This window comes from Crinia signifera, chromosome 19 (assembly GCF_055691185.1).
Source record: "Crinia signifera chromosome 19, ASM5569118v1, whole genome shotgun sequence".
NCBI classification, from domain to species: domain Eukaryota; kingdom Metazoa; phylum Chordata; class Amphibia; order Anura; family Myobatrachidae; genus Crinia; species Crinia signifera.
The window spans coordinates 115,381,234-115,443,023 of NC_139226.1; the positions used below are offsets into that span (position 1 = coordinate 115,381,234).

At 44.9% G+C, this 61,790-nt stretch overlaps 1 protein-coding gene across 1 annotated transcript; it reads right to left on the reverse strand.

The window, feature by feature from the left end:
* Positions 1–25,877: 25,877 nt before the first annotated feature.
* On the reverse strand, positions 25,878–55,174 carry TEX12 (testis expressed 12). Its single transcript, XM_083161973.1, has 5 exons — positions 54,993–55,174; positions 53,348–53,413; positions 38,200–38,299; positions 38,069–38,120; positions 25,878–26,264 (listed from the first exon to the last, which is right to left on the reverse strand). Exons 2-5 carry the CDS (start codon positions 53,405–53,407, stop codon positions 26,120–26,122), a joined length of 357 nt encoding a protein of 118 aa, XP_083018099.1. The 5' UTR covers positions 53,408–53,413; positions 54,993–55,174; the 3' UTR covers positions 25,878–26,119.
* Positions 55,175–61,790: the final 6,616 nt, after the last annotated feature.

The following is a 61,790-nucleotide window of genomic DNA, read 5'->3' on the forward strand; positions in this document are numbered from 1 at the left end:
ATACAGCCAAGTCAATTACTTGAAGTTCAGTTAAACATTGCACCCACCACTGTGAGGATCTCTCACAGCAACTCAAATCCTTAATATGAACGAATACAACTGCCAACGGCCGAATATGTGCCAAAATACGATTCGTAAATAGGGCATATGTACCAATCTACCATATTTACAGATTTGGCCAATGGCGCAGACAAATCATGCAGAAAATGCCTGAAAACGCTTTTAAATCACTGTGTGTATAGCCCACACATTTACATGCGCGCAGCCGCCGTTCTGAATCTGTCCAAGATTCAGAATGGACCCGCCAGACATTTCAGGGCAGTCGCTCAGAAAGCTCCTGCTCATCTCCCGCATGTGTGGCCGCGGGCAGATGAGCAGGGCTGTTCTGAGCGGCTGAAGACGCCGAATGCTGCCATCAAGCCTCGCCGATACCTACCTGCAGTCCTGCTGACGCTGCCTCCTGGTCTACCGTGACGCGTCCGCTCTCTTCACTCAGAGGATGCTGCAGGAGTGAGAGGATGCGATGCTGGTCTCTGGACTGGGTAAGTATATATATTTTTTTTTTTTTTTTTGCTCCCACTGTGCCACCAACGATACCAGGAGCTGCTAATAACTCCTGTCCCACTACTTGCTCTGGGACACGGTGACACCAGGACTTTGTACTGGTTTGTAGAGAGCCCAACAGTTTCATTTGGAAATGAGTTAAAGTGCCATTAACCTCTCTCATGCTCCATTCAACCAGCCGCAAGTCCAAGCTATTTGTTTGCTTACAAGCAGCTGGGTGCAATTTCACATCTGAGATATCTATGTGACAGCCCCTCTCATTTATTATCCCCACTGTCAGAGACTGCAGTCTCCAACTTTTCCTTCATTTCCCCCTTTTAGGAATGCCTGGATTAACTCCTTCCTCAAGGGCCCTACATACAGTACGCAGAGATGTGTGCCAGAGATACACACCGGGAGATTCAGCACAAGAGATTTCACTCTTTCAGACAATGAGCCACATACAGAGAGATTTAATGGGAGATTCAGCATGGGAGATTTCAAATCTGTCACGACTGTCACAGCCCCACATGTCATCAAACTGCAATAACCTCAGTATCATGCAGAAGGGTGCTTTATAATTACAGCATTTTAATTGTCTACGCTGCCTGGTGATGCCTGTGCACACAATGTTAATAGTCTCATGCCACCCTGAGAGGAAAGTGACGGAATATGTACAGTACCTGTTTACATCCTGCTATCTAACCACCACCCCCTCGCTTGCACCTCTTGTAATCTGTCTGTCTCCCCTTCCTACTAGATTGTAAGCTCCTCCGAGTAGGGCCCTCTTCCCTCCTGTTGTCAAAGCCCTCTTCTCTTCACATTTCACTCACAGCTCTCCTATACTCCAACACTCAGTGACCATCTTCATACTCATCTCCATCATTGGCCTCAAGCCTCTAGTTGTATGTTGATTGGGTCCTCACTACTTACATTTAAGCTGTAATGTGTATTGAACTGTGGTGCTCTTTATTTGTACTGTATTTTTGTTATTTATTCAATGTTATGCCAAGTTTTGTCTCCCTGTATTGTTCCTTTGTACGGCGCTGCGAAACACTTGTGGCGCCTTATAAATAAAATTATAATAATAATAATAATACCTCTGCTTTGGCAGGGAATGGGTGGAAACTGTGCGCTGGAATTGCAAAACTGTGTGCTGGAATTGCAAAACTGTGTGCTGGAATTGCAAATGTACAAAAATAACTTATTTTACGTTAGCATTATAAAGTCACAGCATTATAAATGAATCATTGATTCACAGGAAGTTTTTTCTTCCTCTTTCTCATTTAAAAATGGCCAATTCTAGCTGTAGCATGTAGAGAGATGCACAACTAACTAAAAAAATTTTGGTGCAGACTATTTTTGGGGGGAATAGTCTGCACCAAATAACCGGGCAGCGTAGACCATTTACAATGTATGAAGCACCCTTCTCCTGCATGATACTGAGGTAACTGTACAGCAAACTCCTCACATTGCCCAGCAGATATTTTCTCATATGCCAGCAGTAAGGACTGAAGCAGGTGCTTTATTCAGCAATTGCCAGGGAGGGGGCTCATTCAGCACATGATAGAAAAAAAAAATACTTACCAACTAGAGAGTCCATCATCGCGGAGGGGCGGCAGTCTCCGGTGGTGTGACGTCATCGGCTCAGCGGCGGTGTCCGGCATACTCAGGTGCGTGCAGCTGCGGTGTCATGCTCATCTGCCCGCGGCCACACATGCGGGAGATGAGCAGGAGCTTTCTGAGCGACTGCTCTGAATTGTACGGCCCGTCCGTTCTGAATCTTGCGCAGATTCAGAACGGCGGCGGCGCATGTAAATCGCTGTGTGGGCTATATACACAGCGATTTACATGCATTTTCAGGCATTTTTCTGAGCGATTTAGTAAAATCGCTCAGAAAATGCCTGAAAATTGTGCTGTGTGTGGGGCCCATCAGTATGAAGTACTGTCTTCTTAACCTTTAAATTACATGATGTTGCTAGCTAGCCCTTATGTACAACACACAATGTGGCGCTGCGATGCTCTGTAATACATTTCAGTTCAGCTTTGCCTGGATCTGCTTTATGTTAGGCCTATGCTGACTAGCAGTTACTATACCATATAACATTATTTTTGTGATGAAGTTTATTTTTTTACGTCACTTTTCTGTGACAGATTTGAAATCTCCCGTGCTGAATCTCCCATTATGAATCTCTGACACAAATCCCTCTGTATGTGGCTCATTATCTGAGTGAAATCTCCCCTGCTGAATCTCCCGTTATGAATCTCTGGCACAAATCTCTGCGTATGTAGGGCCCATAAGTACAGGTTGAGTATCCCTTATCCAAAATGCTCGGGACCAGAATAATTTTGGATAACGGATTATTCCACATTTTGATTTTTCAGTGTAAATGATTGCCGCTTTAAAAGAAACTGGAGATTTGTTATGAAACCTCTCACTTTTTAAATCTCTCATCCTATTACATTTCCCCCAGAATTTGAATGCCAAACAATCAAGTTCTTGCACATTTTTAGTGCCAGTTACATGTTATTTCCCCAGTAGTGTCAGTTACAGATGTACCCAGTGTTTTTAGCAAAGAATAAAAAATTAAAGTACATTTTGGAGACTATGGTTTTCGGAATAATTTGGATAACGGATATTTGGGTAAGGGATACTCAACCTATATATAAAACAGTTGCAGATCCAGCCAGAGAGAGAGAGGTGGAAAGCAGTAAAAAAATTTAAGTTGAAAGTCATCAGAACCAGGGGCTCCGACAGGCTGACCGGGCCCGGTAAAATTAAAGGGGTATGGCAACCAGGCAGGGCCTCCTGGAGGGGGTGTGGCCACACTCTGTGGGAAATTTTAAACAAGTGGGAGAGAGAGACCAGGCAGCCACTGCCTCACTCCCCAACATAGCACACGGGACAGCAGTGTGTGCTGAGCAGGGGAGAGAGGCTGTTCTGCGGAGACAGCCTGTCATCTCTCTCCCCACTGCCCGGCTCCCCACAACGGGGAAAGGGGGAGCGGGCCCCGGGCACCTCCAGAAGACCCGGGCCTTTGTAAAAAGTACCCCCCCCCCCAACTCGATGACACTGATCCCAACTCCCACCCCAAAAGCTGCCAAACATTGCTGACTGGGAATCAGTGGCAGTTGGTCTGGCTCCCCTATTTGAATTTTGAACTGCCCTGCAGACCCATGTTTGGACCGCTACTCATAGCAACCATATAAAAGGTGCTTAAAAAAATGACCCTATGTATAGTGAGGAGCAAACTGGATACGATGCTTGTTTCTATACTAGAAAATGGATTCCTGCATACTCATGAGGTGTATGGGTCATTGGGTCGACATACATTGGGTTGACAAGCATACTGTCGACAGTGTCAAAAGGTCGACACAAGCATTAGGTCCACATTGGGAAGGTCAACAGTCAAAAGCTTGACATGGGTTTTTCCCCAAATGCCGACACCGACGACATGGACACTGAAAAACTGCACCGCTGTGCTTGCCATGCTTCGGGTTCGGTGCCTCACTACGCTCTGCACACTATTCTGTTCACTATCCATCTTCCACAGATGGTAAGGCATGAAATACCGCCTGTTGGTACATGTTGGCTCAAAAAAAGTGAATAACCCATAAATATACACTTAGCACATCTCTTGATTCATCATCTGTGGTGCGGTGCAGTTCCATTGGCAGGATGCGGGTGTACAATTACTACTAAGGACACAGGATTGTATTACAAACACAATAGCAGTGATGTCAGCGGATGTGCGCGCGAGGCCACTCCCTCCTACACACTAGTCTCACACTGCAACACATCCGGCTTGAGTTGGATTTAAGTAGAGATAAGGGACATATTTAATAATGGTTCTGGTTGATATGTTCACAGTGACTAGGCTGGCAGTCATTATTGGTCAACAGGCACAAGGTTGACATGGACAAAAGGTCAACATGAACTAGGTCGTTGACACAAGCAAAATGTCAATGGACGACATATGAAAAGTTCAACATGAGTTTTTCATTAATAATTTGTCTTTGTAGATTTTCACGCTTTCCATACACATGGACCACAACTGGGAATGAATCCCGTGTCGGCATAAGTGGAGATTATGTCAAAACAGTTGAAAAACTGTCCTTGTTGACATTATTGTGTCGACATTTACTTTGTGGCAACATTCTGTCTGTTTCGACCTAATGCATCTCAACCCCTTTGCCATGTCAACATTGTGCAGGTCGACCATTTATGGTCAACCTAGTCATAGTCAACCCTTTGACACACACTCATTGAATAAGGAGTAACTGCGTTGCCAATCGTAAATGATGGAATACCCAATGAGACATTTAAAGCACATGACAGGAGCTGATTGGTTGGAGCCAGGGCCGGCGTAACCCGCTCAGCAGAGTCTGCAAAGCAGGGAGGCACCAGGCTGGAGAGGCGCCGTCCCTGCTCTGCACGTAGCTGTTGCTGCCGCTGCACTGGTCAGACTGAGGCATCCAGGACTAGAGTTAGACTGTGACACAACAGGAAAGGAAGGACCAGACACACAAGACAAATACAAACTTTAGCACACTACCATGTGTGACTATTACAGGACCACTGCAGCAGATGGTATACACAAGCACCACAGCACTGGAGATAGAATTATAGGTGCAGTCCCAGGCAGTGTCTAAATGCAATATTGTACAGACAGACAAGTGACAGGACTGTATTGCTGAGCAGAGCCAGCACAGGCGGGTAGATACAGACAATACATAGAGCAGGACCAGACTGTGGGGCAGTTCTGGTTACAGACAGACAAATGGGTGAAAACACAGGTACATAAACAGAAGCTACAGTAGGAGCAAGTTTCCTCTTTGCTCCTTTGGCCATGGCTAGCCATGACTAGCCATGGCTATTCTATTGTTCTCAGCTGCAATACGTATTGTATTGCAGCTGAGAACAATAGAATAGCCATGGCTAGCCATGACCAAAGGAGCAAAGATGAAACTTGCTCCTACTGTATATTGGAGCAAGTATCAACTGGGACAAACAGGACCAAACACAGCACAGGCACATGAAGGGTCAAACAAACTTTGGTGAACAGGATCCAGGTAGGTACAAACTCAGGGCTGGGTAGGATAGGGTATACAGACAAGGACTAAGTACAGGAGCGAAGCATAAGGGTTGGTCAGGAAAAGTATGCATGTGCTCTGCTGCAATGGCTAGAAACAAACAGTATAACAAGCACAGAGCTTAGGGCAGGCTGGGTAATATAGGGAGCAATGTCCAATCAGAACAGCTAGAATGGACAAGCCCCCTTAATGAGGAAAGCCACTGCAGGTGCGCAGACTGACACAAGGCAGAGTGCTCATTGCCTAATTATATGACTGAACACAGAACAAGTACAGGACTCAGGCTGCATTTACACAGACCCGCCACAGGGGGCTCGTAACAAATATGTAATAGTCATTACAGTGTGTGGTATAATATGAGCTCCGGCTTTTCAAGATGGCCGTGCGTTCCACGGCGGCCGGGATGCGTTCCAGCATCCTAAACACCTATTTCCCGATAGTCAAGTGGCCAAATAATGTAAGTGGAGTGATTTAAAGTCACTAATAGTAGCGCTATAGCTACATGATGTCCGCTCGGGCAGCCAGATATACTTTTCTGTGCACCACAAGCACATCTCCCACACATGTATATGTACAGAATAAACATGGCTGTGCGTTCCACGGCGGCATCCTGGTGATTATGACACCAACCCTTAGTTGCACACGCATTGTTCCTCAATTTATGTTGCTCAACAATCGGATAGTTACCCCATATAGCTGTCAGATAGCTGTGTCACATAAAAAGCCATCGTTAATGGCATTAGTGTATATTATATATATGAAATCCAATATGGCTGTGCGTTCCAGCCATGGATACTGTATGTTTTAGCACCTTAGACCATATGTGTCCTGCATACAAGGGAGATGGACCCAGATCATATTTATAGTATTCTATAACAAAAACTGCCATTTACTGTAACAATCAATTACATTTGACTAAAGGATTATACTAACATTAATGCATAAATAAGCCCTAAATAGGGTTCCTGTTATATCAATAGAACACAAAGAAAGGATGAAACAAACATCTAGGACAACATTTACATAATATACATAATAAAGACAATTTTAATACATTTTTTTAAGACAGTGGCACATCCACATAGCGGAAAGAGAATCAGAATATGACACCGGCTAACATGCACAACTCCATATGTGATTTACGTGTTGGTCTGCCCCTGTGGCTTGTATTACACAGGGATGGCGACAAGACCTTTCCGAGACCGTATGGCAAACCACCGGTACACCGTTAGGTTGGCAATAGGAGACCGGAAAAACAGATAAGCCTGTCTAGAATTTGGACATCAGAATTCTACCATTAAATATATGTTGGTGGACCATATGCCTAAGTTTACTCATGGAGGTGATCGCACAAAGGCGCTCAAAAGGTGTGAAGCACAGTGGATCTATACACTGGATACAGTGGCCCCTCGAGGCCTAAATGAGACCAACCCACTGAATTATTTTCTCTAAAAAATTATTTTTTCAATTTTTTGTAATTTGTGGATCAAGGGTTGTAGGTGGGCGGTGGCATTAGGTTCAAGGACCTATTCATAGGACCAACCATCGTCTCTAGGACTGAAATAAAAGTTCAAAAAAGGATGGGTGTATATGGTGGTGGTATGCCTGGAAATTTTCTGGGCTGAGCTGTGCTGCCGAAGATAAGAGATAGAGGGTGAGATTTAATAGGATTCAGAGAGATTCAGAAAGTGAGAGATTTGGTAAGAAATCTCCAGTTTCTTTAAAGTGGCAATCATTTACACTGCAAAACCAGTCTGATTTTGAAGTGTTCAAAAAATTGGAGAGAGAGAAAAGACAGTTGTTTGTGGATGCACTCCTGATCTAGAGAATTGATACTATTGTTTCAATAAATGTATTCTTTTTTATATAAAACCGTGGGGACCCCTATCGTCTTTATTAGTATGATGTTTGACAAGGAGTGGCCCACAAAAGTGTGCGAAAAAATGAGAGGTTAAAATATACCAACATACATATATACACAGTGATGGAAAGTAAAGATTAGTGTTGGACAGGATTTTAAAACGTGTATGCAGATTTCATAGGATGGTTTGATTGTTAATAGTTAGGTGACATTCCCTTATGGTGTGTTTGTGTGTCACACTGTTTGTCAGTATTGAGTCACTATTCTTATTGCCCTTAATAGAGTTAGGAAGTGTGCCAGTTGTTGGGAGGGGTTTTGTGGCAGTGGATTGATCTCTGTCTTTTTCCACTTATTTTGCCAACCCTTATTTCTAGTATGTGTTTTATTGGCACTTCTGCGGTCTTATCAGTACAGTTAGGTACATATACTTCAAGCTTCTGTCAGCATGTAATGGCTGAGGTAGTATGTGTTTTGGCCTCGATTATGGCTCTATGGGCCTTATTTTGGTTCATTCTTTCTGACAAAATCCTTCTTAGATGGACAAAACCATGTGCACTGCAGGGGGGGCAGATGTAACATGTGCAGAGAGAATTAGATTTGGGTGAGTAATTTTGTTTCTGTGCAGGGAAAATACTAACTGCTTTTTTTTTACACTGCAATATAGATCTCACTTTGAAGTAAAACCCCACCCAAATCTAATTCTCTCTGCACAAGTAACATCTGCCCCACCTGCAGTGCTCATGGTTTTGCCCATCTAAGAAGGATTTTGTCAGAAAGAATGAACCAAAATAAGGCCCTATGTCACACTTTGCTATTCTTAAGTATATGTTGTGAGCCCCATAAATTTATTTTGTTTTATTCTTGTTTGAGGGTATATACAGTATCACAGTTCCACTCTAAACTTCTATCACGTGTGGTTGTTTGGCTGTAAATCAGCGTCTTATGTTTGATAGAGTGTGTGATATGGCCGTGAGTCGGGCTCTATGTCACACAGGTATTGTAGACAGTGTTTACAGCTCCTATCACCTATGCCTATTTAGCTGTTTATATCAGCATTTGGCAAATAGTGAGACGTGTGATTTGGCCTTAATTCTGGCTCTATGTCACGTTCAGCTGTTTTAGCGGTTAGAGGATAATTATTTAGCTGTAAATCAGCGTTTGATATTTAATAGGGTGTGTGATCTGGCCGTGGATTCGGCTCTATGTCACACTAATGTTATATATAAAAAAATATTTCCTCCTCAGCTCCTATCACATATGCCTTTTAAGCTGTTTTTGTCAGCATATGGCAATTAGTGAGGTTTGTGATTTGGCCTTAATTCTGGCTCTATATCACAATTAGCTGTTTTGTGGTGTCTACTGTGTTCTCCTCAGATTTACACTTTAATAGGATGTGTCATTTAGCCTCATTAGTATATATTGTGAACACAAGGCTGACCTCAGCCTGGCTGACTATTGCAAGCTGACTATTGTTAGTTTGTCATATTTTAAAGTAGGAATATTTTTAAGTAGGGTGAAAACAGTTACATAGATTAAAGCTTTGACTTATTCTGGACCAACTGTGATGTAACTCCTGTCTCCTTCTCATTACAGGTAACTCATATCATCTGTTACACCAGTATTGAAGTAGCTGCTTGCAAACTGCTATATTTAGGTAACTCATATCATCTGTTACACCAGTATTGAAGTAGCTGCTTGCAAACTGCTATATTTAGGTAACTCATATCATCTGTTACACCAGTATTGAAGTAGCTGCTTGCAAACTGCTATATTTAGGTAACTCATATCATCTGTTACACCAGTATTGAAGTAGCTGCTTGCAAACTGCTATATTTAGGTAATTGTGCAAATATTTTTATAAGATTTGAAAGTGAGTTAGAATTTATTAGTGGCTGGGATGGTATGTAACCTCTTACCATTTGTTATCTTAGTTTTATTGCTAGTGGAAGAGGGGCTCTGGCTGGGTGGGGTCTCAAACAATTAACTTAGAAACAGCTTTTAGTATATATTGTGAACACAAGGCTGACCTCAGCCTGGCTGACCATTGCAAGCTGACTATTGTTAGTTTGTCATATTTTAAAGTAGGAATATTTTTAAGTAGGGCGAAAACAGTTACATAGATTAAAGCTTGGACTTATTCTGGACAGAAACTGCCAACCAACTTAACATCTTCGTATCAAAGTGACTCAGAAAGACACCAGCAACCCAGAAAACCAAGAGACTGCTTTGAGTGAGCTTACTTCATTCTCACATCATACTTCTCCTGGCTGCTTAATCTGCCTATTCAGCTGTGTTATCACCATTTCTCCATCTGCTAAAACTTTTTGAATATCACTCTTTATGCTTGTACTTGCACTGTCCGTTTTGAAAATGCCCAGCTGTACCTCTAATGACTTTACCTCTCTTGCTGTTCCGTTGAGAGTAGGTGTCCCTGATTATTTTATTCTTGGCCCTCTTCTCTATCTCTACATGTCCTCTCTGGGTGAACTTATTTGCTCACTCGACTTCCACTATGCCGAAAATACAAAAATCTACCCCTCGTTTCCTGATCGTTCTCCTTCCATCCTAACTCATATCTCCAACTGTCTCTCTGCTGTCTACTCTTGGATGACCCAGCGTTTTTTTAGACTTAAAATATCAAACACTAAGCTGACCTCTTCCGACCCTCCTGCATAAAACCTGACCATCTTTCATCCTAACCTGTTTATGCTCACCTCTCCCCCTTCTGTGTCACCCCAGTCTGTCTAACCCTCCCCCTTAGAATGTAAGCTCTCACGGGCAGGGCCCTCTCTCCTCATGTGCCTTTCTTAGAATATATAAACCACTGCCACCCTGATAATTGCTTCAGTGTCCTGTCCCCTGATGCAACTATCTGTATTAACCATGTACTTGTCCTAAACTGTCTTGTAATGTAATTTTGTTTTGTGTTTGCTCATAACTATGCTCTGTAAAGCGCTGCGGAATTTGTATGCGCTATATAAGAAACTGTTAATAAATAATAAATAAATAAATTAGTGCTTCTGTATAACACATTGGCTATTCGAGGATATTATGAGTTTAGGACTTGATACTGTATATGGATCTGGCCGCATGTAATACAAACTTCCTATTGATGCTTGGTGGGTTAAGTGATATACTTGCTTATTTGAAAGAGTGTATTCATCTAATTTCTATAGCCCTCAGTGGATACTTTTTGCTTACAGTTCTTATTCCTGTTTTGGCTTCTTGCCCAGGATTTCAGATGAGCAGTTTTGGATACATATTATTTTGTTCCTACTGATTACTGCTGACCTCTGCTGGTGGTTTGTTTTCATGTGTATTTACACTGATCAGCTGGCTGAATTGCCAGTAAATTTTTAAGCGCCTGTGTCACGTCTTTAGTGATCGTTGCTAGTATTGCTTATAGACACACTTTTAAATTCTACCTGCTTCAACCTTTATTAGCCGTTCAATTATTAAGTTGCCTTTTGTTGGCCGTGTGTTATACTGTAAATTTAACTAGCATACAGTGCCTTCCCTATAGGTTACCCCATATAGGTAGACTGCGTGAGCAGCAGTTGCTTATTTCCGCCAGCAGTGGGTCAGAGCGATATTGCTATAATCAGACAAACAGTGGATATGACATAACAACAAATGATACAATTTACATCTTATTAGATCTGCCTAACATGGGTCTAGGACACGTGTTTCACACTAGGTGCTTCTTCAAGCTAGCCAAACGATTGTTTTCCACCATTCGATCTTTATTTGTGTGTCCCGCCAATCATCTTTGAATCGGCGGGTCACGTGTCGACTATTCGGCCAATGACGCGGGTCGCTATGCGTCTGTCATTGCTGTGCGGCGTTATGCTGCTGCCGCTGCCGGTATCACGTGATTCATCACGTGTTCGTCTTGCACCAATGATCCATTCCTCGGGCTTCGCCCGTCTATCTGTGTGGTATATTCAGGCGCCCCGGAATCTGTATGTTTATCTGTTTATCTACTTTATGTGGCTTCGATTATTGAGGTAACTATTGCAACTTTGAAGGAATCTTCTTTTTAGGATCCGTTCCTCCCCTAATTGTTATACTTAGATTGTTGCTCCTTAAGTTGGATGTTCAGTATTCATTTGAGGTGTTTGGTTATGTGATATGCCGAGTATCCATGATATGCCCGGCAGTCTGCATGGTTTATATAATGTGTTTTATATATGACATGTTCAGGCTTCAATATCAATGATGTTTTAAATGGTGGTTTGGTGGATTTCAGATTTTTATATATTATATGTGTTATTTTGTCGTTTTCTAGCGTAATTCCTGATATTTAATATGCCAAGATGGGTGATTTGACTTCAGAAAAAAAAGTTGGTGAAATTTTGATATAATTTTATCTGTTATAATTATATTCGTTATTGAGTTAATATTTTCTAACTTTTCTGTATGTTGACATTATTGGTTAAATTGATATTGTTCTTATTTTATCTTTTACAGGAATTCTGTTGATTCTGGTAAGTATTTCAGCTTGTCATTTAGGGGGAAATTTACTAAAGGAAATTTGTAAAAAATAGGTGTATTTGTATCCAGAAATACACTTATTTTTGACATTTACTATCCCGAATTCGGCATTTCGTATTCGTATTGATAGCACATCAATACGACTACGAATTGCCATATTTTCAGGAAAGTACATGTCAAAAATAAGTGTATTTCTGGATACAAATACACCTATTTTTTTTTACAAATTTCCTTTAGTAAATTTCCCCCTTATGATCAACACTTTCCATTTTTTCATTTAGATGGCACTGGTGGGCAAATGTAGGGTATACGTGGGAGGACTATTTGGGTGGGTTGGAGGAGAAATTTTGGTGATATAAACCACTGGTGTTCTTTGGGGATGGTATTCATGTAGTGGTCTGATTCAATGTGGGATAGTGGCTGTTCAAAGGAAGGGCAAATAGCTATTGTATTCATTTAACCCTCTTGGCTGTAAACAGTCCATCAGGAAGATCATCTTGGTTTCTGTTTTGAGAAGCTCAGCATCTAGATCTCCCCCCCTGATGCCTAATTGGATATGCCCCATGCCAAACACTCTGAGGCCTCTAGGGTCATTGTCATGGTAATGCATGAAGTGTCTTGCTATTGGACTGAGTTTTCTGAAGTTGTCCGCATCCTTTTTGGCATTACGTATAGAGCAGATATGTTCCAATACTCGTACCTTAAATGGCCTTTTGGTTTTGCCCACATATATTTTACCACATGGGCATTGTATCTGGAATACCACCCCAATTGTGGTACAGGTTATCAGACCTTTTATGTGCCATATTTTGTCAAATTTGTCTTTGTATGATTTGGTCGAAATCATATAACTGCAAGCTTTGCACCTGCCACATTTCTCAGAACCTTGTTTTAGTGTGGTTACTGTTGCTGGTGGTACTTCTGCCAGATGGCTACGTACTAGGTGATCCTTAACGTTTCTAGCTCTTCTCCAATTAACTTGGACTTGAGGTTGGAGGATTCGCTTTAGATCTTCATCTGTGTGTAATACAGGCCAATGCTTTTGTAGAATTTGGCGAATATCCTTCCAATGGTTGTTGTATGTGCCAATGAACCGAATAGGCTCTGTCTGGTTTGGGTTCCGTTGTTTGGGAAGAAGCAAGGAGTCGCGTGTGATCTTTTGTACTGCCCTTTGAGATTTTTTGATGAGGTTTTTGCTGTACCCTCTCTCTATTAATCTATCTGATAACTCATGTTCTCTTTTTTGCAGAGTTTGGGGGTTCGAGCAGTTTCTTTTTGTCCTTATCATTTCCCCTTTGGGGATAGCTTTAATTGTACTTGGCAGATGGCCACTTGAGGCGTGCAGTAAGCTATTGGTTGCAGTTTCTTTCCTGTAAAAATCTGTGCATAAATTACCAGTTGTGTCGATGCTAATTAGGAGATCAAGGAAATGGATTTGGCTCTGACTTATTTCATGCGTCAACTTCAGATTGAGGTCGTTTTGATTTAAAATTCCAATGAATTCCTCCAATTCGCTTTTCTCTCCATCCCACAGTAGTAGGATGTCGTCGATGAAACGTAAATACAGTGGGATTTTTTCTGTAAAATTTCATATGTGAATCGTTGAACACCACCTCCCTTTCCCACCACCCGAGGTACAGGTTCGCATACGTTGGGGCACACGCTGTCCCCATCGCGGTCCCCCGTACCTGGAGATAGTGGGAACCCTGGCATGTGAAGTAATTTTTGGTAAGTATGAATTTGATGGATTCTATCAAAAATTTATTGAAATCATAGTTTGCATCCATATTTAAAAAGTATTGTACAGCTTCAATGCTTTTATCATGTTTGATGCTGGTATAGAGGCTTTTAACATCCAGGGATACCAACCATGTGTTTTTGTTGACCGTGAGATTTTCCAACTTATTTAACACGTCCATCGTATCTCGCAGATATGATGGTAGGGCTGTGACGTGATGTCTTAAAAATTGGTCCACATAGATACTCAGATTCTCAGTTAAACTCCCTTTGCCGGATAGAATTGGCCTGCCTGGTGGTACTTTGGCATTTTTGTGGACTTTGGGGAGGAGGTATAAGGTTGGTGTTCTAGGATTTTTGATTTGTAAAAATTTTTGATCATTGTTAGAGATAATTTTTCTTTCATGTGCTGATCTGATCAGGGTGTTGTATTGACGAGAATATTCTATGCATGGACTGAAGATGAGTTTTTTGTAACAATCGGAGTCACTTAGTTGGCGTTGTAGTTCTTGGGTGTATAGGGTGCGTGGCCATAATACCACGTTACCCCCCTTGTCTGATGGTTTCGTTATTGTGTCGTGCCAGGATGCCATTTCTTTGAGAGCTCTTTTTTCTCCTTCAGTGATGTTCTCTGGTTTATGTCTTTGTTTGCCCAATAGCTTGTCTAGATCTTGTGAGACCAAGGTCTGGTATACCTGTATTTGGGGGCAGATTTTTGCGTCTGGTATAAATACTGATTTTTTTCTTTATTTTCGACTTGTCAAAAGGTTCTGGTGTTCTGTGGTACGTGTTTGTGGCCAGTGGGTTGGGCTCATCACTCACATTTTCGGATGCTAGGTCTAATAACGTTTCCAATGCAAGTTGGTCCTCTTCCCCTAAGGTTTCCTGATTATCAGGATTTGCTGAGGGGGTTTTTGCTTGACAGAAGAATTTTTTCAGGAGGATTTTTCTAGCAAATAAATTTAGATCCTTTTCTAGATCAAACCTGTCCGCTTGTGAGGAAGGTGAAAAGGAGAGTCCTCTTTTGAGGATAGATTCTTGGCTGGGTGTTAATTCCCTGTCTGTGAGGTTAATAATTTTCAGGGGTGCAGTGTCTGATGTAAATTGTGGGGCTTTAGGATGTGTTATTCCCTGAAACGCCTCCTGTCTCTGGGTTCCTCTTGCCAATCGAGGTATTCCCGTTTCCTTCTTCTTCCCCCCCCCCCCCCCCCTGGCCCCTCCTGCTCTTTCTCCAGGGTCTCTGCCTCTTTTGCCTATCCCTAAAAAATGAGATCGTGAAAGTCTGTTATCCACTGTTTCATTATCAGATGAGTCAGGTTCCGATGTTGTGTAGTTTGAGGTGTTACCGCTTCTGTTGGGATTTGGAGGTCTGTTTGTCCTGATGTTCCATTTGAATATTTTATTACTCTGGAAGTCCATTTTGTCCCTATGGAATTTCCTTTTCTTACGTTCTATAATTTCTGATTCATAGACCTTAATCTCTTTTTTGTATTTATCATATTGTTTTTGAAATTGGTCTAATGTTTCGAAATTTTTAAGTTTTTCTCCAAGTACCATTATTTCTTGTGAAAGTTGGTTTAGGATGACCTCATCATGTTTTACCAAAATTTTTATCAAGTCTTTGGAGCATTGTAGTAATGTTTTTTCCCACTCTGCCCTTAGGTCAGGGCTCGACAAACCCTGGGAGCCAGGTCGCCACGGCGACCAGATTCTGCTTCCTGGCGACCAGATTTTTTACGATGGAGGAAGCAGAATCTGGTCAGAGCCGTGGCATCCCAGATCAGGTCTGCCGCGGCTATTTCAAAATAGGAGCCAGCATCGCAAAGCAGCAATTCAGCCCCTGCAGCCCGGCCACCCCTCCCTCAGCCCCAGCAGCCCAGTCCCCCTCGCATCCCGCCACGGCTGCCCGGCCATCACTCACGGCCGCAGCAGCCCGGCCACCCCTCCCTCACAACCCCAGCAGCCCAGTCCCCCTCGCAACCCGTGACGGCTGCCCGGCCATCACTCACTCACGGCCGCAGAAGCCCAGCCACCCCTCCTCCTTCACAGCTCCAGCAGCACAGTCCCCCTCGTAACCCGCGACGGCTGCCCGGCCATCACTCACGGCCGCAGCAGCCCGGCCACCCCTCCCTCACACGGCCGCAGCATTCTGACCAACCTCTCCGCACAAGGCCGCAACAGCCCGGCGAACCCCTCCGCACACGGCCGCAACAGCCCCGCACTTGGACACAGCAGCCTGGCCTGCACATGGCCGCAGCAGCCCGTCCAACCCCCACACACGGCCGCGGCAGCCCGGCCACCTCTCGGGCGCACATAGCAGCAGCAGCCTGGCCATCCCCTCAAGATGAACCCAGCAACCGGCCACTCCCCGGCCCGCACACAGGCAGCAGCAGCCCGGCCACCCCCACACATGGCCCTGGCTGCGAGGCCACAATGTACCTGGCAGCTTCCACACTAACCCCCAGCCGCTGTCACCACTAACCCCCAGCCGCTGTCGAAGCAGGGAGACTTCCTTCCCCTGGTGACCAGCAGCTACTCAGCCAGAGCCCCTGGGGCTGGAGTAAGGGACCAGACCACTCCAAAATCACATCTCTGGCCTTAACTACAGCCTGCCGTCAGCCCCGAGGATGGCAAAGGGGCTCCTTCCTACAGCAGTACACCCTGGAAGTGTAGGAACTACAGAGACTAGGTGAGTGTTAGTGCTGCACACACCAGTAGCTAGCTGTGACATCTGGGCCATGCACCTGCTTACTCTCTGATGCCATAAACAGGCGATATGGGCCAGGTCACCAGGCAGGTACACAGGTGTACTCATTACTCACTGACACTTCCCAGGTCACTCGGCAGGTACACAGTTCCCAGGTACACAGGTGTACTTACTGACACTTCCCACATCACTGGGCAGACACAGGTGTAAATATTACTAACTGACACACGTCCCAGGTTATTCAGCAGACACACAGGTGTACCCATTCCACACTGACCTACTTCCCACATCACTGGGCAGACACACAGGTGTACTCATTACTTACTGATACACTTCCCAGGTCACCCGGAAATTAAGCATTACATGTATCTTTTAGGGTTTAGCAGTTGTGCACCTTCTAATGCTAGCTACACACCTGACTGATTTCATAAACAGCAATAGAGGAAACTAAAGGATGATCCGTAATACATATGATTTTGAGTGTACACACAATATACCCTTCCCGAAAGAGGCAGCTCATTATGGCCTTTGGTTTAATATGTAATGGGTATGTAAAATGTGTAATAAGCATTACGTTGTACATTTTTGGCGCATACTGTCCCTATTTTTAGTTTGTCTGGCTCCTACACTTTCATCCTGGCTCCTAGATTTTAAAGATATTTGTCAAGCCCTGCCTTAGGTCTTCGTTTGCTAAATCGAACGCAGGGAAGACTCTAGCGTCATTGGCCGAATAGTCGACACGTGACCCGCCGATTCAAAGATGATTGGCGGGACACACAAATAAAGATCGAATGGTGGAAAACAATCGTTTGGCTAGCTTGAAGAAGCACCTAGTGCGAAACACGTGTCCTAGACCCATGTTAGGCAGATCTAATAGGATGTAAATTGTATCATTTGTTGTTATGTCATATCCACTGTTTGTCTGATTATAGCAATATCGCTCTGACCCACTGCTGGCGGAAATAAGCAACTGCTGCTCACGCAGTCTACCTATATGGGGTAACCTATAGGGAAGGCACTGTATGCTAGTTAAATTTACAGTATAACACACGGCCAACAAAAGGCAATAATGCACACCTGAACCGGCCACTTAATAATTGAACGGCTAATAAAGGTTGAAGCAGGTAGAATTTAAAAGTGTGTCTATAAGCAATACTAGCAACGATCACTAAAGACGTGACACAGGCGCTTAAAAATGTACTGGCAATTCAGCCAGCTGATCAGTGTAAATACACATGAAAACAAACCACTGCAGAGGTCAGCAGTAATCAGTAGGAACGAAATAATATGTATCCAAAACTGCTCATCTGAAATCCTGGGCAAGAAGCCAAAACAGGAATAAGAACTGTAAGCAAAAAGTATCCACTGAGGGCTATAGAAATTAGATGAATACACTCTTTCAAATAAGCAAGTATATCACTTGACCCACCAAGCATCAATAGGAAGTTTGTATTACATGCGGCCAGATCCATATACAGTATCAAGTCCCAAACTCATAATATCCTCGAATAGCCAATGTGTTATACAGAAGCACTAATGAGGCTAAATGACACATCCTATTAAAGTGTAAATCTGAGGAGAACACAGTAGACACCACAAAACAGCTAATTGTGATATAGAGCCAGAATTAAGGCCAAATCACAAACCTCACTAATTGCCATATGCTGACAAAAACAGCTTAAAAAGCATATGTGATAGGAGCTGAGGAGGAAATAATTTTTTATATATAACATTAGTGTGACATAGAGCCGAATCCACGGCCAGATCACACACCCTATTAAATATCAAACGCTGATTTACAGCTAAATAATTATCCTCTAACCGCTAAAACAGCTGAACGTGACATAGAGCCAGAATTAAGGCCAAATCACACGTCTCACTATTTGCCAAATGCTGATATAAACAGCTAAATAGGCATAGGTGATAGGAGCTGTAAACACTGTCTACAATACCTGTGTGACATAGAGCCCGACTCACGGCCATATCACACACTCTATCAAACATAAGACGCTGATTTACAGCCAAACAACCACACGTGATAGAAGTTTAGAGTGGAACTGTGATACTGTATATACCCTCAAACAAGAATAAAACAAAATAAATTTATGGGGCTCACAACATATACTTAAGAATAGCAAAGTGTGACATACAGCCATAATTGAGGCCAAAACACATACTAGCTCAGCCATTACATGCTGACAGAAGCTTGAAGTATATGTACCTAACTGTACTGATAGACCGCAGAAGTGCCAATAAAATACATACTAGAGATAAGGGTTGGCAAAATAAGTGGAAAACGACAGAGATCAATCCACTGCCACAAAACCCCTCCCAATAACTGGCACACTTCCTAACTCTATTAAGGGCAATAAGAATAGTGACTCAATACTGACAAACAGTGTGACACACAAACACACCATAAGGGAATGTCACCTAACTATTAACAATCAAACCATCCTATGAAATCTGCCTACACGTTTTAAAATCCTGTCCAACACTAATCTTTACTTTCCATCACTGTGTATGTTGGTATATTTTAACCTCTCATTTTTTCGCACACTTTTGTGGGCCACTCCTTGTCAAACATCATACGAATAAAGACGATAGGGGTCCCCACGGTTTTATATAAAAAATAATACATTTATTGAAACAATAGTATCAATTCTCTAGATCAGGAGTGCATCCACAAACAACTGTCTTTTCTCTCTCTCCAATTTTTTGATCACTGACCCCCAGTTGGTCAGGATAGCACCCCCGCTACATAAAACAATAAGAAAAATAGCGGAAAAAACCCGACAATACAGGGTAAAATATAGAACCAATTGAGTGCAGAATCCAGAACCCCACCTGTTCCTGATTTTGAAGTGTAAATGATTACCGCTTTAAAAAAACTGGAGATTTCTCACCAAATCTCTCTTTTTCTGAATCTTTCATCCCATTAACCCCTTACCGACGCAGCCTGTTTTTGCCTTCCTGACAGAGGCCTTTTTTTCAAATCTGACATGTATCACTTAAGTGGGGATAACTTTTTTTTGCTTTTATTTATCCCAGTGATTTTGAGATTGTTTTCACGTGACACATTGTACTTTACGTTAGTGGTAAATTTTGGTCGATACAGTCTGTTTTTTTTTTTTGTGAAAAATACCACAATGTCGTAAAAAAATTGAACATTTTGCAATTTGCAAAATGTTAAATTTTCTGCTTGTGAGACAAATAATCATACCACTCAAAATAGTTAATAACTAACATAGACCATATGTATACTTTATTATGACATCATTATTTCAACCTGCTTTTAATTTTTTTGGACACTAGGGGGCAGCAGAGTCAAAATTATGCACATAACACCGTAAACGCTGCTTTTGGCCAATCGCAGCGATCGCTGAGGGGGGGGGGGGCATCGGTGTCCTCCCTGGGCAATGAGGGAAGATGTCTGCTGTCAGGGACAGCAGACATCGTCCCTCTGTCACCGCGTCTATAGACGCGGTGACAGTTACAAGTCATGACGTACGTTTATGCCATGTGTCTGGAAGTACATGTCGGGAAGGGGTTAAATCTCACTCAGAATCTTCATTGGTTGCTATGGGCAACATCCCACCTACAACAGAATTCCCATCTTAGTAAATTCACCCCTTTGTTTCTATTACTAGTACAACATTCTCACCCTCAGCCACAGATCACACTAAAGTGCATTATCAGACACTATGATTAGAATAGTTCTGTTACAGACTGTGGGACTAATTCAGCATGGATAGTTAATCAGAGAAGTCGCAGTGATCTGCGAGGAGAAAGCTGCTATCCAGGCAGTTACAGGATACTCCCCTTGCAAGAGAATTGAGAATGGATTGCTAAGCACAATCCATATGCAATTCCTGAACCATCGAAGAGTTTTTGCCATCTGTGCTATCGGGAGAAGGTCTGAGGCTTTCAATAATCTGAGACTGAGACAGGCTGGACATGGTCATCACTGCTCCTTAAAAATGCCTGGGCATGCCTGCATTTTTTCCACCACACCAAATTTTAGTTACCCCTCACCTATGCGCAATGTGTATGATATGCATGTACAGTCATTCAAAAAATCACAATGAATATGTATGAACAAATGTGACACATGCTGTATATATATATATATATATATATATATATATATATATATATATATATATATATTTATATATATATATACCATTTTTAACCTTAGCTTTATTGGATGCTAACAAATAATCTGAAAAAGGAAACAGGCTGTGTGCATGGTGTAGCTGTGTGGATCACATCCGGTGGGGCCGAGGATGGTCGCATACACACGGAGCTCCGTTCTCCCATCCAAGGAGCTCCCCATCCTCGGCCCACGGAGAAGCGTGGTGGAGGCAGAGAGGGCGGATGGAGGAGACGGTCAGAGTGGGCGAGTGGAGGCTGGAGGAAAGAGCACGCTAGCTCCGTCCTCCACACGGACGTGGCAGCCGGAGGCAGGCAGCGCTGGTGGGTCCCTGTCACAGAGACCCAGGGAGCACCATCGGCCGGGGGACCCCCACCCCGACGGAGATCACCAGGTATGCCCCTGCTGGAAGGAGGACCCCCGACCACAACTGAAACACCCGGCGGGGCTACAGAGACAGCAGGGATTCCCAGCCTGCAGGCCCCGGCCGAGGAGGACTGCTGGAGCTCACCCCCCCTAGTGCAATGCAGGAGGGCTGCTGGAGCTCTCCAGGCTGCCCAGGCGAACTTATTCCCCCCCCCCCCCCCGGGAGAACCCCAAGGGAGAGAGGAGCAAAAGAAAAGGCATCGGCACGGGGGGACCCCTGGAGGATGAAGGATCCGAGCACTGAGAGCCCCTGAGGCAGCGCGGCAGCACAGGACACAGAGATTTCCAGCCTGCAGGTCAACCAACAGGCCCCCCCCTGCACTTCAAAGGGAGGAGGTATGGCTTTACCACCTCAACCAGGCCTCATGGACCACCACCCTCCTCGACTCTCCCCTGGCCTCACTCCCCACCCCACCACCACCTCCCCCACCAACCATGCTGGCTCTCCCTCCAGGGAAGGCCTGTTGAGCCCTTCTCCTGTGAGCAGCATGGCAAGATGGCGCCGCAAATGGCTGCCTAGGAACTGTACACTCAGCCTTGTAAACCTGTGTCTCCCCTGTCAATGTATAACTGTACTGTCTCTGCTTATCGTTTACCTACCTGGCTGTTGCAGTGTCTAGTAGTGCCATGAATGGCTGCCTAGGCGCTGTACAGCTCAGTGAGTATGTGTTCCCTGTGTGATAACTGTACCATCTCTGCTTATATTGTTACCCACCTGGCTGCTGCAACGACCAGTGGCTGCCTAGGCGCTGTGCTGCCCAGCGAATTTATGTTCCCTGCACCTGTAACCACCAGGGTACATCTAGCCCACACCTGTATGTGTTATGTATATCTGTACTGTCACTGTTGAACTGTACCTAACTGGCTGTTGCACAGCAATCCAAACCAAATTCCTAGTATGCGCAAGTATACCTGGCCAATAAAGTTGATTCTGATTTAGGGCCCGATTCAGAGATGGATGATAGTGCGGTTGTCCTCACAACGCTACTGCTCATATCTGCAAGTGAAGCTGCCACCCAGAAATGAAAGTCGACCTCCACCAGAGCTATTGCGACCTATTTGCATACAGTGTTCACATACGCAGCCTATTCAGAAGAACGGGAAACACAACTGCTTGAGTAGGTCTATAGCAGAACAGACTCGAGGAGGCAGTAGTCACACAGAAGCCATGACTCACCATGCACAACACCCCCCCCCCCCCCCGCTAACAGCATGATAACACCCCAGTCATTTTTTGTCAACCACTTTGCAGAGGCATCCATATTGTGCGAGTACGAAGCAGCACCTTGATGCTTGCACAATGCAAACGCAGTATACTGTATGAACAATCTGCAGATAGTTATTCAGATCCATGGAACATCGCCTTTACGTTCATCTCTGAATCAGGGGGGTAATTCAGACCAGGTAAACACTGCCCCACCGAACACATGCCCTCCCACCAACCGACTCCCCATGATATAAGTGGATGTGTATGCTTACACCTCCACACCCATGAGGCCGCACAGCTTAAAAATCATTCGACAGTCGTCACCATTGAATGATTTTTCCTCTGTTCGGTATGAGAAGTAAGCCTAGACTTTTTATATGGCCGCTTTCCGCTGAATTGGGGGCAGGAGTTGACGTCATGTGACGTCAGCCACCCGTTCTAAGCAGGCATGGGCATTCCTGCATTTACAGGGGTACGCCTAGTGTTTCTATGGGTGCGCCCACTGTTCCAAATGGCCCGGCAAGTGTAAAACTTGCGCATGAGCAACTATTTGCATGAGCAGACCCCCACCATCGGGGAAGGGGATGAATGTGGGTGTGGATCGTTAGGTCGACCACAGGAATGTCGCCGCGCATTTGGTCTGAAAGTTGACAGGCCTTAGGTCGACACACTCAGAAGGTCAGCATGGCTTTAGGTCAACTGGGTCATTAGGTCGACACAAGCATTAGGTCAACATTGGGAAGGTCAACAGTGAAAAGGTCGACATGGGTTTTTCACTGAATTTTTGGTCCCAAATGTTGACAGTCGACATTGACACCATAACTGTGCACCACGCCCCCTCGCATGGCTCGCTGTCAGCTCCTGGCTGGAAAGTTACAGACTGGGTTTAAAAAGGAACAGTTAGGAGCTGATTGGTCGGTGAGAAAGTACCAGGCACTTTATCACTTCTCCTCCCTTATCACTGCTTCATACATTTACCCCAGAATACCATTGGACCCCAGGCCCTAAACGTTGCCCAAAAGTTATAGAAGACCGTACAGAACATTTGACATTTAAACCTCTGGGGATTAGAGTTTTGAAATGGAAAATCTACGTTATTTTCATTGCTGATTAACCCTGAAGTTATGAGGGACGTATAAAGGTATCTTCAATACAATAGGGCTGATAAGTGCTTTTTATGAGGAATATCTTGGTTTGGGCTGTCGTTTCTATACAATATCTTTTAATATTATAAGGTGACTTAATCCTTACTTAAGAGGTAATTGTATTCCCAGAGGGGAGAATACGATGGGCCCTCTATTAGTCATTGGTATATGGGACTGTCTCAAGAACTTCCATACATTTTATTGAGGAGGGTTGTCGCCCGAGGTGGAATGTCTAATCTTACTTGACATGTAACACTTTGTAAAATATGTTATTCTGTTTATATTGAGGAATAAACTGTATGAGAGTGGCCTATTCTGGAACTACTACTTAGAGAGGATGAAGATTGTCTCTTTTCCTTTGAAGACTACATTCTCTTCAGTGATTTGCTTGTTGATCCCATGCAGTATCATCTTGAATTGTACAAATTCTAAACTTGGCAGTGTTTGCTCCATTCTATTTCGGAAACTCATTGAGTACTCATGTGTTATGATCCGTTGTCTGAGAAACACATTCTTGCCTTCTGTGTTTCTCGAGGCTTGCTCTGACATGCAGTAAAGGTCAATTGCGCATTAAACCGACTACTGATATGGAATTCCTGGCTGAGATGGCCTCATTCGAATACGTTCGATATTAGTAAATGTATCCCTTAGGGGGTATTCAATCATCTCCGTTTTTCCCCAGGTAAGAAAAAATGGCAATAATTTGCCGATTCGTATTCAATCAAGGGCGTTTCCGCCAATTTGTGTGAATGTTTTCGCCCAGAACTTTTCACTATTTGTCGAATCGGCATGGACAAACACATGTTCTGAACATGTGGAACAGTGGCAAATTCACCGATCCACCTGGTTTTTGCATAGGCTGGCTTTTTGCATACAGTTCGGTAAGAAGATATCTTTTATCATTTACATATAGGCTGAGGTCTAGAAAGGTGGCATTTTAATTGCTGCTGACATGGGTTAGCCAGATTATTTTTGCGTTTCTGCCGAAATTCCATTAGATCATGTTCCATGCCCTTGTGCAGCTTCCTCCGTTCGGGCCCCCTCCTCTCTTCCAGGTGCACATCGCAGTAGAGTCTGTGCACTAGAGTGACCACTACCCACTTGGAGTTATTCTGATTCACTCGGAAAGGCACAATCACTCTCTAATGGACAAAACCATGTGCACTGCAGGTGGGGCTGATGTAACATGTGCAGAGAGAGTTAGATTTGGGTGGTGTATGTACTTCAAACTGATATCTATATTGCAGTGTAAAAATAAAGCAGCCAGTATTTACCCTGCACAGAAACAATAAAACATCCAAATCTAACTTTCGCTGCGCATGTTACATCAGCCCCACCTGCAGTGCACATGGTTTTGTCCATTAGAGAGTGATTGTGCCTTTCCGAGTGAATCAGAATAACCCCCACTGTCCATAGGGGACAATGTTAGAGTTGGGCATTCCAGACAAATGCTCTTAAATTGATTGGGAAAAAACACCCCTATGGTATTGTGTGTTGGATGAAGATAAAAGGAACCTACATATTAGTAACAGGCAGTTACTGGTGGTAAGAGAGAATCCCCTATTGACCGAGGTCTCATGGGACCAAACAAGTCTGTGATCAATTGGAGCAGGCAGTGAGGCACATCCCATCACAATGGCAAAAGGATTGTCAGCATTTTCGGTACTTATTTCCTAGCACGGCGCCCGCGATTTTGATTGTGTTGATCGGGTCGGAAAAATCGCGTCCATCGCATCGCATGCCAACCAAATCGAATGCGATCAATGTGATTTTTACATTGGAATCAATGTAAAATGGTCCCTGAGACCACAATTTTACATTGATTTCAATGTAAAAAGCCCCAAAACCCCCCATTTTAATAGCAAACCCCCCCTGATGGGTGAAATGGCCCTCCATTGTTAACGCCACCCCACTATTGACGCCAACCCGAAGCGTGGCGAGCGCAGCAAGCCCGCGAGGGGCGGCGCTACGCGTCCTACGACCTTGTGATACCCCCACTATCCACGTCGGCGTGGAGTTGATCGTATAAAGTGTGGCGAGCGCAGCGAGCCACCGAGCCCGAAGCGTGACGAGCGCAGCGAGCCCCGCGAGGGGACGCACAAAACTTCACAGGTGGATAGTGGGGGTATGAAAAGGTCGGAGGACGCGTACCGCCGCCCAACTTTCAATTTCAACATTGAAAATCATTTAACATTATTCTCTATGGGAAAATCGGTCGCATCGTGGATTTTCTCTTTTACCAGCAATTAAACCAGTGATTGACAGAAAATCGCGTCTATCGCATGCCTTAAGTACCTTAAACTTAAGGCATGCGATCAACCCGACGGGCGCCGTGCTAGGAAATAAGTACCGCATTTTCATGTTTCCTTATGTTATGCCATTATGCCCATATAGAAAGGGTTTTTTTTTACCTTCAAGATTACAGGTACTGATGCTGTAACACAATGGTTTTTATGATACAAACATCATTCTTTATTCTTCTTGTAAAATAAAAATATTAGAAGAGGTTTACTCTTGAATAATAATAACTACATAAAACAATTTAGACATTTTCACTTTTAACAAACTGGCAACTGTTTTAATTTGGAATGTTTATTAAATACACAACAGCTTCTACGTAACCTTTGCACAACAACTTGATGCTATAAACCTGTGACATTGAAACAACTGACAATACTGTATAAATAATTACTACATACCCAAGCAGCTTTTACAAATGTAACTTATTTTAAAACATTGTTACGGCATTTTAGAAAGATAAATTATTTGCAATCATAGTAAGACTGTTCTTAAGGCTTTCCATCTTCTGTTTTAGCTGCATTTCTATTGATCGGGCTTCCTTGAGGATTTCATCAAATTCATGCACATAAAGTACATCCACAGCTGCTCTCTCACTTGAAAAAAATACATATATATATTTTATTTTAGAGTAAGCAGTGCCCCACATGACCACACTTAGAGTAAGTAGTGCCCCACATGACCACAGTTAGAGTATGCAGTGCCCCACATGACCACAGTTAGAGTATGCAGTGCCCCACATGACCACAGTTTGAGTAAGCAGTGCTCCACATGAACACAGTTTGAGTAAGCAGTGCCCCACATGAACATAGTTTGAGTAAGCAGTGCCCCAAATGAACATAGTTTGAGTAAGCAGTGCCTCACATGAACACAGTTTGAGTAAGTAGTGCCCCACATGAACACAGTTAGAGTAAGCAGTGCCCCACGTGACCACAGTTAGAGTATGCAGTGCCCCACATGACCACAGTTTGAGTAAGCAGTGCCCCGCATGAACACATTTTGAGTAAGCAGTGCCCCGCATGAACAGTTTGAGTAAGCAGTGCTCCACATGAACACAGTTTGAGTAAGCAGTGCTCCACATGAACACAGTTTGAGTAAGCAGTGCCCCACATGAACATAGTTTGAGTAAGCAGTGCCCCAAATGAACATAGTTTGAGTAAGCAGTGCCTCACATGAACACAGAGTAAGCAGTGCCCCACATGACCACAGTTAGAGTAAGTAGTGCCCCACGTGACCACAGTTAGAGTAAGCAGTGGAAAGAAAAAATCACTGGGGTGATTTAGTATCACTCGGATTCTGTCCCGTTTCGATGGTGGGGGGTCTGCGCATCTGTGTATTTGCACCTGTGCGAATGCCTTCAGCGAGTATTACTCCCTTGCCATGGTGTTCCCATTTGTAGTGTGCAGACACGGGCGTTCCCCCCACTGTGTGAATAGTTAGCTACCACCCTGCCAGAGTGTAATACCGCCCTTCGCAAGGCTGCAAATGGGTAGCGTATATGTCGCAGCACAGCAAAAAGCTGCATATCCATTCATAGCACACTCTCCATCAAATGATTTTCCCACAGTGAGCAGCCTGTGTGTAGCCCTGGACTTACTCAAAGGTTGAGATGGAATCAGCCTGATCTGAAGTCACACACCCTCCCTCCAAACACTTGGGCATGCCTGCATTTTTTTCTGACACTCCCAGGAAACGCAGTTACTGCCCCCAAATGCCAGCTTCTTGTTAATCACCTTGCAAACAGCTAGCGATGAAAAAAAGTAGCAGGCTTTCATCGCAGGATGGCCTTGCACATGCGCATTACAGCCTAGATGCATGCACAGTCTATCAATAATCACTTGTGATGCGAATTCGTAGCCATGCAATCAGGTCTGAATAAGGCCCTATATTTTGTTTAATTTAGTCTGTGCTAACACCATGGATAGATGCACATAGCCTCATAAACTGTTTTCAGTGACATTTAGGTGCCAATTCAATTGGCCACAACTTGGGAGGGTACGCTCAGGCCCGCAGTTCTCATCACTGCTCGCCCGAATGAAGTGTCCTCAAACTCATGGAACCTGTAGAATTTGGTGAAAGTGTGAACAGAGGACTAAGTGGCAGCCCTGCATACTTGTTCCGCAGTAGCCCCATGATGTACAGCCCAAGAGGAAGCAACCGACCTGGTGGTATGAGCAACTTTAGTGTATGCAAATGCTATGACCGACCTTAACCATCTATCAATGGTCTGCTTAGAAGCTGGGCAACCTCTCTTATGTATGTCATACAGTACCCGTAACAAGTCAGTTTTACGAAACTACTTCACCCACGTAAATTCGCAGTGTGCGAACAACATATAGTTTCTTCAGTTTGTCCCTATTCCGAACCTCCTCTGGAGGACAAAACACCAGGAGCACAATCTCCTGGTTTAAATGAAAAGTGGATACCACTTTTGGCAAAAACTGTTCACAAAACAGCCCTATCTTCAGGAAATGCCAAAAACAGAGACTTGAAAGACAAGGCCCCCAATTCAGACACATGTCTAGCCGAAGCAATAGTCAATAGAAACCTAAGTTTTCAGGTCAGAAATTTAAGGTCAGCCAACCTTAATGGTTCAAAAGGTGGTTTCTGCAGTACTCTCAACACCAGTGACAGATCCCAAGGTTGTCTATAGGGAGGTTTAAGACAAGTAACCCCCTGGAGGAACACCTGCACCTCCGGCAACAAAGCCACTTTCTTTTGAAAGAAAACAGACAAGGCTGGCAACTGCACCTTCAAGGATTGCAGGCTCAACCCAGTGGAAAATCCATCCTGCAGGAATTCTAGAAGTCTATAGACCTTAAATCTGGAGGTGTTAACTTTCTGTCTCTCACACCACATAATGTACGTCTTCCAAACTCTATAATAATTTGCAGCTGAAACCGGTTTCCGTGCACTAATCATAGTACGGATAACTGCCTCCGAGAAACCTTTCTTCTTCAAGATGGTGGTTTCAAGAGCCAAGCAAGGGACCTTGCTTGAGAAGGTCTGGTCAAAGTGGAAGCCACCAGGACGCTGTCGACAAGCTCAGTATGTTGGAATACCAAGACCTCCTTGGCCAATCCGAAGCTATCAGAATGATCTTTGCCCCTTGTGTCCTCACTCTTTTGAGAACCCGAGCCAGCATGGGAAATTGTGGGAAGACATAAGTGATGCTGAGGCACCACGGAACCGTCATGGCATCCACTGCCCACGCCATCGGATGCCTGGTTCTCGAACAGAACATGGGTACCTGACGATTGTGTCTGGACGCCATCAAGTCCACCTCTGGGAGCCCCCAAAGAGACACAATTTCCTGGAATACCTCTGGATGTAACGCCCATTCTCCTTCCAGCAAGTCTGCACTGCTTAGAAAATCCGCTTCCACATTCCAAATCCCCGCAATGAACACAGCCGATAAAGCTGGAAGATTTGTTTCTGCCCACCAGAAAATCCGAGAGACTTCTTGCATCGCCATCCTGCTGCGAGTGCCCCCTTGGTGGTTCAAATAAGCCACTTCTGTGGCATTGTCCTACTGAATTCAAATGGGAGACCCCTTTTAGAAGCTCCTCCGCCTGCATAAGCACCCGCAGCTCCAGTATATTGATCGGCAATGAAGACTCCACACTGGATCATAGACCCTGCAATCTCAGGTTCAGGGTTTCCACCCACCAGCCCCTGAGGCTGACATCGGTTGTGACAACCACCCAGTCCCATGACCGAAGGGAGCGTCCCAACTGGAGGGATTCCAGATCCGTCCACCACAGTAACGAGTCCCGAGTCTCCTGAGTCAGAAGAACTGTCTCTTGCTTCAAGGACTTCAGATTCCCAGACCAACTGGACAGTATGTTCCATTGAAAAGGTCTCGAGTGGAACCTTGCATACTGAAGGGTCTCGAAGGTCGCAACAATCTTGCCCATTAGTTTTAACCACTGCCATACTGAAGGACCTGGCGACTGAGAATCGCCAATACTAACAGACGAATGTCCCTGGCCTTCGCCTCTGGAAGAAAAACCTGATGAAGGTGTGTATCTAGAATTACTCCCAAAAACTGTAGCCTCTGAGTGGGACACGGCTGGCAGATTTTATATCCACCCATAGCTCTGCAAGAAATGAGTTGCAGCTGCTAGATTTTCCTGCAACTTCTCTGCTGACTCCGCCTTGAACAAGAGACCGTCCAAGTATGGGATAATTACAATTCCCTGGAGTCTGAGAGCTGCCGCCATGACTGCCATTATCTTCGTGAACACCCTTGGAGCTGTTGCCAGCCCGAAGGGGAGAGAGCCTGAAATTGCAGATGGAGGTCACCTATCGCGAAATGCAGCAAAGACTGATGTTCTTTGCAAGTAGGCACGTGCAAATAGGTTTCTTGAATGTCCACAGATGCTAGGAAGTCTTCCGGCTCCAAACTCAAGAGAACGTCCTCAGAGATTTCATCCTGAAGTGGTCCACCCACAGCTGAAGGTTCAGCGATTTCAGGTTCAGGATAGGCCTGAAAGAGCCATCTGGTTTGGGGACCAAGAAAATAATGGAGTAAAACCCCTTCTTCCTTTCCTCTCGTGGCACCGGAATCACCACACCCCCCACTGTGTTCTAACCCGTCATGAGGAGGGCTTCTCCCCCTTGGCAACCTGCTTTCTTGCAAAGGCACCAAAACGGGACTTGGGAGCCTTTCCTTTTTCTGATGGAAATCTTCCTCTACCAAACTGCCCTCTGGTGGAAGCACCCCCCTAAACGAGTTACAAAAGGACGAGCGAAAAGCAGCAAACCTTGAAGCTCCCTGTTTTGCAGGAGTTGTGGGAAGAAAAGTGCTCTTCCCCCCTGTGTCCTGTTTGATAATAGATTCTAGTTCTGATCCAAAAAGCAACTCCCCCTTAAAAGCCAATGCTTCAAGAGACTTCCCAAGCCTTAAGCCATAAGGCCCTCCTGGTTGTCACTGAAATGGCCAACACTTTTGACGCCATCTTAACTCCCTCTTCTCCAGCCTCACAAGTTTATTCAGCCGCAGCCTTTACATTTTCTGCCAAGGCAAACGCTTCAGAATCAGGCTGAAGCAGTGAATACAGGGTATTTGCCCAAACCATCATGGCCTTAGAGACCCAGGCTGATGCAATGATAGGCCTTAAAGTAAAACCAACTCCTTCAAACACTGCCTTCAAACAACCCTCCAATTTCTTATCCACGGGGTCTTTGAACGCAGCACCCCCGTGCACAGGTAACGCTGTAGTCTTAGACAGCCTGGCCACCAGGGCATCCACAAGTGGAATCTTTTCCCACAATTTTTCATGCTCCTCCGGCATAGGATACAAGCTCAAACGCTTTTGGGCATAAGGAGTCTTATCAGGTGTTTTCCATGATCCCCCCAGCAGCTCTTGCATCTGAACGAAAGGTAACTGCGTCTCTGCGCTGTTTCTTAAACACAACTTGCTGCGGTGTCTTATCCACCTCAGATAGATTTAATGCCTGTTTAACAGCCAAAATCAAATCATTCAGCCTCTTCCCTCTGATCCCAAAACATCTCTTCAACACACTCCCCTTCTTCTTCAGAGTCTACATTAACCCCTTCCCGACATATGACGTACATGTACGTCATATGTCGGTTGCGGGGGAATCAAGCCAGCTCACGGAGTGAGCTGGCTTGAAAGAGAGCAGGTATATTACAGCCAGGTACCTGCTCTCACGGCCACGAGCGGCGAGTTCGCCGATCGTGGCCGTTTAACCCTTTAAGCACCGCGGGCAAAGCGCCCGCAGTGCTTAAATAGCTGATCGGAGGGGGGGCGCCCCCCCTCCGGCGCCGATCGGGGCCCCCCGCGGCGAGATCGGAGGGTGCCGATCGGTTGCCATGGCAGCAAGGGGTCTAATGTAGACCCCTGTGCTGGCCATGTCAGCATTCCTATTACATCCTGCCTGAAAATCACTATGTTCAGCCATAGAGCTCTATGGCTGAACCTAGTACAGGCGATCGCGCCCCCTAGTGGTCAAGTACACTAGGGGGCCTTGTAGTAAAAGTAAAAAAAAAAAAAAAATTAAGTTTAAAAATAAAAAAAAAATAAAAAAATATTAAAAGTTCAAATCACCCCCCTTTCCCCATTTCACAAATAAAAATAAATAAAAAATAAAAAAAATAAACATATTTGGTATCGCCGCGTTCCTAAAAGTCCGATCTATTAAAATATAACATTAGTTATCCCGCACGGTTAAAGGCGTAAACGGAAAAAAATTCCCAACTCCAAAACTACGTTTTTTGGTCGCATCGCCTACCCAAAAAAATGTAAATAAAAGAGATCAGAAAGTCGCACATATCCCATAATGGTATTAATTAAAAAGTACACTTCAGCCCGCAAAAAATGAGCCCTCACCCAGGTCCGTAGGTGGAAAAATAAAAAAGTTATAAGCCGCAGAACATGGCGACGCGACGCAAATTAGAAAAACCGTAAAATTTTCTATTTTTTTTTTAGTGGTAAAACGTAACGAAAACTATATAAGTTTGGTATCACCGGAATCGTAACGATCCAAAGATAACCCATCATTTTAAACGAACTATGAACTCCAAAAAAACCGTAACCAGCGCAAAATTGTGGAATTGCGTTTTTTTTCCTTTTTACACCACATTGAATTATTTCCTGATTCCCCAGAATATTATACGGTATAGTAAATGGTACCATTAAAAAGTACAACTTGTCCCGCAAAAAAAAAGCCCTCATGTGTCTATATAGCCGGAAAATTAAAAAAGTTACGCTTATTTGAACGCGAGGAGGAAAAAAAAAAAAAGTTAACAAAAAACGCCCCTTCGGGAAAGGGTTAAGGGCCATATTCAATGAGAAAAATTTGCCGTGTTTTATGGCAAGTTTGTGCTATTTTCGCGTTGGAAGGAGCATTTTGCTCTCCAAAAGTGAACCACCCTATTCAATGTGATATTTTCGCCATCTTTCTAAGTGATTTTCGCCGTGTCTCTCCGTGTAGCAATTCTCCATCTTTTCATGGAGAACTGGAATGTGAACTTTTAAAATAAAAGGTTTTTTTTTTTTAATTTTGGTGTAAAAAAATTAGGATTTTTTTTCTGTGAAGGGGCATGTTATTTTTATTCATGTGCTTTATAGCACATGAATATATATTTAATTTAAAAAAAAATATATGTATATATATATATTTTTTTTTACACAGAGCAGCCAGCAGGGGGCCGGAGCTCTCGAGCCGCTCATTAGATATTCATATATTCACTGCACCCGATCATTACATATGCACGATCGGGTGCAGTGAATACTGGGTCCCCCGCTGGCTATAGGGGGGGGGCAGCTTGTGCTGCCTGGGTGCCGGGGAGCCCTCCTCCCCTCCACATATGTTCTGGGGCAGCCAGGGAGACTTTAATCTCCCTGGCTGCCACTGTCCCCTGGCTCCCTGCCAGCTCCCTGCTGCGGACGCTCGTCCGCTGCAGGGGTTAAGACTCGCCGTGAGTGGCGGCGAGTCTTAACCACATTGAATAGTAGGAGCAGGAGTGGCAGCGAGCCCTCCAGGACAGGGCGAGTGCATGGCGAGAGAAAAAATCTCTCGCCATGCAAGGAGAATATTTCTCATTGAATACTGCCCTAAGAAGGGGTGGTGTGGATAAAGGGTGTCTGGGAACCAACTGTTCCATAAAGGTATTCATTTTGTGCACACTCTGTGCAGTGTCCTGCATAGCCTGTAACAATGTAGGGTCCCCCTGAGAAAGGGGAATAGAGCCAACAGAAGGTTGTGGGGATGAAAATGGCCTAGGGGATCTAACCAATTCATCCCTCTGTCTATTTAGAGCCTGTACCAAGGCAGACACAGACCTTCCCAGAGCAGCTGCCCACGCAGGCTCAGGTTGCTCAGCCCTCTGGGCTTGCGCCCCACTGGGCACAGATCACATGCTGGGCATAAACCCCCATGGATCCATCTGTTCAGCAGTTAATTTTTCCCCGCAAAACTTTTAATTTAAATAACTTTTAAAAACAGTTAATTAACATGGCAGACGCTCCCTCCCCAAGCACAGCAGCATTACACCTTTCTGTCATGATAAACAAACAGTGCAATAAGTCAGGCATTTGTACAAAGCAATACATCAGTGTTAAGGGCCCCATACATTAGCAATTAATTGTGACAATTTTCAGAGATGGAGATGATTGCCACAATTAATTTTAGATGTGTGGGCTCCCCCTTTTGGCAATCCCAATCAAAATCGCCAATCGATTGCTTAATCAGGTTTTTAAACATGTTTAATAATCAGGTATTATCTGCAGATCTTTTTTATATGTGTGGGCATTCCCAATTCATCTTCTTCATCTATTTACATTATGAACAGCAATCGATTGGACAATTTCCAGATATGAAGATGCAATCTTTAGATGGAAAAATCTGCCGATCACTGAAATAAATCCGTAATGTGTGGGCAAGTCAGATAGATTGTAAAATCCATTTATCTGGCCAAAAAATCTCTGCATCCGGAAATCCATAAATTGTGATTGCTGATGTATGGGGCCGATTACTTAGCTGTCTGCCGCTGTAACGGACCATCAGTGGTCACCGGGGAAAGCACTGCCTCAGAAGAAACTGTCACTCTCTCTGCAGATAGAAATCTCCTTCCAGCTCCGCACAGTGTGGGAAGAAAAGGAGCCAGAGTAGAGTGAAGGAAGAGACCAAGTCCCTGCTTCAGTGGGGAGGGGAAGTATTTTTGGCACCCTTCCCCTGTAAGCGGCTCCTACCAAGTGTTTCTTCTGCCTTCCAGTGTCTCCCCTACAATGGAGACCACTTGGAAGTGCCCAGCTGCGCTGAGCTCCTGTAACAGGCTTCTACACTAATGGAGTTCAGCTGTATACCCTTTTCAAGATGGCGGCCGCCATCGTGGAGAGCCCATCAAGAGAGAGACATCAAGAGATGCCACAAGCAGCCAAAACATGGCCAGCCTGTTAGCTCTTCGCTGTGTTGCCGACACATTGTGGGGCAAGACCTGGAGTCCAGGGTGTGTAGTACTGTACTGGGTAGCCCCGTACTCTGTAGAAGGGCTGTTTAACATACCAGGAGGCCAGATGTACAGTATATGGACACATCTGTATACAAGAGAAGGACGCAGCTGCCGGCATTTATGCATCTACCACTAAATATATAGTAATTAAAAAATGCAATAGTGCGAACAGCAGGAAAAGCCTTGCTTATGTAATCTTGTACTTTGTGAGAACAGGTTAGATACACCTATATAATGCATTGTGACTGCAGTGTAGATATGAGATTATTGTCTACATTTCCAAAGTGAAAATTATCATTTTTATGCAAATTTATCAGCAATCCTTTGCTGGGACAGGAGCCCGTACTGGTGAATTACCCAAAGCCCTATCACTCCTATCTGCCATTCCCCTACCCCACAGGTGTATCCGCCCTTATCAGCAGACCAATTTACACATATTACACTACAAAAATTACAGAAACACATATTACAAAAAAAAAAAACTTGGATATCATAAAACAACAGTACAAATAGGAATAAATTGCAATCCACCATGACATCTGGGTACAATAACTCCAGGCTTTACAGAGCAGGATTGCAGCATTCCATTCCTATGGGACATTATTAAAATGGAATGGGCAGTGGAGAAAAATGTGCAAAAATGCCACATTTACTGAACATGATTTGCTTACTCTGATAAAAGAAACATTTGTTTCAGTAGAAATCGTCACTCTGGATGAAAAGTGTCAGTTCTTGGATATTTGTTTTAACAGATATTGAACTAGTGGGTTCCAACTAAAGGAGTGATAGTGAAGCAGTCTTTAAAAAAAGGAGGCTCTGTAACTTTAACCCTTTGAGTGCCAACATCTTCATGAGAGATGTTCAAAATATCCTCTAAAAATGCTTGCGTTGCTCCCATTTGTTATATCTCAAATAAAAATTTTGTGTAAAAAAAAAATGATATTTCCTTTATAAGGTAACATTACAGGTCATTATTATTGTTTGCTAATTTTAACACCTATTTTTAAAAATTTGCTTGTCAATCAAAGGGTTAAGTATGGGAAGTGAAACTAGAGACTCAGGACATGGTAACATTAAGGGAGTAGCCAGGGAGTAGGGTGGCCAATACCGGGATCGGCGGGATGCCAGGATTTGGCGCCCAAATTGAAAGGATCTCAATCCCAGGATTGCCTGGCTGTTCCCAATCCCCGGCGTGCAGCTCTGTGCAGCGTATTGGCCAGAGGTCATGCTGCGCAGGCAGCTTCACCCTTCCGCCGTCACCCAAGCCGCACTTTCTTGCTAGCACCTACACTGCCGTACACCCACCCCTGGGATTGGCCATTTTTCAATCCCAAATCTCGGGATTGAAAAAAATGCCCAGGATTGGCTTCCCTACCAGGGAGTATTTAGTTCATAGCTTGAGTTTAGGAACCAGAGACAATCATCATCTAAAGGCAGGTGTCAAGACCAGAGAGGTTATCAGCAGAAGCCAGGGTAATCATGGGAATCCACAAGGGTAAATAGAATCCAGAATATTGGTCTACAGAAGCTTTATTTAGTTTGAGTGTATAAATCCCTTTATTATATATGAAAACAGCTGAATTGTCAAAAGTTTTTTTTTTTTATTTATCTTCTTTTTTTTTTACTAATAGATCTTCCTTCTTCATCTTCAATATTATGAACACTGCTTCTTCTAGTTGGAATTCTGGGAATTTTCTGCACTTATTCAAAACTATGACACTAATTGCACAAGAGGGAAATTTATTAAATTGATTAAGCACGGGGTTGTTTTCGACCTTAGAAAAATGGTGTGGTGTCCCCCCTCCTGAGCATACCCAGCCCCAGGATCTTTGAGCCGATTTTGGTTCCAAAAATACTGGGAAAATTTTCAAACCCATTCAATCTCAGTAAATTTTATTAAAATACCCCAAGTGGACAATAGAGACAAATTAGGTGTAATTGTAATAATTTTTTTTTCAGCACAAGCCACAGAATTGACTAAGGCGTCCTTAAGGTCCATATACACTGAACGATATGGGGCACCGCCGATATCGTTAATGATATTAGCAGTGCGGCAAAAACAAACGACCGCTAAACACAGATCAATATTGTTAACGGTATTGTTCAGTGATGTCACACCCGCTGAACATGCAGTCATTGACTATATGGTCAGATTGGACTGTATGTTCAGAGGATCGGCCGGAAAGTGCATCATTAACGATATGCTGGATACACACTGAATGATATGCAGGATATTGTTAACGATATCATTATCGTGCATATCGCTCACTAGTCATCATCAGACTGGTATACTGGAATCTTCTCCTATATGGCATCCATGACCAGTACCTCTCTCCACCCCAATCTGTCCTGGCTCCTCTTCCTCACCAAACATACTACATCCACCTGCCCTCTCTTACAAGCCCTACACTGGCTTTCCTTCCCTTTCAGAATCCAATTCAAGCTTCTCACATTCATTTATTTTCCTTCCCTCACCCATTCCTCTCCTATTTACATATTTGACGTTATCTTCCTTTACAATCCCACCAATTTGCAACCTCTCATGCCAACTGGTTACTTCCTCCCACTCCTTCCTCCAAGATTTTTCACCTGCTGCTCCCTACCTCTCTACAAAACATGAATTGGACTCGCAAGGCCCACTTCTTCACCAAACCCAGCCAACTCTCACCCTAGCCTACTGTTACAGTACATGCTAACTACCCCATCTGTGTCACCTGTCTGTCTGCCCCTCCTCTTTTATACAGTATGTAAGTTCTCACAAACAGAATCCTCCTCCCTCATGTACCTTCTTTTATCTAAACCATCTCCATATTTCTATCAACAGCATCCAATCCCTTGGTTTTATGCCCCCTAATACTAGTTTCAGTATTGTCTGCTAACGCAGATGTTTATATAATCTGTACTTGTCTTATAATGTCTTGAACCGTAAGTCACCATTTTCTTGTTTTGCTTTTTTGTTTTGTTTTGTTCTTCAATAAGGTATCTAGATACCAAATACCAGCCTCTCTGCCTTGCCCCATAAATCAGCAACTTCATGATGTCCTGCTTAGAGTGCGGCACAACCAGCTTTGAAAAGTAGGGCTCTGCCCCTCACCTCTACAAGCTGCAGTAGATTGGTAGCTCTGCAGTAACGCTACTTCCAGGATTCCATTCAAGAAACCTGAAAGCCACATGCAGGTACTATGGGAAAATGATGGTGTCGCCCTATGCTCACACAACACCTAGTTATATCTCTGTTCAGAGGTCATATTATTTGGTAGTTAATTTAAAAAATTTTTATTTCATTTAATTATTCCTTTTTGTAACGTTGTCATCACAAGTAAAAATGATGATCATAATACTAAATGTTTTAGTAAAGCGATAATAATAGAATAACAAATCCGAATGGAATGGGTATGGAATGATGGCAATGGTGCTTACCTCAGTGTCTTTGCGTAATTACAAAAAAGAAGGTTTAGTTCCTTGCTTAGATCTGTTAACAGGAAAAGAACAATTGTATGACATGTTGTTATAAACTCATGCACTGTGTGAGGACATCCCGTAATACCAACCTTTCATTATAGCTTCTATGTCCCCAACCGGAGAGCTGTCAGGAGGAGCTGAAGGCTGGCTTGCTGGTGAGGTACATTGTATGGTTTCAGAAACTAGGACCTGTCATTGTGTGAAAGCCAAAATGCAATATCTTATTTAAACTGTTAAAAACAAATGATTTTATGTACATTGCATACTACTTTCCACCGAACATTATTATTTAAATCACAGGTTCTCAAAATCGGTCCTCTGGACCCCACACAGTACATGTTTTGTAGGTCTCTTCACAGAATCACAAGTGAAATAATTAGCTCCACCTGTGGAAAATGTGTCAGTCAGTAATGAGTGCACCTGTCGGGTGACCTGGAGAATCGGAAATGTGTGGGGACCAAGTTTGAGAACCACTGATTTAAATCATTGTTATCTGTTGGATCTACCATAGGACAGCATCAACTGTCAATGGTAATAGATGCATTCATCTAATGGTGTCAAGACACAGAAATATAAGCAGATGAGGAATCAGTCACATCCAAAACATGGATGAAAGCAATATTATATAACCCAATCTTAGCATTATTAGATAAAAGTACAGAATCTGATTGCAGCTAAAGGCCCCCATACACTAGGGCGACTTGTCCTTAGGACAAGTCGCCCCCGACTTCCCCCTGAGCTTCCCCGGCTGCTCCCCGGGGGAGCTTGATTAGATTGGCACTTGATGTGCCATTTTTCACATGTGATAAATCGTCTCGATTTATCACATGTAAAAAACCCGGGGAGCAGGGGGGGGGGGGGCTACAGAGCAGGGCTGGTGGGAGCGGGGGGGGTGGGGATGCTGCGGGGGACACAGGCGGCATAGAGCCGGGAGCTGTCAGTGCTAGAAAAAAAAAGCCTATACAATGAATGGGCAGCCTGTGATTAACTGAGCGCTCTCTCAGCCAATTGCTGACTGGCTGAGAGAGCGCTCAGCCAATCACAGGCCGCCCATTCATTGTATGGGCTTTTTTTTTAAATTCAGTACTGACAGCTCCCGCCGGCTACCCCTGCCCGGCTCTATGCCGCCTGTGTCCCCCGCAGCGTCCCCAGCCCCCCCTGCTCCCTCTACCACCGCGCCGCCCCACTAGGTCCCAAGTCGGGTGGTCGGACGTGCAGCAGGTCCGACCACCCGACGCAGATCCGATGCGCACGGGACCGCGCATCGGATCTGAGGGGACATCAAAACTAGCCGATTTTGGTCCGATTTCGGCCAGATCCGACTGATCTGGCTGAAATCTGACCAAAATCGGCTAGTGTATGGGGGCCTTAAGAACCACTTGGCCCATCTAGTCTGCCCTGCTAATGATAGTATCGATTATGTATTGAATTAGAAGGCAGATACTGTAACAATGATAACACTCTTATGAGATAAATACTGTTTTACTAATAGATTAGAGGGAAATTATTACTTCATTTTATTAAAATAGTAATATTAGTGATAATATGTTAAGGTTTGTTGATGATAAATTTTTTTGTGAGAAATCATTTATTCTAAAAAAAAAGTTTTAAACACCAATAATCAATATTGCTCTTAAATATAAGATTTTTTTCTCTCTACAAGTATTATTTATTTTGTTTTTTAGACAAATGGTATGTAACAGGATGACCAGCTCTCCTGGATGTCGATGAGACCACAAAATTCATTAGTCTCCCATACATTCTCTGATGGTTGGCGAGTATGCTACATTTTGGCTACAGTACATCTGCAGGGCCACGTAGAGTGATACCTTGCTGGCCTTATTCCTGTGAAGATACCCAGGACTCTATTTTACAAAAACGATATTCTCTCATTATTTATACCACTTTACACAGTTCATTACATCGCAAGGGTGAGCGCTTAGTAATTTTTAACAATACATATCATTCGTAAATTCGCTGATGTGCAATTCCCGGCCGTGAATGATATTTCATTTTAGGAAATTCCCTATATGACCCTATTAACACATAGGCCAGTATTCAATGCCTCTGATTCTCCATATTTTCTGGGGAATCAGGCAATTCCCCGGGTTTACAGGGAATTTTCTCACTGGAAAAACAATTCGCCCTATTCAATGGACACAATTCTCTGCAAATGAAGAGCGAATGTCTGGCGATTCTCTGTTTGTGATTCTCCGCGATTCGCCAGTGGTTTTCAATGGGGTTTTTAGTGGAATTCGCCGAGAGTGTATTCAATGCTGAAGTGGAGAACTGCTTTCTCCAGTGATTTTCCCCGGATTCTCCATTTTACATTCGTCATCTTTTTCTGGAGAACTGGAATGTGATCTTTAAATAATGAAGCGTTTTTTATTTTTATTTTGGTGTCAAAAAATCTGATTTTTTTATTCTTTGAAGGGGCATGCTATTTTTATTCATGTGCTTGCAGCACATGAATATATTTTCATTTTTTTTTTTTTTAACAATATATATATATTTTTTTTTTTACACATTCACCAGCAGGGGGCCGAGCCGGGAGCCGCTCATTAATATTCATATATTCACTGCACACTAGTCCCGATCATCACACATGCACGATCGGGACCAGTGTGTAGCGGCTCCCTAGCACAGCCCCCTGCCAGCTGTGGGGGGCTCTCCCTGTGTCCCCCACAGCCCACCAACACCCCCACAGTGTCCGGCGCAGGCAGGGAGGCTTCCATCTCCCTGCCTGCAGCTGTCCCCCAGCTCCCCGGCGGCATTCGCCGGGGGGGTTAAAATTCGCCACCAGGGGCAGAGAGCCCCTGAGGCGTTGAATAGGGAGAACGGGCGGCTGCCCGGCGAATCTCCCTACAGGGAGAATTGGGGAGAAAGTGCAGCGAATCCTACACAGGATTCGATGCAGCTCCCCATAGAAAGCATTGAATACCTGCAATAGAAAAAATACTGACAGAACTTAAACCCAAAAGCCACAAGGTGGAGCCATTGACACTTCTTTTTTATTTATTTTTTAACTTTTCGTTATGTGGCTCATTTATTAAATCAGGAGTCTATAGTCCAGGGGTTCCCAATCTTTTTCTAATCACGGCACCCTAGAGTATCAGAATTTTTCCAAGGCACCCCTAGCCCCCCCAAAAAATATATCAAATTAAGTAGATTGTGTTTATATGTGCTTCTTAGGTTCAGTTATGTGGTAAAGGGCAGGATTTCTTTCTGCTTGTACACATTTTATTTATGATTGACAGCCACCAGCACTGGTTTTGTCCAGAAATAATTGATCATAAATAATTTGCATTGGTCCTGGACGACCAACCCGAGGCACCCCTGCAAGTGTCCCGAGGCACCCCTGGGAGCCTAGGAGCACAGTTTGGGAACAACTGCTATAGGCATTTATCATTGCATGATCTAAAACCAGAAAAAAAGGTGGTGAGGGAAACAATACATCAGTCCTGAGATTACCATTATAATCTGGGTTCTCATCTTCTCATTGCTCTTGTTTACAGATGTGACCTCATACATCAATTCTATAATTGCGTAAAACAGCCCATCATGTGCGTCCCGGTCCCATAAGAGTAGCGTTGGGCGACTTTTTTTCCCAAAACCCCATCTTAAGGCCCATACACACTAGATGATTATCTTTCCAATCTGGCTGGTTGGAATGAAAATCTGGACATTTATGGGAACAAAGGCAGTCATCTGCATAAAGGCCCATACACACTAGAAGATATTGGCATCAATCTCGTTCAGAAAGGTGCTTCTGAAAGATATTGATGGCAATATCTTCCAGTGTGTATGCCTAATACACACTATTGTGTGTAGTGTGGGGCCTGCACACAATGGCCCTTATTCTGGTTGGTGCGGTAATGTACGCTTGCGGTCGGTCCGCCGATGTTTTGTGTCTGCGCATGTGCAGAGGCGTCTCTGCGCATGTGCGAATGGGACGCACGTCCAAATTCCGCATGAAATGTGTAAACTACGAACAGGGGGTGGAGAGGGGCGTGAAGGGCTGTTTGGGCTCATTACCATATGTTTACAAATCTAAAAAGAAAGATATTCCACCACAGGCGCTGCAAACCTTAAAGCTGCATATGATACTTCAAAAGTGGTCACCGGACCACCAAACATACACTACAACAACAAGAGAAATCTCACGTGCGCTTATAGGTATAGTCCTGTATTTTTATGAGTAGGTAATTCACAGGGTTCAGATCCGTCTCAGGTATTCCATGAACATGTGAAAAAAACAGGAAAAAAGACGATATTGAAACTCCAGAAAATAGTCTATTTCCCCTTTAGGTGAAAACAGGATTAAAGGAAAAGGTGTCCCCGGACAGCTTCCAAACGATCCCAGGGTGAATTAGATGGGTCACCTCACACGTGCATATATATGTGAATGCTCACATGTATGCTTACATATGTCAGATGTTGTGTACTCCCATAAAGGTATCTTTTCCTTTGAGATATGACTTCAGATGGCCAAGATAAAATCACAATACTTTATTCTTTAGAATAACAACGGAGCCAGAACACGGTATTTCACAGATTTCATACCACATCAGATGTTACCCGGGTGCTTAATGATGGTACCAAAAGACTGTAACCACTATGCTCCACACTCAGTTGATTAAAAACTCCAGACACTTGGATCTATTTGATAGTGGTTACAGTCTTTTGGTACCATCATTAAGCACCCGGGTAACATCTGATGTGGTATGAAATCTGTGAAATACTGTGTTCTGGCTCCGTTGTTATTCTAAAGAATAAAGTATTGTGATTTTATCTTGGCCATCTGAAGTCATATCTCAAAGGAAAAGATACCTTTATGGGAGTACACAACATCTGACATATGTAAGCATACATGTGAGCATTCACATATATATGCACGTGTGAGGTGACCCATCTAATTCACCCTGGGATCGTTTGGAAGCTGTCCGGGGACACCTTTTCCTTTAATCCTGTTTTCACCTAAAGGGGAAATAGACTATTTTCTGGAGTTTCAATATCGTCTTTTTTCCTGTTTTTTTCACATGTTCATGGAATACCTGAGACGGATCTGAACCCTGTGAATTACCTACTCATAAAAATACAGGACTATACCTATAAGCGCACGTGAGATTTCTCTTGTTGTTGTACCATATGTTTACACCCCGTGTTTCATGGGTGTTCCCATGAAAACGCTGGGCGTACGTATGGTAATGCGGCCGTGACGCACGTGTAGGGGGCGGACATATGACATTGCCGGATGTCAGCTGCCTGCCTGCTTTTGCACGGAGAAATGCCCGTGTGGTCTAAGGTTGCGGGAGCTGCCTGACCACTCGGTCCTGCATTCGATGGTCTGCGACCATCGAATGATGGGGGAGGTTCCCTGAGATGGAGGAGGTGTATTCATGAGAAATACACTTGCGGTCCGTTCGGACAGCTTCTTACCGCATTCGGACGGAGTGAGCGATCCGTACGAAAGGCGGGGTTTAGGACGCACGGTCCTGGCTGCATATTCGGCTCCGTCCGCACAGACCAGAATAAGGCCCCATATCTTTCATGATCAGCTCAAGAGAAATTGTTCACCAATATCTTTTGTTTTTCATATCTTCTTGTGTGTATGACCAATTTGTCTGTAGGACCAATTTGTGTCTGTTTTCCATGTTTAGGAGCAAATGGTCAATTGTCATTTGCTCCCAAAAATTTCCAGATTTTCGTTCCAATCAGCCAGCTTGGAAAGTTAATTTTCTAGTGTGTATGGGCCTATAGTCACAATGCAAGTAGACTGTGTTAATTTGATTTGTAACACTTACTGTATTTATCTGTGTGTGCCTGATGGGGCCTACACATGTAGTGATTCTGTGTCATTTTCTTAGCGATCTATCTTAATTTGACTAGATGATCGCTTAGAAAATGCAACTATATAGCTGTGTGTGTGTAAGGGCCTTTGCCATGTGCGGCCCTGCGTGTCGCTATCACCCGGCGATTAATATCCAGCAAGCTGGATAGATCTACTGAGATCAACCGATCAGGGCCAGTATTCTCCCTGGAGAACACTAGCTCTGACAGATCGCTCAGCACACATCGCTGAGACATCGCTGTGCAGCACTGTGTGCTGAGCGATTTGCTGAGTGTTCTCTGCCATCTAGCTTCGCTCACATCGCTCTGCAACATTGCCATATGTGTAGGCCCCTGGAGTCTTTGAATCTGTATAAGAACTGATACAATGTAGCAGCCGCAGCTTTTTAAAAGACTCATACTGGGTACATCCTAGGATGAAGGATGATCCGCCGAGCTGTCAACTGGTAAGTGAGTATAAAACGTATCAATCATAGGCCAGATGTGCTGTGCCTTACGCCACAACTGTGCGGGCATTTACATGTAATCACCCAGTTGTGATGTCAGTCATTGACAGCCTCTGCAGCAAGTGTCATACACACAGCATGATGGACTAATATATCATCAACCACCTGTACACATAGCATGATGCACAGATATATCTGCAGACCGCCCTTACACACAGCACGATGCACTGATATATCTGCAGACGGCCCTTACACACAGCACGATGCACTGATATATCTGCAGACCGCCCTTACACACACACAGCACGATGCACTGATATATCTGCAGACCGCTCTTACACACACACAGCACGATGCACTGATATATCTGCAGACCGCCCTTACACACAGCACGATGCACTGATATATCTGCAGACCGCCCTTACACACACACAGCACGATGCACTGATATATCTGCAGACCGCTCTTACACACACACAGCACGATGCACTGATATATCTGCAGACCACCCTTACACACAGCACGATGCAATGATATATCTGCAGACCGCCCTTACACACACAGCACGATGCAATGATATATCTGCAGACCGCCCTTACACACAGCATGATGCAATGATATATCTGCAGACCGCCCTTACACACAGCACGATGCACTGATATATCTGCAGACCGCCCTTACACACAGCACGATGCAATGATATATCTGCAGACGGCCCTTACACACAGCACGATGCAATGATATATCTGCAGACCGCCCTTACACACAGCACGATGCAATGATATATCTGCAGACTGCCCTTACACACAGCACGATGCAATGATATATCTGCAGACCGCCCTTACACACAGCACGATGCAATGATATATCTGCAGACCGCCCTTACACACACAGCACGATGCACTGATATATCTGCAGACCGCCCTTACACACACAGCACGATGCACTGATATATCTGCAGACCGCCCTTACACACACAGCACGATGCACTGATATATCTGCAGACCGCCCTTACACACACACAGCACGATGCACTGATATATCTGCAGACCGCTCTTACACACACACAGCACGATGCACTGATATATCTGCAGACCGCCCTTACACACAGCACGATGCAATGATATATCTGCAGACCGCCCTTACACACAGCATGATGCACTGATATATCTGCAGACCGCCCTTACACACAGCACGATGCACTGATATATCTGCAGACCGCCCTTACACACAGCACGATGCACTGATATATCTGCAGACCGCCCTTACACACACAGCAAAATGCAATGATATATCTGCAGACCGCCCTTACACACACAGCACAATGCAATGATATATCTGCAGACTGCCCTTACACACAGCACGATGCAATGATATATCTGCAGACCGCCCTTACACACACACAGCACGATGCACTGATATATCTGCAGACCGCCCTTACACACACACAGCACGATGCACTGATATATCTGCAGACCGCCCTTACACACAGCACGATGCACTGATTTATCTGCAGACTGCCCTTACACACACACAGCACGATGCACTGATATATCTGCAGACCGCCCTTACACACACAGCACAATGCAATGATATATCTGCGGGACCGCCCTTACACACAGCACGATGCAAAGATATATCTGCAGACCGCCCTTACACACACACAGCACGATGCACTGATATATCTGCAGACCGCCCTTACACACAGCACGATGCACTGATATATCTGCAGACCGCCCTTACACACAGCACGATGCACTGATATATATGCAGACCGCCCTTACACACACAGCACAATGCAATGATATATCTGCAGACCGCCCTTACACACAGCACGATGCAATGATATATCTGCAGACCGCCCTTACACACACACAGCACGATGCACTTATATATCTGCAGACCGCCCTTACACACAGCACGATGCACTGATAAATCTGCAGACCGCCCTTACACACAGCACGATGCACTGATATATCTGCAGACCGCCCTTACACACAGCATGATGCAATGATATATCTGCAGACCGCCCTTACACACAGCACGATGCACTGATATATCTGCAGACCGCCCTTACACACACAGCACGATGAACTGATATATCTGCAGACCACCCTTACACACACAGCACGATGAACTGATATATCTGCAGACCGCCCTTACACACACAGCACGATGCACTGATATATCTGCAGACCGCCCTTACAGACACACAGCACGATGAACTGATATATCTGCAGACCGCCCTTACACACACAGCACAATGAACTGATATATCTGCAGATCGCCCTTACACACACACAGCACGATGAACTGATATATCTGCAGACCACCCTTACACATAGCACGATGGACTGATATATCTGCAGACTGCCCTTACACACACACAGCACGATGAACTGATATATCTGCAGACCGCCCTTACACATAGCATGATGCACTGATATATCTGCAGACTGCCCTTACACACACACAGCACGATGAACTGATATATCTGCAGACCGCCCTTACACATAGCACGATGCACTGATATATCTGCAGACCGCCCTTACACATAGCACGATGGACTGATATATCTGCAGACTGCCCTCACACACACAGCATGATGAACTGATATATCTGCAGACCGCCCTTACACATAGCACGATGCACTGATATATCTGCAGACCGCCCTTACAGACACACAGCACGATGAACTGATATATCTGCAGACCGCCCTTACACACACAGCACAATGAACTGAAATATCTGCAGATCGCCCTTACACACACACAGCACGATGAACTGATATATCTGCAGACCGCCCTTACACATAGCACGATGGACTGATATATCTGCAGACTGCCCTCACACACACAGCATGATGAACTGATATATCTGCAGACCGCCCTTACACACACACAGCACGATGAACTGATATATCTGCAGACCGCCCTTACACATAGCACGATGCACTGATATATCTGCAGACCGCCCTTACACACACACAGCACGATGAACTGATATATCTGCAGACCGCCCTTACACATAGCACGATGCACTGATATATCTGCAGACCGCCCTTACACACACAGCACGACGAACTGATATATCTGCAGACCGCCCTTAAGGCCCCCATACACTAGCCGATTTTGGTCAGATTTCGGCCAGATCAGTCGGATCTGGCCGAAATCGGACCAAAATCGGCTAGTTTTGATGTCCCCTCAGATTCGATGCGCGGTCCCGTGCGCATCGGATCTGCGTCGGGTGGTCGGACCTGCTGCACGTCCGACCACCCGACTTGGGACCTAGTGGGGTGGCGCGGCGGTGGAGGGAGCAGGGGGGGCTGGGGACGCTGCAGGGGACACAGGCGGCATAGAGCCGGGCAGGGGGAGCCGGGAGCTGTCAGTACTGAATTAAAAAAAAGCCCATACAATGAATGGGCGGCCTGTGATTGGCTGAGCGCTCTCTCAGCCAGTCAGCAATTGGCTGAGAGAGCGCTCAGCCAATCACAGGCTGCCCATTCATTGTATAGGCTTTTTTTTCTAGCACTGACAGCTCCCGGCTCCCTCTGCCCGGCTCTATGCCGCCTGTGTCCCCCGCAGCGTCCCCAGCCCCCCCTGCTCCCACCAGCAGCCCTGCTCTGTAGCCCCCCCCCCCCCCCCCCCCGGGTTTTTTACATGTGATAAATCGAGACGATTTATCACATGTAAAAAATGGCACATCAAGTGCCAATCTAATCAAGCTCCCCCGGGGAGCAGCCGGGGAAGCTCAGGGGGAAGTCGGGGGCGACTTGTCCTAAGGACAAGTCGCCCTAGTGTATGGAGGCCTTAACACATAGCACGATGCACTGATATATCTGCAGACCACCCTTACACACACAGCACAATGAACTGATATATCTGCAGACCGCCCTTACACACACAGCACAATGAACTGATATATCTGCAAACTGCCTGTACACACAGCACAGTGCACTGATATACCTTCACCCACCTGTACACACAGCATGATGTGTTGTTATATCTACAGGCTGCCCGTACACACAGCACAACGTGCTGTTAAATCTGCAGACCGCCCGTACACACAGCATGATGCACTGATATATCTGCAGACCGCCCGTACACACAGCATGATGCACTGATATATCTGCAGACCGCCCGTACACACAGCATGATGCACTGATATATCTGCAGACCGCTTGTACACACAGCATGATTCACTGATATATCTGCAGACCGCCCGTACACACAGCACGATGCACTGATATATCTGCAGACCGCCCGTACACACAGCATGATGCACTGATACAGGTATATCTGCAGACCGCCCGTACACACAGCACGATGCACTGATATATCTGCAGACCGCCCGTACACACAGCATGATGCACTGATATATCTGCAGACCGCCCGTACACACAGCATAATTCACTGATATATCTGCAGACCGCCCGTACACACAGCACGATGCACTGATATATCTGCAGACCGCCCGTACACACAGCACGATGCACTGATATATCTGCAGACCGCCCGTACACACAGCACGATGCACTGATATATCTGCAGACCGCCCTTACATACAGCACGATGCACTGATATATCTGCAGACCGCCCGTACACACAGCATGATGCACTGATATATCTGCAGACCGCCCGTACACACAGCACGATGCACTGATATATCTGCAGACCGCCCGTACACACAGCATGATGCACTGATATATCTGCAGACCGCCCGTACACACAGCATGATTCACTGATATATCTGCAGACCGCCCGTACACACAGCACGATGCACTGATATATCTGCAGACCGCCCGTACACACAGCACGATGCACTGATATATCTGCAGACCGCCCGTACACAGCACAATGCACTGATATATCTGCAGACCGCCCTTACATACAGCACGATGCACTGAAATATCTTCACCCACCTGTACACACAGCATGATGTGTTGTTATATCCACAGGCTGCCCGTACACACAGCACAACGTGCTGTTAAATCTGCAGACCGCCCGTACACACAGCATGATTCACTGATATATCTGCAGACCGCCCGTACACACAGCATGATTCACTGATATATCTGCAGACCGTCCGTACACACAGCATGATTCACTGATATATCTGCAGACCGCCCGTACACACAGCACGATGCACTGATATATCTGCAGACCGCCCGTACACACAGCACGATGCACTGATATATCTGCAGACCGCCCATACACAGCACAATGCACTGATATATCTGCAGACCGCCCTTACATACAGCACGATGCACTGATATATCTTCACCCACCTGTACACACAGCATGATGTGTTGTTATATCTACAGGCTGCCCGTACACACAGCACAACGTACTGTTAAATCTGCAGACCGCCCGTACACACAGCATGATTCACTGATATATCTGCAGACAGCCCGTACACACAGCATGATTCACTGATATATCTGCAGACCGTCCGTACACACAGCATGATTCACTGATATATCTGCAGACCGCCCGTACACACAGCATGATTCACTGATATATCTGCAGACCGCCCGTACACACAGCATGATTCACTGATATATCTGCAGAATATGTCAGTGTCTTTGTATGCATAGGTCACGGTATATTGTATCGGAAAATAAATATAAACATAAGATTTAACTTTTAGGTACTTGTTTCCTATCTGGGCGCCCACGATCATAATCGCGGTCATCGGGGGTAAAAATCGCGGTCATCGCGGTAATCGCGGGTAAATCGGGATGACCGCGATGCCCGCGATGACCGCGATTTTCCCATAGGGAACAATGTTAAAACGGCAGATTGACCGCGATTTTACTGTTAAATGCCTCAATGGACCCGATTTGGGGCCAAAAAGGCCAAATTAACCCTTAAATGTCCCCCCAAATTTTTTACGCCACCCCACGATCCACGCCAACCCGAAGCGTGGCGAGCGCAGCGAGCCCGCGAGGGGCGGCGGTACGCGTCCTCCGACCTTTTCATGCCCTACTATCCACTAGGGCGTGGTGTGAGAATATAATAGTGTGGCGAGCGCAGCGAGCCACCGAGCCCGAAGCGTGGCGAGCGCAGCGAGCCCCGCGAGGGGACGCGGATACCTTCACAGGTAGACGCGTCCCCTCGCGGGCTTCACAGGTGTCCGCCTCGCCACGGACACCTGTGAAGCCCGCGAGGGGACGCGCATAACTGTGAAGGTATCCGCGTCCCCTCGCGGGGCTCGCTGCGCTCGCCACGCTTCGGGCTCGGTGGCTCGCTGCGCTCGCCACACTATTATATTCTCACACCACGCCCTAGTGGATAGTAGGGCATGAAAAGGTCGGAGGACGCGTACCGCCGCCCCTCGCGGGCTCGCTGCGCTCGCCACGCTTCGGGTTGGCGTGGATCGTGGGGTGGCGTTAAAAATTTGGGGAGACATTTAAGGGTTAATGGGCTCTGTGGCCCATTTAACATTGATTCCTATGGCCAAATCGGGTGGATTGAGGCATTTAACAGTAAAATCGTGGCCATCGCGCCTTTTAACATTGATTCCTATGGGAAATCGGGAGCATCGCGTCGCGGGCATAGCGGGTACATTTATGGCCGGCCGCGACGCGACCGACACGATTTTCATGTTTAACATTGGTTTCAATGGGAAATCGCGGGCATCGCGTCGGTCGCGTCGCGGCCATACATAAATGTACCCGCGATGCCCGCGACGGGCGCCCAGATAGGAAACAAGTACCAACTTTGAATATGTAAGTTGATTAAAAATGCGAAATTTAAAAACACACATAACAGGTAAGTGGGACAAACACAATGGGAAATGGTTAAAAAGCTGATGTGTGCGTCTCCTTGTTTTTTCTCAATAAATCTCAAAATATTAAGGTTTGTGTCTTGTCTTCTTTATCATCCATATCAAGCATGAGGATGTGTGTGCGTTAGTCACTCTGCCTGTTCTCTGAATCGAGTCTGATATAATATAAACTGAATATACAAGTAGCTAGCTCAATTAAATGTAACAGTCAGTGTATTTAAGATGGCATTGTGATACTCTATATCCTCAAGTTTAATAGTATATGCCAGTGGTTCCCAAACTGTGTGCCTAGCACCCTGGGGTGCCTCAGGACACTTGCAGATGTACCTTGGGTTGTTGGACCAGGATCAATTCATATTATTTATGGTCAATGTACCAGGCAAAACCAGTGCTTGTGGCTGCCAATGTCTTATATATTTGGCTACAACTGTCACTCAATGTGTGAGTGTGTCTATAATGCTGGGTGGAGCCTCTGACTCCACCCACACACACTCACAGAGAACCAGCCCACAGTGCCAGACAGCCTCTGTCTCCCCAAGCTGCCAGGCAAAGACACTGTTTCTCCACAGCCACTAGGTGAGCGGCAGGTCTGCCTGCAACCCCCCCCCTCTGCCAGTACCCTCCCGCGATTTGCGGCACCCCCTCCCGCGATTCGCAGGACACCCGCGACCCCCCCCCCCCCCCCCGCGATTCGCAGGACCCCCGCGACACACACTCACACCCCCCCACGATTCACGGCACCCCCGCGACCCCCCCTCCCGTGATTTGCGGGCACCCCCGCGACAAGCGGCAACCCCCTCCCGCGATTTGCGGACCCCCGCCCCCTCCCGCTATTCGTGGACTGTCCCTCCCGTGACTCACTCCCCCACCTCCCACATTTGCAGACCGCCTGTACACAGCACGATGCACTGATACATCTGCAGACCACTCATACACACAGCACGATGCACTGCTATATCTGCAGACCACCTGTACACAGCACGATGCACTGATATATCTGCAGACCACCTGTACACAGAACGATGCACTGATATATCTGCAGACCGCCTGTAAACAGCACGATGCACTGATATATCTGCAGACCGCCCATACACACAGCACGATTCACTGATATATCTGCAGACCACCTGTAAACAGCACGATGCACTGATATATCTGCAGACCGCTTGTACACAGCACGATGCACTGATATATCTGCAGACCACCTGTACACAGCACGATGCACTGATATATCTGCAGACCACCTGTACACAGCACGATGCACTGATATATCTGCAGACCACCTGTACACAGCACGATGCACTGATATATCTGCAGACCACCTGTACACAGCACGATGCACTGATATATCTGCAGACCGCCTGTAAACAGCACGATGCACTGATATATCTGCAGACCGCCCATACACACAGCACGATTCACTGATATATCTGCAGACCACCTGTAAACAGCACGATGCACTGATATATCTGCAGACCGCTTGTACACAGCACGATGCACTGATATATCTGCAGACCACCTGTACACAGCACTATGCAATGATATATCTGCAGACCACCTGTACACAGCACGATGCACTGATATATCTGCAGACCACCTGTACACAGCACGATGCACTGATATATCTGCAGACCGCCTGTAAACAGCACGATGCACTGATATATCTGCAGACCGCCCATACACACAGCACGATTCACTGATATATCTGCAGACTGCCTGTACACAGCACAATGCACTGATATATCAGCAGACCACTTATACACATAGCACGATGCACTGCTATATCTGCAGACCGCTTGTACACAGCACGATGCATTGATATATCTGCAGACCGCCTGTACACAGCACGATGCACTGATATATCTGCAGACCGCTTGTACACAGCACGATGCACTGATATATCTGCAGAATGCACAATGTGCTGTTATATCTGCAGATGTACTCGGCATTGGCTGTTCTGCAGGACCAATGCGACTTGTCTGTGAATAACGTACTCACAATTATATAGGCAAATGAACAAAGCAAATAAATATACAAAGGCAAGGCCGTAAGTAAATATCAATTTTTTTGTATTAGTTGTAGTAATTGTATTTTAAAGAATAATTAACTTGAAACTTACAGTAAATAACATTACGTAGAGAAAGATACTCACCTCCATATCTTTTTTGCGTTTTAAACTTTTGCTTTCATATGTTAATGCAATATTTGCCATTATTGCCTAAAATAATAATAAGAAAACATAGAGATTTACTACAAGCATGTCATTCCTGACAAAGTCCCATTGTGGACAAAATAAGTTACACTACTTTCGAGTATATTATACACACTGGATTTAACCCAGATAGGACCCTGGACACAGAACATGGGCTGAAGCCATCCTAACATATAGGCACACTGGGCAGCTGCCCGGGAACCCCCAATTCCAGGAGCCACCAAGCAGTGGTGGGACGTGGTCATAAAATCAGGACGGCGAATCCTCCCAGCCTGCAGCCAGACACTGAATGGTGATTGGTGGGCATGCTGATTGGTGGATGGCTATCCCCCAATCAGAGTATTGACAGCCATTCATTGTATGGAATCATTGTAGAGAAATGACATGGATACAAGGCGGGGCATGTTATGATCTTTTATAATTGGTTCTTGCATACCTTCCAACATCTGGAGAGCAAAAAACTGGTGCAAATTTGAATGGGGGCGTGGCCATGGGTAAATGGGGCATGGTCAGGTCCCCCTCCCTACACTTACAATGGGCAGTTGGAGACCCAAAAAAGGTACAGGCCATAAAAAATGGTACTGTGCCTGCCAAAAAGGCACCGCTGGAGGGTATGTTCTTGTTAATGGTCATGTCGGGGCCCCAGAGCATATGCTGTTGAGACTGCCCTAGACACAATGTTGTAAATAGACACAACAGAGGTGTCACCGTGTGGTGACACCGAATGCACATTCTGTACCGTCGCCCCCAAAGGGAAACGGGTTGTGGATACCTAGAGACAGTACTTAAGTGGCAGCACTTTGGTGTCACCCCTTTTGAGGATGACACCCGAGTGTGGGCAAGACATGGGTAGTGACACCACTCAGACACAGGGCGGGATTCTCTAACATCCGCGCCCGCACTTCGCCGGCTACCGCAGACATAATTAACGCATATGCGATATTATGGCAAAGGACAGCTCTTGCATTCAGAGCTGTCCTTTGCGCTGTGGGCGGCGATGTGCAGCGGGTTCCGGCGGCTCCCCCCTCCCTCCCTTACCCGGCAGGGTGCTGCTGCGGGCTTTCTTCCTCCTCCCTGCACCCGGAAGAGGATTTACAGTGCAGAGTGGAGGAGGCCACTGGTCCGGGCAGCGCAGCGATGTGCTGCCCGGGCACAGATGAGAGCGGGTCGGTGCGGTGGGGGGTCAATGCGGGGCGGGTATGGTTGGGGTTATGAAGCCCTTAGGCTTCTATGGGGTATCGCAGCGAAAACCCGCCGAGCGGATTTTCCTGCATATCAAAATGCGGTAAAAACCCAGATAACAGGGGTTTTTACCACATTTTACGTTTTGAGAATCCCACCCACAATATTGTTCCTGAATGGCACATAAATGGCGCTATCACACAGTAACTTACTGACACCACAAATAACACCCTAGCACTAATCTGACTTTGGCAATGTGGGACTTTCCAGCTACTGTGGAACTACAACTACCAGCCCGCTGGGCCCTGGAACCTTACCACAGCTGGAGTGCCCCCAAGTTGCTTATTTCTGCTGCGTACCGTGCAACCATGACTCATATAACAACAACCCACATCCTGCTTACCGAATATAACGTAGAACTGCCGCGGGCGAGGTGAGCAATTATCTGCAGGACAGCCGCGGAGCCGACGCACTGATACCGCAGACTGCAGCCGCCCAGCTGTGAGACAGACGGAGAGCGAGGCGCCCGGTTGGCGCGATGAGGAGGACGGGGTCACGTGACCGCCCTGGAGGAGGTCGAATCCCAGGGCCAGCACCAGACCAGTGCACCACGTGACCGCGCCCACTGCAGAGGGCTCTGGGTTGCTCTGTCCGCCACTTACTTACACAGTCACACACTGCACATGTCGCTCTAGTAAATACAACTGTGATATAATGCAGCTCTGCCAATGTAGAGAAGTAAAACAATGGTTTAGCTTGTGTGCTGTGTTTATTACAAAAATAAACATTATCTGAATGGGTTTTCTGTATTTAACAATGGTGACCTTTCCCTAGTCAGCAGTAGGAAATAAGCACATTATTGGGGATACATTTGCTGACGTGCCCCATTAGGATAAAAAAAAAAATGCCTTCAGAAAAATAGAGGATCTCTGATTGGCGGTATCTTACTTATCTTGGCTCTGTCCTTAGATAAGATCAAGCCCGGGATTGGCTGTGCAGCTACTAGCCAGCCAGACTCCCTGAATTTATTTAATTGCATGTATAGGGCGCTTCACAGTATGTCGCATTCAGGCAATAATTATTATTTTTTTAAATCCCTTTGGACTATGACAAATAAAGCCAAGAGGGAAATCTGTCTTCGGAGCCGATTCTGGATCACACACAGTGGTTCGAATTCGGCTCCTGCCCAGATTGTCGGGGTTTGCACTTTCGCATTTTTGCGCAAGCGAAACCCCGACCGATAACGGTAGCAGTAAGTTACACACTTGCCGGGCCGTTCGCAGTGGGGACGGAGAGTCGTCGGCATTAACGCAGATCGCCAATGGGAACACCTAGCGTTTTAATGCACCACCTGTATTATGGTAACGGCAGAGTCTGTGCTACTTGTATAACCCCCAAAGTTGGTTTCTGACTGAGGATGGGGTACTTATTAGGACCAGCTCCATGTGAAATCATAGAGGCTAGCCTGTTTGTGAGGTTTATTCCTTCAGACACAATGATCTCACATATTCAAAGGATCCAGATCCAGGTCTTCTGTGGGTCCTTCTGTTCCATGAGTCGCAGCAGCCTCTTCCATGGTGGTACTTCTTCCTCTGGAGGTGCATTTCTGAATGACAGCTACTCCCTACTCTGTCAATAGCAGGGTTGGCCCCATCACAGCAAGGATACTCTTGGGTGAACTCAATGCAAGGTACAGTACTTGCATGAGGAATGGGTGGAGTGATTTATGACACGAGGGGGTACTATATATGAAAATGATTATAGTGCAATTAATAAAACCCATTAAGAAAAGTGGTGTAAGTATGGGGGGGATTGAATTAATTACACTTAAGGATTCTTTATATTTCCTTAGTGTGGAACAAAGGGTGAAATGTAATAGGATGAGAGATTCAGAAAGTGAGAGATTTGGTAAGAAATCTCAATTTTTTTTAAAGCGGCGATCATTTACACTGCAAACCAGTTTGATTTAGCAGTATAAATGATTGCCGCTTTAAAAAAACTGGAGATTTCTTACCAAATCTCTCACTTTCCGAATCTCTCATCCTATGACATTTCACCCTACAGTATGCATCCATTTCCTCAGTTCTCGGGGAATTGGTCAACGAGAGTCATTGCTGGTTAATGCCTAGCAGTTTCCTGCTTGATGTGGGCATATTGTCTATTGATGTCCTAGTATCGTAACAGTATCAACATTTACTTTTAAAATATGTTACTGGTAATTGTGAAGAGCAAGAATATCTTTAAGCCACAGAATATAAAAATGTTAATGCTGGGTGCATAATATGTACCACTATTGGTATAACCTGGTCCATAGTTATTTTCTTAATTGAAATATACTGTAGCAAATGTTTGATAGTCTCAAATACTTTCATGACCCCAAGCACATGACACCATGGAGCCAATTCAGATCTTTTTGTTCAGGTCCGAATTGGGCCGCGTCACCGATGGTGGGTGTCTGTGCAGAGGTGCTAATGTGCAAACCTCCACAGCGAACGCCTTAGGCGAGATTTTTTACTCGCCTTGGCATTTGCACATTGATTGGCAGCCAGGGGGTGGTGTTCCGGGGTGGACACCTGTGACTTCATGGGCGTGGCCACAAAAACAGTGGGCAGGGCCATAGAAATGCTGGGCGGACCCCAGTGAAGGCAGGCATGCCCTTTCCTGCTTGGGGTGGATGGATGACATCAGTGCCCACCCCCGATTCACAGAAGACCAGGTAGTTAAAAATCAAGTCCTGCCTTACTTTCAGCAGCGAAGAGAGGAAAAATTGTTCCATGGTGAGCGACCATCGAAGGATGTTTTTCCTCTGTAAACATACACATCCGCTCAAAGTGTAGCAAGGGGATGCGGGAGGTTATGTATTGCTGGCTGCTACAGTATTTGAGAGAAGCTACGGTAAACCTAGCATTTGGTCAACAGATAACAACCTTGGAAATCGTAAGAAAGACACATGATCAAAACAGTACTAAGATTGCAAATCCGAGAATAAAGTTGCGACACACCAGCAATTTCTTTCAAAGGAAGTTTCTAAATACACACTTTAGTTTGTTAAAATGACGGTAATAGGGAAAAATGTGGTGTACAACTCTATGCGTTCCAGATTTCATAATTATTCTTTTCACTGAAAACAAATGTAAATGACATAAGGAAATTTTAGAAATTTTGATGACTATGAGCCTGAATCCAGAGCTGGACATACAGTAGTACACAGAGGACATACAGTAGCACACAGAGGACATACAGTAGTACACAGATGACATACAGTAGTATACAGAGGACATACAGTAGTACACAGAGGACATACAGTAGCATACAGAGGACATACAGTAGCATACAGAGGACATACAGTAGTACACAGAGGACATACAGTAGTACACAGAGGACATACAGTAGTATACAGAGGACATACAGTAGTACACAGAGGACATACAGAAGTATACAGAGGACATACAGTAGTACACAGAGGACATACAGTAGTATACAGAGGACATACAGTAGCATACAGAGGACATACAGTAGTATACAGAGGACATACAGTAGTACACAGAGGACATACAGTAGTACACAGAGGATATACAGTAGCATACAGAGGACATACAGTAGTACACAGAGGACATACAGTAGCATACAGAGGACATACAGTAGCATACAGAGGACATACAGTAGTATACAGAGGACATACAGTAGCATACAGAGGACATACAGTAGTACACAGAGGACATACAGTAGCATACAGATGACATACAGTAGCATACAGAGGACATACAGTAGTACACAGAGGACATACAGTAGTATACAGAGGACATTCAGTAGTACACAGAGGACATACAGTAGCATACAGAGCACACAGAGGACATACAGTAGTACACAGAGGACATACAGTAGTATACAGAGGACATACAGTAGCATACAGAGGACATACAGTAGTACACAGAGGACATACAATAGCATACAGAGGACATACAGTAGAACACAGAGGACATACAGTAGTACACAGAGGCATAGGTGCCGATTCTGTGGGCGCTCAAGGGCCCGAGCACCCACGGAAATTGATGAGCACCCACGGGCCCGAGTCCCGCTGCTGGGCCGCCATATTAATTGCTAATTTGCGGCTGCAGCACCCACATCGTCAGACCCGCCACCTGGAAAACCGTATGCTGGGAAGAGTGTATTCTGTCCGCGGAGTACCTGCACTGTGGGGGCATTTATGTACCTGCACTGTGGGGGCATTTATGTACCTGCACTGTGGGGGCATGTATGTACCTGCACTGTGGGGGCATTTATGTATGTAGAAATCTGTTGCCGTAATTTGATTATTGGAGACAACTGTGCTCCATAATATAAATTGGTATTATTTTGTGGCCACACCCCTTCCCGATGAAGCCACTCCTCTATATTTTTGGCTTGAGCACCCACCAGCAAAAACATAAATCGGCACCTATGCACAGAGGACATACAGTAGCATACAGAGGACATACAGTAGTACACAGAGGACATACAGTAGCATACAGAGGACATACAGTAGCACACAGAGGACATACAGTAGCATACAGGGGACATACAGTAGTACACAGAGGACATAAAGTAGCATACAGAGGACATGCAGAAGTACACAGTGGACATAAAGTAGCATACAGAGGACATACAGTAGCATACAGAGGACATACAGTAGTATACAGAGGACATACAGTAGTACACAGAGGACATAAAGTAACAGAGGACATACCGTAGTATACAGAGGACATACAGTAGTATACAGAGGACATACAGTAGTACACAGAGGATATACAGTAGTATACAGAGGACATACAGTAGTATACAGAGGACATACAGTAGTATACAGAGCAGCTACTTCTTTAGATTCAGCTAGATTCATTGCCTGATTAACCAATAGGCTGATTAAGCTGCCGCCTAGGATAGTTGGAGGTGCGGCCACTTTTAAACGAATTCAGTCCGCTGTAAAGTGTGCCTGATGCCGTGATTATTTGCGAGTGCAAATAATCCGCACCTAATAGGATCGACCCCTAAATTTGTCATATTGGGGACATGTTATCCATGAGTTTAGGATTTCTTAGCTGTGGTGGGAAGACTTTGACTACCACTAATTTCCCGGGCATCAAAGTTAAAAAATAACAATGGTATTGGGTTGAGGGAAATGTGTAAAGAGAAGAAAGTATTTATGTAGTTGATAATTTTGTGCCAAAATTTCTTAATATATCCGCAGGACCAAATATTATGTCGCTGAATGGAAACCACACTTGAGGCATCTACACGACTCATCTGTATCGAAATAACTCCGCTGTTTTCGAGAAAGCTATGCTCTATGGATTGTTAAAGTGTACCTCCTGTAATAATGAGAATTGAAGCATTTTCATGGTAGAGTCATAATGGCAAGAATAAAGTATTATCAAAAAGAGCTGTTAGATAATTATTTTTGTAATAGATTTAGTTGGAGACCATTTGAAGTCTTGTCAGGCAGTTGTGAGAGAGGATTGAGCCTTTAAATGCTCTTGTGTATTCTTCTTCTTGAGCGAGGCCATATGAGAGATAATTTCCCCCTAATTGTGGCCTTTGAGGCCTGCCAAAACCACAAAGGGTCATCATCAGCACTATTCAAATTCTTGCGTGCATAATTGTCCCAGGTGGACAGGACAACCTCTCATAGATGGTTGGAGGATACTAATGCTGAGGGGCATCTTCATGATATTAAGGTAGATGGTTCTCTTGCAAAATGTACTTTAGCCCATATCAGTGCGTGATCGAAAAGCACTATAGGTACTATTTCAATATTTTCTACTTTAAATAACAAAAAGTGTGACATTAGTATATAATGTATACGGGATAGATTCCCTGTGGAGGCTGAAGTACATTTATAATCCAGCTCAGTTGGGTGTAATACTCTCAATATGTCAAGGAGTTGGAGCTGATGATTAAATTCTGGAATGCCAATCTTGGGTAGTTTACATATGGATTGTCTATCCATGCAGGTATAATATACAAAATTATAATCCCCACAGACAAGAGGTAAGTGGATGAATGGTGATAGAACATAAATTATTTTGAACAAAAACTGTTTGGCCTACTGATTGGGGTAACACATATTTAGGCATTCAAAACTTTGATTTTCATATTGCATTTGACAAAACACATAACGACCGTCTGGATCTGATATAATTCTAGTGACTTCTACAGTATATCGAGATGGTATTTGACTAAAATGAGGACACCCCTAGAGTTGGAGTTAAATTATGCTAATGCTATTAATTTAATTTTTAACATGTTCAATTTGACAGTTTCAGAAGATACAAGATGGAATTATTGTATAAAATCACTATCTATTTTCAGCCAATAGAGATATACTAGTATACGTTTTAGTTTTGTGGGAGAATTTATCCCTCATAAAGCATGTAAAACAATGTACAAATAGATGATATATAGTGAGAAGAACCTTGTTAAATATCAAAATAAGACGAATATGGGGTACTGGTATTGGGATAGTCGAAACTTGGGAAAAGAAAAAAAAATACAAGAGCTACCTAGGTGGTCTTCCATGATTTGTATAGTAAACAATAAACATCACAGTCGAATGCGATTCATTGATCACTCCTAGACCCTTAGGCTGATCATTAGAAATAAAATATACAGTAAATATAAACCAACAGCATTCGTATAGAACAGAGACCGAAATATAATTAGGGTCTCATCAAGTAACTTATCAAACCTGGGTGAGAATAAAGTCTTTAGGGTTCGCATGGAGGATAGGTTGAGCTTCCTGATGAAGCTCTGACATCAGAATTAGGTGAAAACAACAGTAGTGGAGAAATGAGAGTCTGGAAGTTTAGCATCTCATCCAAACTTCACTGTTTAGCCCTTAGTGATAAATGAAACTGACGAATATTATTCACATCACATGCAGATAGAAAGTCGTTATATGCTGATCCATTAAAGATTCGTAGCTTCGCTGGATACAATAATGCAAACTATTCCATTGTAATTAAGCAGGAACAGATCGTAGAAAACGCTTTTTTCTGTTTTATTAGCTCCGCAGAGTAGTCTTGGAACAAAACAATGAGGTTTCCCTCCCATTAAAAATTTCTATTTTTGCGTGAGGCTGACCAAAAGAGTTCCTTGTGAAGGTAATTGAGGGTTTTAAAAATGACCATTCTGAGTCCAGCACCATCCTGAGAATGTTGTGGGCCCA

Excerpts from the sequence above, each read along its gene's own strand:
- TEX12 (XM_083161973.1), bottom strand. The coding sequence starts at position 53,407 with ATGGCAAATATTGCATTAACATATGAAAGCAAAAGTTTAAAACGCAAA. Across the intron at positions 38,300-53,347 it reads AACGCAAAAAAGATATGGAG|GTCCTAGTTTCTGAAACCAT; the intron begins GTGAGTATCTTT and ends ACACAATGACAG. Across the intron at positions 26,265-38,068 it reads AATTACGCAAAGACACTGAG|TGAGAGAGCAGCTGTGGATG; the intron begins GTAAGCACCATT and ends ATTTTTTTCAAG.